This window comes from Nelumbo nucifera, chromosome 4, assembly GCF_055504915.1.
Source record: "Nelumbo nucifera cultivar China Antique chromosome 4, China Antique-T2T, whole genome shotgun sequence".
NCBI classification, from domain to species: Eukaryota; Viridiplantae; Streptophyta; class Magnoliopsida; order Proteales; family Nelumbonaceae; genus Nelumbo; species Nelumbo nucifera.
Window position 1 is genome coordinate 92066781 of NC_142652.1, and position 72089 is coordinate 92138869.

The 72089-nt window shown below is 35.1% G+C and overlaps 1 protein-coding gene, 1 long non-coding RNA gene, 4 other non-coding genes and 2 pseudogenes across 8 annotated transcripts; 4 read left to right on the forward strand and 4 right to left on the reverse strand.

The window, feature by feature from the left end:
• The first annotated feature begins 22948 nt into the window (after positions 1-22948).
• On the forward strand, positions 22949-23022 carry TRNAV-CAC (transfer RNA valine (anticodon CAC)). Its single transcript has one exon. It is a non-coding gene; the product is annotated as a tRNA-Val (tRNA).
• A 2594-nt stretch (positions 23023-25616) lies between these two features.
• LOC148800851 (putative rRNA-processing protein EBP2 homolog) lies at positions 25617-34964 on the forward strand (annotated as a pseudogene).
• Positions 30657-30730, forward strand: TRNAV-CAC (transfer RNA valine (anticodon CAC)). The gene has a single exon. It is a non-coding gene; the product is annotated as a tRNA-Val (tRNA).
• Positions 34965-39762: 4798 nt separating the features above from the next.
• On the forward strand, positions 39763-46914 carry LOC104611211 (uncharacterized). 3 transcript variants are annotated; one of them, XR_002023447.2, is made up of 5 exons: positions 40052-40198; positions 40267-40347; positions 41545-42150; positions 42293-42395; positions 45054-46909. It is a non-coding gene; the product is annotated as an uncharacterized LOC104611211 (long non-coding RNA). The 3 variants fall into 3 exon arrangements; XR_002023446.2 differs by lacking the exons at positions 42293-42395; positions 45054-46909 and adding an exon at positions 39763-40045 and having other exon boundaries at positions 40122-40198; positions 41545-42113; XR_016085278.1 differs by having other exon boundaries at positions 41545-42395; positions 45054-46914.
• LOC148800852 (putative rRNA-processing protein EBP2 homolog) lies at positions 42583-45054 on the reverse strand (annotated as a pseudogene).
• Positions 46915-58053: 11139 nt separating the features above from the next.
• TRNAV-CAC (transfer RNA valine (anticodon CAC)) lies at positions 58054-58127 on the reverse strand. Its single transcript has one exon. It is a non-coding gene; the product is annotated as a tRNA-Val (tRNA).
• A 585-nt stretch (positions 58128-58712) lies between these two features.
• Positions 58713-58786, reverse strand: TRNAV-CAC (transfer RNA valine (anticodon CAC)). The gene has a single exon. It is a non-coding gene; the product is annotated as a tRNA-Val (tRNA).
• A 4174-nt stretch (positions 58787-62960) lies between these two features.
• On the reverse strand, positions 62961-63479 carry LOC104586606 (B3 domain-containing protein At2g33720-like). The gene has a single exon (XM_010243896.1). The coding sequence runs from the start codon at positions 63477-63479 to the stop codon at positions 62961-62963; it is 519 nt and encodes a 172-aa protein (XP_010242198.1).
• Positions 63480-72089: the final 8610 nt, after the last annotated feature.

Sequence of the window (72089 nt, forward strand, 5' to 3'; positions counted from 1 at the left end):
ACCGATCAGTACTGTCCTAATATAATTCTAAGGTGAAGTATCAAGAAGTCAGATCGAGCTGCAGGGGTTTCGACAATGGAATTAAAAAAGTTGCCGGCTGATTCTTCGACTATACCCAAGGAATGAAGGAATGGCTTTCCCTTTCCCTTTCAGTTGGATTATTTTACTCTCACCAAGTTTCTACTGAAGCACAACAAGTCACCTTCTCTGATTTCTTTGCCGGCGAGGAGAGCAACAACGGGAATCTACAAAAAATCATATTCCCCGTTGTCCACGCTGCCACAGCTGATGAAAGGATGAATCCACGACACAACCGCCCTGAGAGAGGAGATCAAAGTGATGAGTTATTCCGGATCGACCCTGCTGCAGTTGAAAGGATGAATCGCTACCATGATCGCCCCCGAGGATTAAACGATGATCATTTCGGTATATCGACAGAATTGAAGCTGCACGAAGATCCCTGGGTATTAAAGAAGACGCTGACGATAAGCGATGTAGACAACCTTTCTCGGCTTATGCTAAAAAAGGCGTTGGTTCAAGTTCACGTACTCCCATTCATGGAAGGTGAGCAGGTGGAGGAGATGAATAACGGGGCAGGCACGCGAGTAGAAATCAAAGATCTGGATACAAGTTCGGATCACGAGTTGACGTTGAGGATGTGGCCTGCCAGCAGGTGTTACGTTTTGAATGACAACTGGAGAGAGAACTTTGTGAGGAGAAGGGAACTGAACGCAGGCGATGAGATATGGATGTATTGGGACCGTTACTACCGCTGCTTCTTCTTCACCGTTCGTGGAAGAGTTGTTCAAATTAATTAATTTTTTTCTTTTTATTAATTTGGGGTGAATAAAACTGGAAAATTACAGAATTAATTAAAGATGTAATCTTTGTTTCTTATCTTCTAGTTTTAGTAATATGATTTGTTTATTCTGTTTTTTTTTTCATTGAAGTGTGTTTTTTAATTTTCATGCTCAATACAAGAAATATTAATTTGTTCATATCTCCAAACTGATTGTCTATAAGAACTAATCCCCACAAAAGATGCAGCCCATACTCAAAACTCAAAAAAAAAAAGTTTTTGGAATCAAGGCCCCATTCGTTTTTTACATCTGATCATTTGCCTAGTTAAGCGCATTTTATCTTCTTTTCTTTCCTAGGAAAATTAAACAACTACTGTTTTATTCATAAAATCTCTCTCTCTCTCTATCTATCTGTCTATCTATCTATCTATCTATCTCTCTCTCTATATATATATATATATATTAAAATAGAGGTAGAGCTTGCCATGTCATCAGTCCCTTCTTTCCTCTAAGAGCACTAGGAGTTGCCACTTAACATGGCTTATCTCCTCTTTTCTTCTCATTTTTTCATCTCTTTTTTTTTAGGAAACTAACTATCTTTCACTTTTTCCTAAATTATTTATAATTCCTATTTATCCTCTCCCCCACTCTTCATCTATATCTATCTAAAGAAAGTTTCAATTAAACATATAATAATTATTTAAATATTATAGTAAAATTATGTTATAACTTTAAAATATTTATTAAAAACACAAAAATAATTATAATAGGTTTAACAATATTCATATTATTAATAATTTTGTACTTTTATGTATTTCATAATGAAATTATGTAATAACAATATAAATTATAATTTTATAGATTATTTAATTTAATAACTACATAATATTTTAAAAAGAAACAAAAATTATTTAAATAACAAAATATTAAAAATAGATAAATAATTATGTAACAAGATATTTAAAATTAGATATTGACTTTAAAGAAATTAAATTTAAATAAAAAAAAAGATTAAATATTTTACATATTATTCAAATATTTAAATAATGTAATATTTAACATAACTAAATTTTAAATAGTTAAAATAACGAATTTATGTAATAAATTTAAAAAGAATCATAAGAGTCGAATAATAATTATAATAGATTTCATAACTTTTGAATTAATAATAATTTTATATTTTACAAAATTAAAAACGAAATTATGTAATAATTGTATAAATTATAATTTCATGGATTATTAAATTTAGTAAATATTTAATATTTTAAAATTTTAAAAAATGGTACTATTTAAATAATTAAATAATATTATAAACAAATAATTTTTAAATGCTTTAAATATCAAAATATTAATAACTAAACATATCTTACATATTATTTTAAAAACAAAAAATAGATTATATAAAAAATTATGTTATAACTTTAAAAGAAATTATCAAAAGCACAAAAGTAATTATAACTAGTGGGGCTCCATGAGATGCACAGGATGTGGCACCCCTCCTTGGCCTTTACTCCTGTAATCAAGAAAGGAGTTGGACATTCGAAACTGACCAACCATTAGTGAAAACTAACCATTGGTTAATTAATAAATGTTCAAATTTTTAATGTTTAGTGTAATTTACATTAATCATTGTAATTTAATAAATTTTCACTATTTTTGCAACAACTATTTATTCATAAAAGATATTACTAATTGGCGTAATTTACTAATCTCTATAAAATCAATAATTATAGTTAACAATTATCAAGTAATTCAGGGAAACTCTTTAACTAATAATCCGTAATTTTTAAATAAATAATAATTAAAAATTAGAAAATTAATCTATGAAAAAAAATATTTTCCATAACTATTTAAATAATAATCCGAAATCTTAGGAAAATTAAATTAGGAAACTAATTTATCAAAAATTGTTTCATATTTATTTAAATAACAATCCATTACTATTATTTTAATAAATAATTATGAATCAATTTAGGAAAATTATTAAATCTATCCACACCAGTTTAGACCACTTGGTTGACTTCAACAATACTTGGTTTACATTAATTAACAATAAATGGTTTACTTGTAATTAAAATTAATGTAATTTACCATAATTACATTAGTTTACTATAATTACGTCACTTTGATTAATAGTAAATAATTTAGGCTTAAAAAGTAAATAATTTACATTAATGCACATTAATTTATTGTTTATTGTAAATAACTAGTTTACATTAAGTAATTTGTAGGGATGACCATTTTCCATGTAAAATTAGGGCCCCACCCTGCCCCACCTCGAACAGGGCATGTTTTCTCAAATTTTAAATAGGGATGGGGAAAATGTTTTTTTGCTCCAAATCAAGGACGGGGAAGAGATGGGGTTTGCATATAATTCCCCAAACGTAATGGTAAATTAGTAAAATATCAATAGATTTAATATTGATTTTTAAAATATTTCTAAGTTTCCCTTATATTCTTATAATCATAGGATCTCACAATACAATTTATAAAATACCCCCAAATTGCCATAATCCAATTTATAAATTATCCACAAATTATATTATTTTGTGGATGGGGTTTGCATATAATTCCCCAAACCTAATGGTAAATTAGTAAAATATCAGTAGATTTAATATTGATTTTTAAAATATTTCTAAGTTTTCCTTATATTCTTATAATCATAGGATCTCACAATTCCATTTATAAAATACCCCCAAATTGCCATAATCCAATTTGTAAATTATCCACAAATTATATTATTTTTAGGTGGTTGTCTCAGGGGGGAGGGGAGATTTGGGGATTCCCCATCCTTGACAGGGAATGGGTGTCTCGCCTCTAACCTTCCCCATCACCGAGGATAGGGCAGGAATGGGATAGAGTGTCTTGATTACGGAGGGATAGGGAGGAATGCCCCATCAAGTGGATCGCACTGGGCCGCCCACTAGTATCATTTGGAAGAGGCAATTTTGTCCTATCATATATTGTTAACTTTCCCCAATGTGATGAAGTTATATATCCACTTGGGATAGCCCAGGTTGACCATAAACCCAGCCCAACCCACCCGACTTGCACCCCTAATTTATGCTCAAGAAAAAATCATTTATTGTGGACCCATTACCCACTTGTCAGATATCACTTGCACCCCGAAAAAATCATTTATAGTAGAATCCATGATGTACTGAAAAAATGAAAATTTATTGTTGGTCAACAGGATCTTCTTTTCCATTGAATTACATCTTGAAAAATAATATTTGGTAATTGTGTTTATTTTAAAGTAGACAAAAATGTCTGGGTGGGGTGTAGTTGGTTATCACGCTAGTCTCACACACTAGATGTCCCCAATTTGAACCCGGGCTCAGACACTTGGTTGGGTATTACTTTAAATATTTGTTTTAACTTTTAAGCGGCTCTATTTTCTGTTCTTGCTGTCTGGGATAGAGACTGCTGTGGCGTTTGATAATCTGATAGCAGTCGGAGATAGGAAGGAAGAAAGACGTTGGCCGGACTTGATTCGAGGTCTATGTATTTGGGCGGGCCCAGCCTGAGCCCAAACCGGCCCAACACGAAATTTTATATGGCTGGGCTTAGACTCTTTATCTTCGGGCCGGAGTCGGGCCCAAAAATCGGGCTTTAATATTTCGGGCCAGCCCGGGCTTAGCCTTCAGATAATCGAAATCCAGTCCAACCAACTCGACCCAGGCCCGATTTGACCATAAACCCGGCCCAATCCACCCGATTTGCACCCTAACCCAGCCCAGGCCCGAGTTGAGTGATTGATCAGACTTAAAAAAGGATCCTATTTGTTTAGACGTCTTACATTTAGGGCTGGCGGCAGGGTCTATTCTGGGTTAGGTCAAGATTCAACCAACTATGAACCCATTATTAATCGAGACAAAATCATAAACTTAAAATCATTTTTAAATTTTGATAACATAATCATAATAAAAATAAAAGAAAAGTATTAAATATTTATATATTAATAAATAAAAAATTTTAATTAATGTTATTTTATTTATTATTTATCAGATTTAGATTTTTATAAAAAAATTAAGATATTATATATTTAATAAAATAATCAATTCTGGGTCTGGATCGATTTGGGACAAATAAGAATTATGACCAACCCAATTATTAATTAAGATAAAATCATGAAATGAGAACTGTTATAATCACTTCGGTCAATTTGAATCAACAAGGTAGATCCGACCCATTAATGACGAATTATGAAAAACATGTAGAAAATGTCTTGGAATATCTTTGTCATGTACTAATATATAATTACATAGTTGGTTCGGGTAATGAGGAAATAAGTCAGAACAAGTAAATTCATTCCCGAAAACAAAGCTGGGGAGCTTTTGTTTGAATTCAGCTTCAAAATAATTAAGAGAAGAAAATAATATATGGAGTAATAAAAGAAGATAAACAAAGCATTTGACGAATTCTTTATTAGCGGGTTCATTTATGGAATTTTTTTTTTTTTTTTCGCTACATGGGCTATAGAATAGGGGTAGCCCATCCCCTTTCCCTTAACCCTCTCCAACCCCTGGTGGCAGGGGGACTTGATCCCAGGTCTCTACTCCGATGAATCAGAGAACCTACCAACGGAACCACCATCAGTTGGCGGTTCATTTATCGAACTACTTGGCCATTTTTTAACAATGTCGTAGTAAATGCAAATAATTCAATTATATCTTAACATAGTTCTTAGCATTTTAAATTAGGCAAGTATGTCTGGGTGGTGTAGTTGGTTGTCACTAGAGGTCCCCGGTTCAAACCCCGGCTCAGACAATCCGACTTGCGGGATAATGATAATGAAAAGGCTGAAAGTACATGATCCTTATATTTTTTAATTTTGACCCTCTTTTCTTTTTTTTTTTCTTGTGGCTGAATTAGAGGCTGCTGTGGCGTTTGATAATGCTGAAACAGGTTCTGAACTTGAAGAGGGGGTGCATAGTCTGGGCCTAGGCCCAAGCAAGGCTTTGCACCTATTATAGTCTGGGCCTGGGCCCAAGCAAGGCTTTGCACCTTCATCTGTACATGATAATTGGTAGCCCTAGTGTACAGCATGATTAGTATGCCTATTTACGTGAACAAAAGAAAGTAGAACAAAAACATTGTAGCAGTTTAGTGATATGATGCCATAGAGATGCTCTATCCATTCACAAGGCCCCCTATTGCAAGACAAAAACTCCACTAAATCTTTTGAGTCACTATATAATGTGACATGGTTTTCAAAACCAGATCGGACGGCACGGTTGGATTAGAAAAACTGAGAATAATCATCTGATTGGTTTCGTTTGACCTCAAAATCGTCTTTTGGCCAAAAATCATTGATTTGGTCAGCAAACTGTTGATTAGGACGGTCGAACCATTCAACAGTTTTTGATAATTTTTTATTTTTTGTTAGAACAGGCCGTCTGTTTAGTTCGAACCGTTTGACCTGGGAACCAGACCCCTGAATGGTTTGTTGTCCAATTCAGTTTTAAAAACCTTATATTGTGATGTGAGATGCAAAGAGTCTACACATGTCTTCATCAGGTGAGAGAAGCTTAGTCCACCGACACAAGGGACTGTATGTGGTACAAGGTTTCAAGTAAACTTAAGACATGCAAGGAGTCTCTTAGGGACTGGAACAAAAATAGCTTTGGGCACATTAAGGAACATATTAACAGGTTGTCCCGTAGAATAACACAACTGCACATGTCTTCATCAGGTGAGTCAACAAATAGTGAAATCAAGGCCTTACAGAATCAATATCATTATTGGATGAAAAATGAGAAATAATTGTGGAGACTCAAATCAAGAGAGTTATGGTTAAAAAAAGGGGACCACAATACGAAATTCTTTCACCTCATCACATAGGAGAAAAACACAAGAAATAGCACCATTTGGGTGAAGAATTTGAGCGGGGAATAGACAAGTGACAGAACTGAAGTCTCCAAAGTCTTTCTAAAAGTTGCTCAGCAAGTAAGGGAAGAATAGAAAATTTTGATCCACAAAATCTCTCCCATCTCAACCTACCACACAAATCACTTGGCATCACTGATGACACCACCTAGCATAGCGGAAGTACATATAGTTGTAAAATAGATGAACCCACACAAAGCCCCTGGCACTAATGGCTTTACAGTCTATTTTTAATTTTTTATCAACATTTCTGGGATATTGTGGGACAGGACATTTTTGAGATGATAGTGAAATTCTTCCACCATAACATTTTCCCAAAGCTATAAATAATACTAGTCTGGTCTTCACCCCAAAATGAAGCCAGCCAATTGATGCTTCGAGCTACGGGCCAATAAGTCTTTGCAATGTGCTCTATAAAATCATCACAAAACCATTAGTGCTAAGAATGCAGCCCACCTTGCAAGAAATAATCTCACCCTTCAAATTTGGGTTCCTCAAAAATAAACAAATCTCAAACAATATTTTGTTGTCAAGGAAATTTTGCACAAGAGGCGTACCCAAAAGAAAGGAATAGGTTATACGGCGATCAAATTGGACATGTCTAAAGCCTTCGATAGAATGGATTGGACCTTCTTGAAAGAAACACTAAAGAAAATGAATTTTCCTCATAAATGGCATAATTTAATATTCTAGTGTATCTCTACACCAACTTACTCTATCAAAATAGGAGGAGAATCATATGAACATTTTTAACTTAAAAGGGGTATGTGACAAAGAGATCCATTATCACCTTATCTATTATTCTAGGGATAGAAGTACTAATTCAAATGTTGAACAAAGCAAGTGATGAAGGTCTCATTCAAGGAGTATCCCTAAGCAAAAATGGACCAGCGATTATCCACCTCTTCTTTGAAGATGATGTGATCTTGTTTTGCAAGGTTGAGCCTTCTCAAGTTCGGGCAATGGTTCAAATTGTAAAGAATTCGAAACTACCTCAGGTAAAAGAATAAACTATGGGAAATCAGCCCGATTATTTAGAAAGAATGTCCCAAAGTAACATCAAAAATTTCTTTCAAACATTCTTCATATCAAAAAATCTCTTGCTAGTTCAAAATATCTAGGATAAAAAATTGGAATTAGAGAGCACACTTGTTCCCCTCACCAAGATCTCCTAGAAAGAATAGAAGAGAAAATAAATACATGGAGCTCTAAACTCCTATCACAATCACGTTGGGTAGTCTCAGTGGTCCAATCAGTTCCACTCTACACCATGTTTACCTACTATCCTCCCCAAACAGACCCACAAGAAGCTAGAAAGACTCTCTATAAACTGTTGGTGGTTTGACATAAGGAAGGGAACTCCACATAGGATAGCTTGGAATAAATAATGCTTGTCGAAATAGGAGGGTGGTATGGGGCTAAGACAGTCTGCAAATGAATAAAGCTCTATTTAGCAAGCAAATATGGAGGCTCCTCACATGCACAAACAATATATGGACAAGAAAAGGGAGTAACAGCTCATCATGGTGGATGCAAGTGCATGGTATGTTAAAAGAACTAAAACCAAACCTGTTGTACATAATCAAAGATGGTTCCAACATATCCATGCACTAGAAGATCAATGGATCCCATCAATTCATGAAGGCACCCCTACATCCCAAAATTAAGTTACTTCATCAAATCGACACATTAAGGTGGCGGATTTTCTAAATGAAGAAAACTCATAGGATCAAGTCAAGCTAAGTCAGTTTTTTTTACCCCAATTATGTCCAAAAAGTTATGAAGACACAACCTAATCTAAGTGGATTCAGACATGATCCTTTGGAAAAAAAAAACACCATAAGGGGAATTAAAGGTAAGTTCATGTTACATGCAACTAACAGCTACTTTCCCCATAACATCCTCACCTCATGTTTCCAAATCTTTACATGAAAACTTATATGGGATGGGGTCCTCACAAAGGAGAAATGTAGATCCTGGCTTCCTGATGAAGAGCTAAAATATGTATTCTGTCAACAAGAAAAGGAGATGACAAATCATCTATTCTTCACTTATACTTATGCCATAACAATCTGGTGACATGCACAAATCAGACTTAATTCAGAGAGGGCAAAATCCAAACCCATCCATGAAATCATCACAGGTTGGCTAAATTCAGTAAAAGCTACAATAGACAAGCCAACATTTAGGAGAGGTTGTCTAATTTTTTTACTACATCTGGAAAGCCAGAAATAAATACATATTTGAGAACACCTTATCGCACCCACAAGAAGTGATAGAAAAAGCTGACCAATATAGTAAACCACTGCAAAGTCAAGCCACATCTAATCTCATAGAACCAAGCCCCCCACTCACAAACATGCACATTTAACAAGTTGATGGATCTTTTGACCCAACTCTAGGTAATGCAGGAAGGGCATTCATCATCAAACTCACAACGGGAGAAACCCTTGGAGAAGGCACACCTTGTTGGGTAGCGTCTAGTTACGATGCAAAAATGACTTAGCCATTTTTTAACCATGATATAGGAAATGCAAGTAATTCAACTATATCTTGACATACTTCTTTCTATTTTAAACTAGGCAATTGAAGGAGACCTCGTCTCAGCACCTCAGCTGTTAGGGAGACCTCAATTCAACACTTCAACTACTGAGGGAGACTTCAGCTTGGCACCTTGGCAATTGAGGGAGACATTGGCTCAACACTTTAGCAGTTGAAGGAGACCTGCAACCAGAGGTACCTGAGCTCAAACTTTCAAGCTTTTGACTTGAGCCGAGTTCAAACTCAAGTCTTTAGTTCGAATCGAAATCAAGTTCAAGCTCAATCCTAATAGTTTATGAGCGAGACTAGCTCGAATGGCCAGATATTCGGCTTGGCTCGGCTCGAATCCACCCCTATTCATGAGAAGATGTTTCCAATATACAATGGGGTGGGTTGTGAGCTCGGTGTGAGGTGTGCTCTATGCAAGGTTCAAAGTATCGGAAATGTTAAGTCTATGAGTTTATCGAAAATGCAATTTTAAGAAACGTATTGGGATATGCGCCTTGGATACACATGCTTATCAAAGAAAAATTAAGATACACACAGATACGCATGAAAACACTACAAATATTTTAATAAATCATAAAAATACATCAATAACACTAAATGTAAGACCTCAGTGAGGTATAAATATATTAAATTAATATATTTTAATGGTTTTATGAAGAAATACATTGTATTTAATTATAATTTTCATTAAAAACCTATGCTTAACTATAATTTATAAATTGAAATTCTTAAGTTTTATGGAATGGGAAAAACCCAACTCCCCTATCCAACCATAAAACATGCATTGGCACAACTTCTAATTGAAAATATAATTAATAATTTTTTATTATTTAAATAATTATTATTTATTTTTTATCTTCAAAAATTATAAAAATAAGAAATAAATATGCATTATACAATATATTCAAAAAATAGTTATTAAAGAAGAAATTTCAATTGTTTTGTGGATATGATAGATCATCCATAGAATTGTAATACATTCAATCATTGTGATCAAATGATAAAATATAATTAATTTTTATTTATTTTTAATTCTAAAAATATAAAAATAGAAAACATTTATTAAAGAAAATTTTCAATTGCTTTGTCAATACGATAGATCATCCATAGAATTATAGTAATTCTTTTTATTGTTTTATGTAAATAATATATTTAAGTAATTACTAATATATTTATTATTTTTGTTTATGAATTACTTATTGTTATTAATGATTTAATTTTAACAATTGTTGTTAGTCAAATTTACTTTAAGCGTATTTTTTATTCTTAAATAGCAAAAAAAGCATTTTATATGTTTGCAAAAGTATCAAATTACCCTTTTACATATAATCATATAGCAAAAAAGAGAGACTTTTATTAACACTAAGAAAACGATATATAAACAAATTAATGAGAGAGAGAGAGATCAAAACATGTTTCTGCTTTTTAATCATCTCTTTTTATTAGTTTCAGAATTCAGAAATATGACTATTTTCTAGTGTCTAAGTCAAGCATAACTTCACATAAATTTTGAGCTTTCTATTTCTAAAATGCACAGTGATCCAATGTCAAAGACAAACTCATATCAATTTGTGTGTACCTGAAGGTAAAACACTGCAACTTCAGAATGCAATTTGAAGTTTTCTTGGACCAAATAACTATATAATTTGTTAAAAATTTCAACATAGATATATTTATTGTTCAATGCTCACAAATTCTACATATCCAACCAAGGCTTTAAAAATGATCCAGAAACTGAATTGCTTTGGTCTCTATTTTTTAGTTCAACCATTCGGGTCTATTCATGGTCTTTTATTTCTCAATAAAATAAGATAATGGTCATTTTAGTCATAAAAAGTCATCATTAAAAACGACAATTCTGAGCTATAAAAATTCAAAAAACTACGGACAGGTTCATTGCAGATTTCTGAATTCAACTACAGACCTACAAAAATTCAAAATGTCAAATGCCCTCATTCTATACACCAGTGTCTGCCCATGAATTGGCATCAATTCTGAGCTGGCACCTACCCCAACTGTAATTTGGGCCTAAGAATTCTGACCCTGGGCTGAACCGTCATTTTCCCAAATGAATTTTCCATATACTCCACATAAATCTGAAAAAAGAACATGGACATCTTGGTCAATGGGAACCAAATCCCATTGCCCAACTTCCCTCGTCTCAAAATGCAAAGAGGGCCCTATGTATATGGCTGAGAAGGAAAGAAGTAAGAAAGGAAGAAGAAGAAGAAGAAGAAGAGAAAGAGGATCAGAGCCCACATTGCAACTTGGTTTCTCGATATCATAATTTAATTTAATTTTTGATTATTTTAAGTCCTAAAAAATAATTTAAGTATTGTTTATAAAGCTGTGAACCAATGTTCAAGTCGAATAGTTCAATGATCATCATAGGGCTGTCAATGGGTTGGGTCTGACTTAATGGACCCGATGGGACTGAATAGATTGTATCTGGTTCCAGGATTTAGACTGATGATCTGAATTGGGTTAGGGCCGCTTCTACCCTATATATCCCAGACAGACTCAGATCCGACTTAAGCCAATGTATAAATATTTTCAGCAGGTTTATTATAATCAGTTCCATGGGGTCTGACCAAATGGAGCCAAGAACCAATTGGTTCAGTTTTGGGTCTAAAATTATAAACCCAGTTCGGTTCTAAGACCTTATTAGCATTTCTTGTCAGTTTGGGACCGGTTCTACCATGTCCCGACCCGTTGACAGACCCAAATGATCACATTGTCCGGTTAAAGGTTTGCTGTCCAACTCAATGTTTTTGGCCATTGGGTTAAACGCCGAGACTGGAATGGTGGCCGTACGTTTTCGTGGGATGATTTTGATTTGCAAAAATGTAAGAAATGAGCTGCAAAAACGGAGAAGGGAAGGGTTTTGTGAGAGAACAGGGAGAAATTTGAGAGGTTTTTCCATTATTGCAGTTGGAAACAAATTAAGTAGGCCTAAAGATTATGTTGAATGAACTACAAATTAAAATGGAATAACTTGGAAAGAGTACGAATGCAAATTTGCATTCGTAGAATGCAAATACATACAAAATATAAGGTTTTACACTCATACTCCTTTTAGAAACTTTCTAAATCCAAAGTTAAAGTGAAATTAGGAAACCGAGTTTGAATATGAATACAAGTAGCAATGTAGCATGCAGCTTTCTATTTAAGCACCAAATCTTCACAAGGAAATTAATTAACAAACTGTGCTCTAACTATCTGAGCAAGAAAGTAGAAACACCACTTGAGTTGAGCGACCGATCAGTATCCAAGGAATGAAGTAAGATCGAGCTGCAGGGGTTTCGACAATGGAGTTAAAAAAGTTGCTGGCTGATTCTTCGACTGTACCCAAGGAATGAAGGAATGGTTTTCCCTTTCCCTTTCAGTTGAATTGTTTTACTCTTACCAAGTTTCTGCAGAAGCACAAGAAGTCACTTTCTCCGGTTTCTTTGTCGGCGAAGAGAGTAATAACGGAAACCTACAAGAAATCATATTTCCCATCGTCCACGCTGCCACAGCTGATGAAAGGATGAATCCACAACACAACCACCCTAAGAGAGGAGATCAAAGTGATGAGTTATTCCGGATTGACCCTGCCGCAGTTGAAAGGATGAATCGCTACCAAGATCGCCCCCGAGGATTAAACGATGATCATTTCGGTATATCAACAAAACTAAAGCTACACGAATATCCCTGCGTATTAAAGAAGACGCTGACGATAAGCGACATAGACAACCTTTCTCGATTTATGTTGAAGAAGGTATTGGTTCAAGCTTACGTACTCCCATTCATGGAAGGTGAGTAAGTGGAGGAGGTGAATAATAGGGCGGGCACACGGGTACAAATCAAGGATCTAGATACAGGTTCGGATCACAGTTGACGTTGAGGATGTGGCCTGCCAGCAGATGTTACGTTTTGAATGACAACTGGAGAGAGAGCTTTGTGAGGAGAAGGGAATTGAACGCAGGCGATGAGATATGGATGTATTGGGACCGTTACTACTGCTGCTTCTTCTTCACCGTTCGTGGAAGAGTTGTTCAAATTAATTAAATTTTTTCTTTTTTTTTTAATTTGGGGTGAATAAAACTGGAAAATTACAGAATTAATTAAAGATGTAATCTTTGTTTCTTATCTTCTAGTTTTAGTTTGTAGAATATGATTTGTTTATTCCTGTTTTTTTTTTCATTGAAGTGTGTTTTTTAATTTTCATGCTCAATACAAGAAATATTAATTTGCTCATATCTCGAAGTTGATTGTCTATAAGAACTAATCCCTACAAAAGATGCAGCCCATACTCAAAACTCAAAAAAAAAAAAAAAAAAAAAAGTTTTTGGAATCAATGCCCCAATCGTTTTTTACATCTGGTCATGTGCCTAGTTAAGCGCATTATATATATATATATATATATATATATATATATATATATATATATTATCCTCAACGTTATCCTAAATTATCTATAATTCTTATTTATCCTCTCCCCCACTCTTCATCTATATCTATCTAAAGAAAGTTTCGATTAAAACATTTAATAATTATTTAAATATTATAATAATATTATGTATTAACTTTAAAATATTTATTAAAAACACCAATATTATTAATAATTTTATACTTATGTATTTCATAATGAAATTATTTAATAACAATATAAATTTTAATTTTATGGATTATTTAATTTAATAACTACATAATATTTTAAAAAGATAAATAAAAAGATATTTAAATAACAAAATATTTAAAATAGATAAATGATTATGTAACAAAATATTTAAAATTACATAATAACTTTAAAGAAATTAAATTTAAATAACAAAAAAAGGATTAAATATTTTACATATTATTTAAATATTTAAATAATATAATATTTAACATAACTAAATTTTAATTAGTTAAACTAACGAATTTATGTAATAAATTTTAAAAAAAATCTTAAGAGTAAAATAATAATTATAATAGATGGCATAACTTTTGAATTAATAATAATTTTATATTTTACAAAATTAAAAACGAAATTATGTAATAATAGTATAAATTATAATTTCATGGATTATTAAATTTAATAAATAATTAATACTTTAAAATTCTAAATAATGGTATTATTTAAATAATTAAATAATATTATAAACAACTAATTTTTAAATGCTTTAAATATCAAAATATTAAAAACTAAACCATATCTTATATATTATTTCAAAAACAAAAAATAGATTAAATAATAAAATTATGTTATAACTTTAAAAAAAAATTATCAAAAGTACAAAAGTAAATTATAACTAGTGGGGCCCCATGTGATGTACGGGATGTGGCACCCCTCCTTGTTCCTCACCCCCATAGTCAAGACACTCTGCCCCATCCCCACCCCATATGCTCGATGGCGGGGCAGGTTGGAGGCGAGGCACCCATTCCCCGTCAGAGGTGGGGAATCCCCAAATTTTCCCCACCCTAATGTAACCACAACCTAAAAATAATCTAAGTGGTGGATATTTTACATATAGGATTATGGGAATTTAGGGGTATTTTAGGAATTGTATTATGACAATTTGGGGTATTTTATAAATGGAATTGTGGGATCTTATGATTATAAGAATATGAGCAAAAACTTAGTGATATTTTAAAAGTCGATATTAAAGCTACTAATATTTTACTAATTTACCATCAGATTTGGGGAATTATATGCAAACCTTGTCCCTGATTTGGAGCAAAAATATTTTCCCCATCCCTACCCTATCTCTTCCCCATCCTTATTTAAGGTTCGAGAAAATTTGCCCTGTTCGGGATGGGGTAGGGTATTATTTATGTTTTATATACTATTATTTAACAATTATTTATGTTTTATATACTATTTTAAATAAATTTTAAATGTTTCAATATAAGAAATTGAATACTAAATCATATTTTAAACACTATTTAAAAACAAAGAAATATATTAAATAACATAATTCTGTAGTAACTTTAATAAGAATATAAAATATAAATAAATATTATTAAAATAGTGGGAGTAGATTAAATAACTTAGAAGTATTAAAGCTTTTTATTAGTTATTTATTGTATTTTCATTATAAATATATTTTCAGCAGTTGTGTATTTTCGCTATAAATTTTCAATAAATATTTGAGATTAAATTATTGTTATTTGTTAGAGATTAGACTATTAATTTAGCTTAAATTAGGAGTGTTCACCATAGTTTTTAAAACCGACCTAGTGACCGAACCGGTCAGGGGTCCGGTTACCAGGTTGAATGGTCCAACCGTTCAAACTGAACAATCGACCTGTTCTGGCAAAAAATAAAAAAATGATCAAAACCGTTCGAACGGTTAACCGCCCGATTCAGCGGTTCGCTGACCAAAATCAACGGTTTTGGGGGGAAATCTGATTTTTGGGGAAAACAGAACTAGTCACCTGATTGGTTCTCGGTTTTTCCGGTCTGGTCTAGTTTTGAAAACCATGGTGTTCACTAAGCAATTCAGTTCAGTTGGAGATTGTTTGGCTAGCCAAACTGATCTGGTTGGGTTAGGGAGTTGGACATTCGAAACTGATCAACCATTTCTGAAAACTAACCATTTGTTAATTAATAAATGTTCAAATTTTTAATGTTTAATGTAATTTACATTAATCATTGTAATTTATTAATTTTCATTAAATTTTTACAACAACTATTTATTCATAAAAGATAGGGATTTTTGGACTGCACTCCCCCTCTGGAATCTTTTTTGCAACCCCCTCCTAGTCTACTAGTAGCCCCCCCTCCCCCCTATAAACCACATCCTACCCGTGAATTTGGCATCAATCCACGGGCATGATTTAGTACACCCCTAGGTGGAGCTAGGATTTCCCAAGGGTGGAGTAAATCACAAATACCCCTAAAAGATATTACTAATTTGCATAATTTACTAATTTCTATAAAATCAACAATTATAGTTAACAATTATCAAGTAATTCCGGGAAACTCTTTAACTAACCCTTAATTTTTAAATAAATAAAAATTAAAAAAATTAGAAAATTAAGCTATGAAAAAATATTTTCTAAAACTATTTAAATAATAGTCTGAAATCTTAGGAAAATTAAATTAGAAAATTAATCTATCAAAAATTGTTTCATATTTATTTAAATAACAATCCATTTTATTATTTTAATAAATAATTATGAAATAATTTAGGAAAATTATTAAATCTATCCACACCTGTCTAGACCACTTAGTTGACTTCAACCATACTTGGTTTACATTAATTAACAACAGATGATTTACTTATAATTAAAATTAATGTAGTTTACCATAATTACATTAGTTTACTTTAATTACATCACTTTGATTAATAGTAAATAATTTAGGTTTAAAAAGTAAATAATTTACATTAATTCACTTGAATTTATTTTTATTGTAAATAACTAATTTACTATACATTTTTGCTAATCAATAACAATTTCATTATTTTTTTGGAAATTACCATAAAATTTTGTAATTTATTGTTAGTTAATTAGTTATAGAAAATTATTAGAATTGTAAGGATCACAATTTTCTGTGTAAAACTAGGGCCCTACCCTACCCCACCCCAAACAGGGCAAGTTTTCTCGAATTTTAAATAGGGATAGGGAAAATGTTTTTGCTTCGAATCAAGGACGGGGATGGGACGGGGTTTGCATATAATTCCCCAAACCCGATGGTAAATTACTAAAATATCAATAAATTTAATATTAATTTTTAAAATATCTCCAAGTTTTCCTTATATTCTTATAGTCCTATCATATATTGTTAACTTTCTCCGATATGGTGAAGTTATATCCACTTCGGAGATGGGTATCACTTATACTATGGGTCAATTTGGGTGGATCCAACCCAAGCCCGAACCGGCCCTACATGAAATTTTGCACAATCGGGCTTGGATTTTTGGTTCTCGGGTAGGGTTGGGCCTAAGAAGTTGGGCTTTTTAATTTTTTGGGCAAGGCCCGGGCCTAGAACTCAGATAGTATGAACCCAACCCAACTATACACATACATATGTATACTAGTAATTAAGCACATGCATTGCACGTGAGAAATTTTTCTTCATATTAATTACTTGAATTTTAGATATGTCATATTTAAGATAGAAATTGAAAATTAACAAAAGTAACAATATGAATAAAAATAAACTTAAATATTTATTATTCAATTATGACATCATGGGTTTCTTTGAAAAGGATCATTGACCCACCATCTAGATAAGAAAACATCATTACTTTTGAATTAGTTTTAAATTAGGGAAAATTATAGTAGGAGCCGGCTGTACATTTAAAATTAGGCTACACGTTGGTTCATAAACCGACAAAACTCTAACAACTGGCTCTACATTTCAAATTATAAAAACCCTACCATATCATCGGAGGGTTATGTGGTTGTTTCCAACATGGGACTCTTAATCCATATTGGACACAACAAAAAGCTTATATTGAAATCGTCCTTAAATGTTAGGTGATTGGAAATTAAAAAAAAAAAAAGATTTTAGTCTCTCTCTCTCTCTCTCTCTCTCCCCTCACACTCTCTCACTCATAGTCATCTTTATTTGTTCAACGACTATGTGATTTGAAAATAAATAAAAATGGTTTTTGTTTTCTCTATTTACGTTCTCTATATCAATTTCTCTCATTCTCTCTCTCTACCTATCGTTCTCCCTCAATTTCTCACATTCTCTTTCTTAGTCGATCTCTCCTTCTCCCTTAATTTCTATCGTTCTCCCTCGGTTTCTCTCCTGCTCTCTCTCTCACATTATTTTATTTTCTTACACACTTATATGGTATTAATCGGATTGTATAAAAGAACATGAGACCAACTTGGTATGGTTCAAAAATTATTACACCAATTTGATAAAAGTTCACAAGAAACTCTTGGCAATGAAATTTACACCAACTAGAGAATGATATGGATTGAGAGAGAATGAGATATTGACCGAGAGGGAGAGTGAGGGAGAAGAATGAGAAAGATAGAGGGAGAACTATATATATATATATAGAGAGAGAGAGAGAGAGGTTTGATTTGGCTACAGATTGAAGCTGAGAGAATGGGAGAGACAGAGGGAGTGGGAGAGAAACTGAAAACCTATTTTTGATAGGTTTTTTGTTGCGTTCAACATGGAATAAGAGTCTCATGTTGGCAAGAACCACATAAGCCTCTGATGACATGGCGTGGGTTTTTATAATTAGAAATATAGAGTCGGTTGTCAGAGTTTTATTGGTTTCTGGACCAACCCGCAACCTAATTTTAAATGTACAACCAACTTTGACTATAATTTTCCCTTTAAATTATATATTTCATTTATATTATATAAAATATTTTTTACTTATACACTTTATTTTTGTTTGTCTATGGTATCATTTTACTCAAACCACTAACCCACCATCTAAAAATAAAAATTGTTTGATTTCTAGGTTAACATTAAATTTTGTATTACATTTCCATCATTGATAAAATTATTTCTTATGTATAATTTTTTTGTTAAATATAATGAATGTAAAATATTAGAAATGTACCCAATATTTTATTTATTTTTATAAATATATAACATTAGATATGTGCCCAAAATTTTCTGTATTTTTTATTTTATTTTTGTGATTCTTTGAATTTTCTATTATTAAAAAAATTATTATTTGACTGTGACATCATTTAATTTATAGGTAGATTTTGAACTTGGCATTCCATTTTTATCATTAATAAAAATACTTCTTACATTTCATAGTTATTTATTTTAATTTTTTATTATTTAATCATGGCATTATTTATTAATCCATTTGACCCCAAATGGTCGAATTGTTTGCCCACCACCGGGAGGGAAGAAAATGGTTTTGTTTTCAAATTACTTTTCAAAATATTTATTTCTATACTATTAAAATTAATATTGTGAATTTAATTACAAGAATTTAATGATGAAAAAAATATATCTTAAATATAGGATTTAATGAGAAAGAATAGAAAAGTATTTTTATTTTCAATTGGTTTTAAATTTTACATTCCATTTTCAACATTAATAAAAACATTTCTTATTTATCATACTTATTATTGTTTAATATATATGTTGAAAATGTTTCCTATTTTTTTAATTTCTATTTTTTATTTTATCTATTTTTTAATTTTATTATTTAATCGTGGCAACATGAATTAACCCAGTTGACCCAAAATGATTTAATTTCTTACCACCAGTTAGACGAAAACACTATTTTTTCTAGGTAAATTTTAAAAGCATAAGTTTTTATGTTATTGGAGTTATAATTTATTAAGTATGGATTTAATTAATAGAACTTAATGATGAGAAAAAATAAAAATGACTTAAATATATGATTCAATGAACATGAATGCAAGTTAATAACTTAAATGTTGGATTTAATGGGAGAGAACTAAATGCATTGAATATCTTTAAATTACCTCTTTTCAACTCATTTAATATTAAGAACCGATTACCTTATTTGCCCTCATTTTTTATCAATAAATTTAAATATAGAGGGGTAAATTTTGTCCTTAGAAAATTCCAGAAATATTCTTAAGGCTATTCGTACTTTTTAAAGTAGTATAGATATGTAAATTTTGCATACATACATACATATACATATACATATATATATATATATATATATATATATATATATATATATATATATATATAAGATTCTTCATTGAAAATTCTCAAATTACAAGAAACAACATAAGGAAAAGGAATCTTATATATCTTATCTGCCATTGGTTTTTGGGTCAATGGTTCGATGGTCTAATTTCTAACGGACAACCCATTTTTGGGTCACCGGTTTTCAGGTTGATAGTTTGATCGTCTGGTTCGAAAGGAAGGCCCATTTTGACAACAAAAATTACAAGCAAAAAATTGAGTGTATGAGGTCCATTAAGTAGTATCATACGTGTTATGTCATTTGACTGTGTGATTCATGCGACCCAAAAATGGAACTGTTTTGGTCACCGGTTTTCGGGTCGACGGTTCGACCGTCCAGTTCAAATGGACGACCTGTTTTGACAGCAAAAATTAAAAAAAATAATAATAAACAGCCAAAAACCATTGAACGGGTCAACGGTTCGACTGCTCAGGTCAATGGGTCGTTGACCGATTCAATGATTTTTGGCCAGGGACCGGGATTGGGGTAAAACGGATCCTGTTGCCTGGATGGTTCCCAATTAAAAAAAATAAAAAAATGACAATTTGATTGTCCAATTCGAGCGGACGACTTGTTCTGACAACAAAAATTACAAGTAAAAAAATTAAGTGTGTGAGGTCCATTAAGCATAATCATTCTTGTTATGTCATTCGAGTGTGTGACTCATATGACTCGAAAATGGAATCGTTTTGGCCAACGGTCGACAGTTCGACCGTTCGGTTTGAATGGACGGCCCGTTCTGACAACAAAAATTATAAAAATAAAAAATGGCCAATAAACATTAAATGGGTCAATGGGTTGACAGTTCGACTGCCCAAATCAATGGGTCGTTGACTAATTCAATGGTTTTTTGCCAGGGAACAGGATTGGAATAAAACGGAACCAGTTGCCTAGACGATTCCTAATTAAAAAAAAATAGAAAAACGACCAAAAACCATTGAACGGTTCAACGGGTCGACCGCCCAGGTCAATGGGTTGTTAATCAATTCAACGGTTTTTTGCCAGGGACAGGATTGGGGTAAAACGAAATCGATGGTTTTCTTTTGCAATGGTTTCTTATGCAACGGTTTTCTTGGGCCGAAATGTCCACCCATCCGGGTCAACAACGGTTCGAAAACCATGGTTTTTTATTCTTTTAGATTTTCACTATTCAAAGGTTTCTTCTACCGTGGGCTTTATTCGAACGTGTGCGGTATGTTCCTTTTTTCCATTTTCTGCTTTTATTATTTTTTTTTGTATTTGGTCTTCTTCTTCAAGATCCTCCAAAACGGTCTAGGGTTTACCACCATTTCATTTCTTCCCTTTTGTTTTTTTCTTTGGGTTTTCTTATGAAATGTTTTTTTATTTTCTTATAAGATGGTATGCTTTGTCTCTTTCTTTGATTGCATATATGTTTAGTTACATCTCAAAGCGAAACTTTGGACTTGATTTTCTGATTTTTTTTCCTTGGTTTTTCCAGTTTGGTGGATTTACCACCATTTTTTTTTTCTATGTTTAAGGTCACTTTGGATTTATCTTTCAAGGTTTTGGAATCCCTTGCCATGTCCATCCTTCCCATGACTATGACTACAAAGTTATTTCGTCTAATTATCAATATTTAGAAAAAATGACACAGAAACAGAATTGTTATGGCCACTGGTTTCCAAGTCAACGGTTTGACCGTCCGATTCAAACAAATGGCCTGTTCTAACAACAAAAATTAAAAAATAAAAAATAATTACAAATAAAAATGGCCAAAAACCATTGAATAGGTCGACGGTTCAACTGTTCGGGTCAACGGGTTGTTAACTGATTCAACAATTTCTAGCCAGAGACTAGGTTTGGGGTAAAATGGAATTGATTGCTTGGACGGTTCCTATGCCGAACGGTCCTACCATCTGAGTCAACTAGGAGTTCTCGATGTGAAACAAAGGACAACTATGAAGTAGAACTCAGAACTATCACTGTATGATCGTGTTCTTTTATATGAGATGCTTTACTGAAACAATATTTAAAAAACGAGCACATGACGATCTCTTTTAAATCTTTATATGTGTTTCAAGACTTGAGTACTTATAATTATAAGTTTCTTATTAAGAAACCATTGTCCTTTTTGATATAGTAAATAGCAATGTTACAATTCAAATCCAGTCCCTACGAAGCATGGCCCCTCCCGCTAGTACTCGAGAAAAAATCATTTATTGTGGACCCATTACCCACCCGTCATATATCACTTGTACCCTGGAAAAAATCATTTGTCGTGAACCCATGATTTACTGAAAAAATGAAAATGGATTATTGGTAAACAGAATCTACTTTTCCATTGAAGTACATCTTGGCAAATAATACTTGGTAATCGTTTCTATTTTAAATTAGATATAGATGTCTGGGTGGTGTAGTTGGTTATCACGCTAGTCTCACACACTAGAGGTTCCCGGTTCGAACCGGGTTAAACACAACATATTTCTTAAGTATTGATTTTAATTATTTGTTTTAACTTTTAAGCGACCCTATTTTCTGTTCTTGCTGGCTGGGTTAGAGACTGCTGTGGCGTTTTATAATCTCATAGTAGTCGGAGAAAGGAAGGAAGAAAGAGGTTGGCTGGAAATACAGGCGTTTGACAATAAGGAATATCTGCGTTGGGCCGGACTTGATTCGAAGTCTATGTATTTGGGCGGGCCCAGCCTGAGCCCATACCGACCCAACACAAAATTTTACATGACCGAGCTTGGATTTTTTGTCCTCGGGCCCAAAAAGTCGGGCTTTAATATTTCGGGACATACTCGGGCCTAACCCTCAGAAAATCCAAACCTGGCCCAGTCAACTCCACTCAGGCCAATATTGACCATAAACCCAGCCCAACTTATTCGACTTGCACCCTTAACTAATATACTCAAGAAACAATCATTTATTGTGGACCCATTACCCACCTGCCAGATAGATATCACTTGTACCCTGGAAAAAATCATTTATCGTGAAACCCACGATTTATTGAAAAAATGAAAATGGATTGTTGGTCAATAGGATCTACTTTTTCATTGAACTAAATCTTAGCAAATAATACTTGGTAATTGATTCTATTTCAAACTAAACAAAGTTGTCTGGGTGGTGTAGTTGGTTATCACGCTAGTCTCACACACTAGAGGTCCCCGGTTCGAACCCGGGCTCAGACACTTGGTGTATAATAAATCTAGTACAATGTATTTTCTTGTTTTTTATTTTAATTATTTGTTTTAACTTTTAAGCAACCCCATTTTCTGTTCTTGCTGGCTGGGTTAGAGACTGCTGTGGCGTTTGATAATCTGATAGTAGTCGGAGAAAGGAAGAAAGAAAGAGGTTGGTCCGAATTACAGGCGTTTGATAATACTGAAATAGGGTGTGATGTAAGGAAATAAGGAATATCTGGGTTGATTGAGGTCTATGTATTTTATAAATAAAATATTGCATACATATAATATTTTATATTAGATGACATATAAGATGTATATGAATTTATATGCAAATAAATTTATTTTATACATGTATATTATATACATGGGGCTTTTTAAAAAACTAAAGTTTTTTAAATTTACAAGGTTGGATATGTTTCGAAATATATTGTAAAAATAGTGAGTGGGACAAAAAGTAATTGTTTTCTGACAAAATTGTAATAGGCCAGGCTCGGGTTTTACTTTTGTCAAAATTGTAATGGGTCCAAACCGAAGCCTGAGCCCAAGACAGTGTAAAGTTGGGCCCAAAGCCTGGCCCTTGAACAGTCTAATTGAGAATGCAGGTGGATATTACTGTTCATCATCTTCTCAACACCATCAAACTTGGATTTTAATGGGACAAGCATGGTCTTCGGGTCTTCTCTTGTATCCCCTTTCGTGGTGCTTATTCTCAACACCATCAACTTGAGAGGGGGGAAAGTTGATCTCGTTGACCAAGAAATCCATATTCTTTTTTTAGATTTGTGTGGGGATTAAGGAAAACTTATTTTCTTGTCTCTCAGGTGGATAAATAATTTTCCCACCTGTGGGAAAATTACCAACACTTGGATGGGACAAAAACATTCTTTGTAGTAATGGATTTTTATGGCTAAAATGCATTTACCTGGCTAAGTGTTTCCCGAGTAACTAGCTTACCCAACACCCAACAGTGCCTAAACTCAAACCATATTAATATGTTTATATATCCACACACAAACATAGCAGACCTTTCTTTTCCTGTTTAAAGGAATGGAATCGAACCCCTAAAAAGACAATCTCCTCCTCTGAAAAAAAACAGCCACAGATATATAGTAAGTGACGAATTATTACAGCAAGGAAAAACAAGAACCATAGAGAGAGAGAGAGAGAGATAGAAATAGAACTCATATTGACAAATGCATAGATCTGCTAAGTAGTTCGGCAATGCAACCCACCACTGAAAATTGGTTTTCCACACTTCTCATTCGGAGCCCAAGTCCAAGCAGATTAGCCCAAATTGTAAAGAATAGCCAAGAGGGCTACAACATGCATTGAACATCCATCATTCGACTATTAACAAACAATAAACACTAGAGTCCCTTGGGATAAACAGAAGCAGGGAATTGGACCATAAACTTTGGGAAGACCATTGAATTGGGGAAGGGGATGTATGGAGGTGGATGGGTGCACAGGATAAGAAGATTCTTTTTTTCTCCCCTCTTTTGTACCTCTCACAGGTGTGCCATGGTCGTCCGACTCTTTGGTTGTAATAGTAATGGTAATGAAAAAGGAAAAAGGTGGGTAAAACTGTACCAAAATCCAAGAAGAGAGTAACAGTTTTATCTTAGGATTGGCCATGTCCCAAGAGAAGGGATGAAATGGTTTTCTTGTTTGTGTTTTAACCATTTTTGTGTGCATACAGTATAATGTCATGAAATAGTAAAATGCATTTATGGAATTTCTTATTTGTTTCAATTTCCAGAATTTTGTTTCTGGAGCTTTTCTTCTCGGATTTGAAGATTTGGCAATGGTATGGTATGAATTTTAACATGTTAGTCTGTGGTTGCAAAGCACCCAGCCTTTGGTGGGTTGTACTCTAATTTTTATGGGAGTCTAACAAATTGACCATTATGTAATTAGAAGGTATGCTATGGTTGGTGCTTTTTTGTAATCTTTATTCATAGATTCTGTATTATCAATCTATGGCTGCAACTTATAGGGCATTTCATTCCTATTTCCTAGACATTAACACAAAATCACAATGGTTGGATGTTCATGAATATCCGGTTGACTAAACTTCTAATTTTTGCTATTTTAAAAGAAAATAATTAATTGGATGATTAGCTTATTTGGTGGTTGCTGTTTCTGACATGATCCATCCTAGTTATTTCAGTTGCTCATGGAGGAAAGGCATTGCCATTCCATTTCCTTAATAAACACTTAAACAGAGAGCTAATGATGTATATTTTAAAGTGATGTTTAATGCATTTTCAGTTTTGTTTTTGTTGAGAAAATTTAACCAAGATTTATTGAGAATAAATGGTGAACAAGAGGACATATACAAAACAGGGGGGGAACCCCTGCAAGTTACAAAGGAGGAAGCTTGTCGCTATACAGATGCTCCAAATACACACCAAATTTAGCTAGGCCATCTGCAGTATGATTGTATTCCCTAGGAATCCAAACTAAGTTAACATTCAATCCATCCAAAGCATCCCAAGCTTCAGTCAGATAGTGATAAAGTCTCCAAGGGCTCCCTTTTTTGTCTCTAAACCATTTTATTGTATTTGCTGAATCACCTGCAATGATCAAATTCTGAATACCCAAATTCTTAATTATCCTGATTCCGGTGAGAGCAGCCATCACTTCAGCTTTTGTGGAGTCAGCCCAACCGATTGGGCCACTAAAAGTCCAGCAAATATTGCCCCTTTCGTCCCTTACTGTACAGCTACACTCCTTTGTGTTTTTTTTTTTTTTGTCCAATAGGTTCCTAATCAAAATAGAAGTGGCTTTACTCGATAAAAAACCAACAATGTTCATTGGGGATACAATGGAGGAAGATGGAATGAGAGATGTTGATCGTGAAGCATTTGAATCCGAATCAGAATCGGAAGAGGAGTATGTGAGGTTGACTAAGCCTTCTAATAAGTCCATATACAATAGGGTTGGCCTCCCACATTTATCAAAAAAAGGGATGGTCTCCTAAGGAAGGTAGGTGATATAAGTTGGCTTGGTAATGCAGAATGGATCCGGAAGCAATCTATTGATATTGGTCAAGAGCAAGAGGTTGATGTGAACGATAACTTGGAACATGAGCTCTCTTTCTACACCCAAGCAAAAGAAGGAACTAGGCAGACCTTCGATATATTGCAATTGATGAGGCTCCCTTTTCTCTGGCTTCCTGACTATTATACAGAGATGGTGAAGACAGATTTCTTACATGGAGAAGGAAAAGATCAAGCTCTTGGAGGAGAAGTAAAAGATTGAGGCTGAAGAAAAAAGAAAAAGCCAGAGAAATAAAAAACAAGGTAATTATGTATCCTAAGTGAAAGTTAAGCTTGGGATGTGGCATTTTATTGGAAAACATGAGAAAATGAATTGAAGTAGAGAACGTGATAAAATGGCAATCTTCTCTAAAAATTTCAAAGAAAAGAAAAAGCATTTATTTTTCTAAGACCTAATACAACCAAATGAAATAGAGAAGGCAAGGCATTTTATCAGAGAGAGAGAAAAGGACAAGAAACTAGCAATTACCCTTCTCTGCATTCCCCTGTTATAACCATCAGGAACACATCTCCATCCCGAATTTCAAACACATGGACCCAGTTGACCCAAAACTAGCAATTACCAAAGAAGCTTGTTTTTTTCTCAGTACTGATGAAAAATTAGAAACAAAAATAATAAGATTTTCATCTATCAAGAAAAAACAAAGGAAAGAGAAAAGGAAAACCTTGTAGGCTCTATGCCAAACTTTGTATTGGTATTGACTCCACTTTTTAACATAGCAGGCCACACTGTTTTTTTTTTTTTTTTTTTTTTTGTTTTCCCACTCCAAATCTTTTTGGGTAAAACAATACAAAACCATAAATGGTATTTTTAACATTGCATCCAACAAATGCTGGAAACAAAGCCCAATCAAAACCCAAAATGATACACAACTAGCAATTCATGACTACTATACATTGCCCTACTACTCTTAATTCAGAAAATAGTTGCTGAAATCTAATTAGAAAACGTAGCCAAGCCAAACTGCATAGCGATAACAAAATTTGAACAATATTATATATTATGATAAGTTCAGCTCTCTTTAACTCAGAAAGTAGGCAAGTCTTCGGCAGATACAACTCACCATTTAGATATAAGGTGAACAGGGTGCACCATGAACATGAGATCCGCCAGTATGACAACAACTGAAGTTTCTCAGGCAACAATGCAAAAGAACTGCCACAGAAATCATGAAAGAGAATGTTGAAAATAGTGTCTAAATTGAACCAACGTATGCCTGGGTTGAATCAGACAAATAGAATGAGAGAAACCCCATACCTCAAAAGTCTGTATTCTATGGGCTTTTCTCTCGATAATTCCTCCAAATTTAGAAATAGCTTCTTTAATAGATTCAAATGGTGCTGCAGTATCAACAAGGGAGCTAAACACTTGGGCTCGATACCTAGGGAGCTAAACACTGTAGCTGATGACCTAGCAAAGGCTGGTGTTCACAGGGATTACCTGTTTAGTGAAAGCTCTTTTCCTTCTTAACGGTTAGAGTTTTTAAGTCTTTTTATTGTACATCTTCTCATGTACTTCTTCCTTCTTTTGAATAAAGTAACACTTTTCTCAAAAAATGAACAAGGTAATGAAGTAACTTCTGAGGGACCTGGTAGCATTCGCTTAACCTTTACCCTTTAGACTTCCTAGGTTTTATATCGAAAGAAGTCCATCCTGGTCCAGTTTCAGGCCATCAGAAGCATCTTTTACAATTAAAATTTTAGGATCTTTCATAACAGCATTCTTTTGGTCAGTTGCTACATTTTTCATTAGAAGTTTTAGTTTCCACTTCAGAATCAAGAAGATAATTTTCTTGGCTAGATGATGCAGAAGGTATAGAGGATTAAGGACAATAATTTTTCTCAGCATTTTCTGTTTCTTCCATTCCAAGCAAGTTCTGAGTCTCAAGTGGATGCATGGAATTTAAACAGAAATTGTAGGGCACTGTGTTAGCATATTATAAGCAACAGAACCATAATAGTTTCTTTTTTCCTACTCATTTCCATTCTCTCCAAACAAGGAAAAGTTAATTAAATACTTGTAGTTAATTTCTTTAAGGATTTCAGAATCAGAAATTGAACACCTAATTAAAATGGGACAGCAAATATATAGTCTGGCATTGAACTGAAATGATAAAAGGAAAATGGATCTGCATTGACATTTATTCTAGTTCTTCAGTTAGTTACTCGAATCATCCCTGTTATAGTCTCTTTCAGTAAGGAAAATGAACAAATTAACTAGGTTCATTTCACTCTGCGATGGATAGTGGGATCGTCGAACAATTTAGGAGAGATCTCTTATAAGCTCTTCCTATGGGAATGAATTTCAATTACATTTCTACCCCTAAAATCATCCATGCTCCAATGACAGCCTTAATGGTTTTACTGATTAGAATGAAGAGACTGTCAGCATGAAGTATGAAAACATCAAGGATGGAAATATTCCAAACAAACTACAGCAGGTAAGGCCTGGCAAAAAGGTGAAAAAGAACGCAAATAACAGTAAGAAATGGATTCCTTTCAAAGCATGCTTGAAAGAGAATGGAGGCAAATAATATAAGTACTAAGCTGCTAATTATTGACTTACTGATCTTCAAACAGAAAGAAGACTATAAGGATTGAGATTATCACATACATGTAAGAGTAAACTGGCACAGAAATGAATGCTTTGGAAGCAATTTAAACAATACATTTTATTTGTTTCCATTTAGTTGGGTTTATGGCCATGTTGAGTTGAATACTTGATTTATTTCCATTTGCTAGCTTTTATTCAGTTAATGCCTGAACAATTCCAATCTCTGTGGTCTAGTCTTTCTTTTTTGGTATTACATAGTTCACATTACAAGGAATTCAGGGATGGGGACAGAGCAGGGTGCACCTGAGACCTACTGGCCATACCACAGAGAGCCTACAGTGGTCTAGTCATGAATGTACATTTTTATAACTAAATCAGGTTGAATTTTAATTGCATTAACGTCTTTGAGTATTTTCAAACTACAAGAATATGCAGGTGGCGTCAAAAGTGCCATTTCATGTGCTTTGTCCCCCATGTTAGTATAAGTTTGGCATTTTATAGTGGTTAGCACAACCTTAGAAATCATTTTATAGTGAGCAGAAATTCTAGATTAGATAGCGATACAGAGAAGGAAAGGAAATTGCAAAGAGAAGGGAAGGGTTTTGTGAGAGAATGGGGAGGAACTTGAGAGGTTTTTCACCATTGCAAATGAATTTGTGTTGGAAACAAACTAGACCTAAAGATTACGTTGAATGAAGTAAACAGAAGTATGGATGGAAAATGAGGACTAAATTAGGAAAAAGAGAAGAAATCATGTTCCCCATCGGCCATGCTGCCGCAGCTGAAAGAATGAATCCACGCCCCAACCGCCCTGAAAGAGGAGATCAAAGTGAATTCCGGGTCGACCCTGCTGCAATTGAAAGGATGAACCGCTATTACCACGATCAACCCCGAGGATTAAACAAAAACGATGATCAATTCGGTATATCGATAGAACTTATTGCTGAATAAGGTATTGGTTCAAGCTCACATATTCCCATTCATGAAAGAAGAAGAAGAGCAAGTGGAGGAGTTGAATAACGGGGCGGGCACGCGGGTACAAATAAAGGATTTGGATACAGGTTCGGATCACGAGTTGACGTTGAGGGTGTGGACCGGCAGCAGGTGTTACGTTTTGAGAGAGAGCTTCGTGAGGAGAAGGAAGCTGAACGCAGGCGACGAGATATGAATGTATTGGGACCGTTAATACCTCTGCTTCTTCTTCACCGTTCGTGGAAGAGTTCTCAATCTTTCTGGCGATGGAAATTCATCTCTTTAATTAATTAAAGCTGTTTACGTTAATAGAATTTGATTTTTTTTTTCTCTCGTTCATGATCAATTTTGTAATTCAATCAGCTATGAACTCATTATTAATCGAGACAAAATGATAGACTTAAAATCCTTTTTAAATTTTGATAACATAATTTTAATAAAAATAAAAGAAAAATACTAAATATTTATATATTAATAAATTAAACATCTTAATTAATGGTATCTTATTTATTATTTATTAAATTTAGATTTTTATAAAAAATTAAAATATTATATATTTAATAAAATAATCAATTTTGGGTCGGAATCGATTTGATACAAATAAGAATTATAACCAATCCAATTATTAATTGAGATAAAATCATGAAATGAGAACTGTTATAATCACTACGGTAAATTTGAATGAACCAGGTAGATCCGACCCATTAATGAGAAATTATGAAAACATGTAGAAAATGTCTTAGATTATCTTTGTCATGTACTAATATATGATTACATAATTGGTTCTCGGGTAACGAGGAAATAAGTCAGAACAAGTAAATTCATTCCCGAAAACAAAGGAGTTTTTGTCTGAATTCAGCATCAAAATAAGTAAGAGAAGAAAATAATATACGGAGTAATAAAAGAAGATAAACAAGGCATTTGACGAACTCTTTATTAACGGCTTCATTTATCGAACTATTTAGCCATTTTTTAACAATGGCGCAGGAAATGCAAATAATTCAATTATATTTTCACATAATTCTTTCTATTTTAACTTACGCAAGGACGTCTGGGTGATGTAGTTGGTTATCACGCTAGTCTCACACACTAGAGGTCTCCGGTTCGAACCCGGGCTCAGACATTTCTACTTGTGGGTTTGAAAATATTGCAATCTGTCCTTGCTGGTAAGCAGATTCGGCTTGGCATCGGATTAAAAAATTTACCCTTAATTTAATTATGGATTCCTATATAAAATTAGCCTTAGTAACGGTGAGATTGATTTTACATCATCATTTTGAAATCTCTGTACTTTATACTCCACCTACATGCTACATGGGACCAGCCAGTGAAGGTGTTTTTAGGGCGCGGGGCTTAGTCAAGTCAAGGCGCGCTAGCCTTTTGAAGCAACTAGCAGATTCTGAAGAAATGAGCTTCAGGCTGTGTAGTCTGATGCAGCGCAATTTCCCAAAACAAAACACCCATGCCCAACACAAATAAACACCTTATGTTGTTTGGTAAGGGAATTTTTCTTAGGCCACGTTTGTTTGAGGAGAAAACTTGAACCGATGTAAAGTTTACATTCTGGTTTGAGTTTGCATCTGTTTGTTTGAGGTGTTGGTTTACATCGTAAACCAGCGTAAAACTCCACCATGCCCAAGTTTTACATCGATAATCGGTGGAAATTTATCATCGATAAAATCGATGTAAAATTCCATCGTCTTCCCCATCGGTGTAAAGCTCCCTCCTCAGACCTCTAGTCGTTGCAACGTTCAAACAATCACCAGTATTGTTCTCTATTGGCAATGGTGCAATTTCAGTCTTTCATCATTTTTTCCAATCTGGAGGAGCAGATATGAGGAATGAATGCATCAGTCTCATATCTGCACCATTTTGTTCCCATTTGATGAACAAATCCAAGGAAGAGATGCATCGTTCTCATATTTGCCCCTATTTTTTTCTCCTTTTCACGGATCTGAGGAACGGATGCATCGTTCTCAGATCTGTCCGCATTTTTTCTTCTTTTTTCCTCGGATCCGCTCTCATCGTTCTCATCAATTTTTTATTTCTTGCCATTTTTCTACTCTGATAATGGTCCTGTTCGTCGTCCTCAACATTCCAAAGCACCAACAGCGGTGGCGATAAGAGCTTTTTTTGTTTTTTTTCCTCCGTTTTTTTCTTGCTATCTTCCTCCTATTCTCTCCGCTTCCCTTTGCATCTTCCTTCTCGCCAATGACCCATTACTCATTTCCTTCTCTGACAAAAGCAGGGGAGCTGCAGTGGCGAGTCCCTCCTCTTCATTCTCACTTGAATCCAGTAAAAAACCTCCTGGTTTTTTGTTCTTTTTTCTTCCTTCCTATATTTCCTACAACATCTCACCATTTCTACCACTCTGTCGTCGGTTGATCACCCTGAACTCCCTCATGGAACAGAGCTACCCATACCTGTGTTTTTTTTATTAATCTGAGACTTCAATCTGCAGTCCATCACCTAGGCATTATTTATTAGTGGAGTTTTACCTCGATGGGGTGTTATCCAAACACCTGCAAAAGTGCAACATTTAATTTACCTTTATCTCTCAAACGTGATCAGTGTAAATGGGGCCACCATCCGGTTCCCATTTTACACTTTCATCAAACCGGATGGTGTTATTTTCTTCGGTATAAATTTGCTTTTACACTTCAAACAAACGTAACCTTACTATTTTTAATGCGCATGTAGGTGATATAGTGTTAGGCGTGCATCACTTTTAACCCATTTTTCAACCCCTGTGCAATTTGGATGTAAGAAGAATGAGAAAAAGACAGAACCGAACAATAGCGGAGACGATGGTGGTAGTGGTGGGATTTAGATGTGAATACATGTATAATAAAAGAGACGGAACCGGTGAATACCTGTTCGTGTTTAATGAAGAACAGCAATATAACACGCAGCGATAATACAGCATGTTCTTGGTGATACAGCTATTCGTCTGAATACCTGTTCGTCTGTCGACCGAGAACAGGTATTCTGGCCGCTGCTACTTACGAACAGGTATTCCGGCCACTGCTACTTATGAACAGGTATTCACAGGTGATATAGCGGCAGTTGGCGGCAATGAAGAATAAAAAACCTCGATGATACAGCGGCAATCGGCTGTCGGCGATACAGCGGTAAGCCCTTGGCGATTCAGCGCAATGCCATACACAGGAGACGGGATCTGCCACCATGCATTGCATTGGTAACATCTCCCGTGAATAATAACTACGGGAGATGTTCTCAATGCTTGGTAGGATGTGCGTGTGAGGCGTCCTTTGTGAGGAGCAGATCCGGTCTCCATATAGGTGTGTATCTGTACTTCTGCATCGTATGTATCTGTACTTCTCCCAAAACATTATCGTTTTTCAGTTCATGCCACGTCGGATCCATATAGGTGCCATGTCATAGAGCCGTTGGGGCAACGATGGCGCATTTCAATGTTTCTCGTATAGTCCAAATCTCGATTTACGAGGCATTGTCGTTTTTCGGCGTTTATTCAAAAACAGATGAACTAAACAATCATTTTTCGGAAAAAAAATGGCCATGACGAACTGCTTCCGATATGGCACCGGTTTTTAAAAAACGGCATAAATACCAAACAAATCCTTTCCAAATCGTAAAAGTCATGTTAATAATTTATTCCTAAATTATCATCAATTTCATTTGTTATAAATAACACAACATTTTTTGCATAAACATGTTCGTTCATAAGTCTTGGCTAATAACTTTTTAATTAAAAAAAGTAATTAATGCAACCGGAATAGGATAGGTATCACTTTTTTTTTCTTATTTTTTGCTCCATGGGGATACACAATGGGGTGGGATAGCCCATCCCAATCCCTAGGGTGCAACTTGGGCCCAAGAAGTTGGGTCTTTTTATTTTTTGGGTTGGGCTGGGGCCTAGCCCGTAAGTAGTCCGAACCCTGCTTGAGCCCAGTCTAATTATATACATTTATACATATATATGTGTATATATGTAAATGTTGCATACATATTTATATATATGTATATATATTTGTATATATAACATTTGTATAGGTATTTTGCATACATATTTACATACATACATAAATATAAGTATATATATGTACATAAATACATTTTTATATGTATAATTTTAGAGTGAGTTCATTGTCCAACCCGAGCCCAACCTGAGTGCATCAAATTACATGGAGGACTGGGTTTGGGTTGGGAAAATCGGGCTTGATCTCAGGCTTGGGCTGGGCTCGGGCCTTAAGCCAAAATTTTAGGGTCAGGCCTAGGTTGATCATAAACACAGCCGAACCCTCTAACTCCGGTGGCATTGGGATTTGACCCCACATTTTTGCTACAATAAATCATAGATTCCACCAACTAAAGCGATGTTTGGCACCAGTGCCATTTTCTGAGAAAACGGTGCCATAGAAGTGCCATGTTAGAGAAAACGGTGCTAGAAGCAACACCTTCTCATTTGGTAATTTTTTCTTGGAAAACAAAAACGTTGCTCCAAACCATGCATTGGAAGTCAGGAAAGCATGGTCTGGAGCAATTCCAAATTTAATATTTTTTGGGAAAACGGTGTATCACTACCAACGATGCAATGAGTGGCATCATCTTGGATGTTGGATAATAAGATCAATGTTGAAAAAGTTGCTTCCAGTACTAATACCAACAAAACCAGTGTTGTTTTCTCAAAAAATGCCTATGTGACAATACCGTTTTTTAAAAATGGTACTTACAACTCCACATGCCCAGCACAGTTTTTCTTAGAAAATAGTGCGATGTTTCCGGCACCAATGCCAATAACACCTACTAAGCCACTAGATAGGTATCAATTAATTAACAAAATTGATTTATTTGTTCATTTTCCAATATACAACACCATAGGGCTTAGGTAGTATATCTAAATTTTATTCATTTATATTTGAATTCCATTCAGATCTTGTCCATAAAATTTTTATAGAAGATGTCTGGGTGGTGTAGTTGGTTATCACGCTAGGTTCTTTAATGCCATGGTTCTTTAATTATTTGTTTTAAGCAGCCCTGTTTTCTTTTCTACATGGGATTATATTATGAGATTAGAGTCTATGTTGGCATTTGATAATACTGAAACAGGGTTTTAAGGTAAAGGTGATGATGGGTTGGGTCAAGTTCGGGTAGGGTCGGGCCTAGAGATAAAACTTAGGATCTAGGTCAGAATTACCATGTCAGGCTAAAATAAGCACCCCTAGTCTGAAGTTTTAAAAACTTGCTTGCTGGACTTAAATCCTGTTTGACAATGTGTCTAAATGCTACTTCTGAATTGTGAAGGTCTAGAACAGTCAGAAATTGGCCAGTGTGGAACACGGTCAAATGCATTTCAGATGTTGGACAATGATTGAAATGGTCGTGAATAATTTTAAAATGATGTTATTTGCCCCCTTCTCCACTCAAACATTGTTGGTATATTATTTGTTTTCAATTTTATCAACTAAAATTTCGTATATTTAATTAATATAAAATATGAAGATAAATTATAAAATGAACTTAGTAATAAAAAAATACAAGGGATTTGAGTTCTCCTTGATGTTTTGTTCAGTGACATGAACAACCATTGATTAACGGTTGAAAATAATGAAGATGAAGGCCATTTGTGTATTTCTTGTGTTTCTCAAAGTCTTGATGTAGACTTCTTTTGACCAATGAAAAGAAATAGGACCTTGATTCCCAAAACTTTCTTTTGAGTCTCTATCTGCATCTTTAATAGGCATATTATAAATCAAGTCGGGACCATCTAATGTAATACATATATTAGCATATGGCAAAGATATATAGGCAAAAGGAAATATGAAGGGATGGACCAAGTTTGAGTCCTACACAAATTACAACCAAAATTATTGTCTGTATGAGGGATGTAAGAAATATGAACTTGTTGCTTGTCGAAATCCACACAGAAGACTCTTGCAATCGGCTATGATTGTATGAAGCCGCCATGGAACCTCTAACTGAGGGTCTAGTAATAGATAAATCTTGAGCCAATTGTAATCCATCTCTAAAAGCCAATGCTTCTGCCACCTTAGAATTAGCTTTTGGAACACAAACAGATCTTCCACAAACCAACTGACCCTAATGGTCTCGAACAGCAATACCAATTCCAGAACGTAGAGGGCCCACTGCCCCATCGACATTGATTTTATGAAAGGTTCATGGGGTGGTGTCCAAGATGTAACAATCACTTGAGTAATACTTTGTGCATTTTAGCAAAGTCAATTCATTAATTTGGGAATGGGCTGTTGTTAACATTGAAGATGGGTTTAATATTTTAGAATCCATAATAACCACCTTACACTTGGCCTTCCAACAATGCCATAATAAAGTAGTACATTTAGTAAAGATGCTAACATCGCCACTTGGCGTAAGAGGGACTGAAGACAACCATAGTTGTAACCATTGTAAAAGAGACCAAGAAGGATGAGTGTTAATGTGCATTGTTACACAAGAACCGAACCAAATGGCCCACAACTCAGGACAATGGAGAAAAATATGATCCATAGTTTCTTGATGATCACCACATAAAACACGGATAGGATCTTTTTTGAAAACCTTGCAAGGGAAGTCTTGACTGGGAGAAGATCATTAATACACCTCCAAATAAAAGTATGGATCCGTGGAGATAATTCATCAAATTTACAAAACTCTCACCAAGAACCACTTCATATTGATGGGACGAAGAAGGCAATTCACTTTGTAACCCCTACAATCCAGAAGCACAAGTATAACATCCATGTGTGGTAAAATGCGAAATCAAACAATCGTATGCAGCATAAGGTTCTCTTGGTAATGGCATTGATAAAATTTAATCTGCCACCTTCGAATTGAACAATGTTGTTACTAAGTCATGATTCCAAACCCCTATATCAAAATTGATGAGCATGGCAACTTTAGTTGAAGGACTAAGATTTCCTTAAATTTTATATAATTCTAGTGTAATACTCTTGCCAAACAGCAAAATATCATTGAATAAAAGTAAATGATTGAGGCGAGGTCCATTTCTACACAATTTCACTCCACTAAGAACATCCAAATCCATATTATATTGAAGCAATATGGATAACACATCCATCCATCCATGTATAAAATGAACAAATAAAGGGAAAGTGGGCATCCTTGTTGTAGTCCCCTTTGAGAATGGAATTGTGGGTCCACCTCACCATTGAGTAAGATCACATAAGAAATAGTGGTAAGACAAGCCCGTAATAAGGAACAGAATTGAGAAGAAAAGCCCCACAAATGCAGTGTATGAAGTAAGAACTCCCATGTCGTACACATTGGATAGATCTAATTTGAACATAAAGTGGCCATGCTTACCTTACATCCTTTTCATTGAATGCAACAATGTGATTATCTTGGACCTAACACCCAAGGGAAAATGCATTTTGATAGGGAGTGATGAGTGGTGGTTCAATGATGCTTTTTAATCGTGCTGCAAGGGTCTGTCTTCATGACAATTTTATATGGAACATTAGTAAGTCCAGTGGAATGTAGATCAATCACATATTCAACAGTTTTTATTTTTTTGGTATCAAGAAAATTGTTGTATCATTGACTTGTGAAATGAGATTAGGATTAGAAAACACACTTTGCACAAAAGAAACTAAGTCATGGCCCACCTCTTCCCAACAATGTTGATAGAATAGAGGGTGAATGTCGTCAGGACCAGGCACTTTAAGTGGCCCAATAGAGAATAAAGCCTCTTTAACCTCTTGGGTAGACGGGCAATGATAGAACATATCATTCATTGCATCTGTAATCTAATGGGGGAATATCTACATCTAGATAAGAGGATGAGAATAAATCAACAAAAATGGTCTCTAACCAGAGAAGCAATAATTGTGGGACCAGAGGACCATGATTTGAGACTGTAACATGAAAAAATTTAGTATGTCTATCAAGATTCCTCTAGAATATTCCCATCAATTAACATTAGTTAATTGATCAATCAGAAAGAACCTTACAAATAAGATTATGTTGTCAGGAGTCAGGTGGGAGAGTGAGTATCTGACTACTCAGCTTCCATTGCATCATTTGGGTGTGGTAATAAGAGGGATGAAAGTTGTTTAAGTAAATTGTCGTCGGCCATTAGCACAAAGAATCATGAAACAAAGACGTTAAGGCTATTTTTGGTTTGAAGGAAAAGGTAGGGAAAGACAAGAAAACCAATACAAGGGTTATAAAGGTTTCCCTACCTTTCCCTACATCTTCCTTCAAACCAAACATAGCCTAAGTGAAAGGGAAAGTTGATGCAAAGACACTGAAAACTTGCACTACGACAACAAGTCAGGGTGTCAATTGGACTGGATTTGGTCCAATCCAGTCTAGTCCAATATGAGTCCATTATAAATGGACCAGGTCCAATCCAATCCAATGAATGTTTTGACCAATTTGGACCGGTCCAATTCAATGTCTGGACCGTCCAGTTTGTTCAAATTTATTTGATTTAGATTAGTTTCAACCCCAACCCGGTCCATTGACACATATATTCTTACCTTATAACAATGGACCAAATTTGGCTTAATCCAACCCAATCCAATATAAATTTGTTACGGACCGACTAGGTCCAATCCAATCTAATAAATATTTTGGACCGAATTGGTCCAATCCAATATATCTTGTTGATCCGTCCAATCCATCCAAATTGATTTTGAACTGGACGGGTCTAATAAAAAATCGGTCCATTGACACCCTTAACGGCAAGAGGGAGAGCCTACAAAAGTGCAGAGTGGTCCCATGGTATTTTGTCAATGTAAGACATTTTGTGCAAGCTTTTCATAATTTGTCAATGTAAGATGGCTGCAACTTGGGCCGGGTTGGCCCGAATCCAACCCTAACCCAACCCAAAAAAGTTGGGTCGGGTCAAGTTGATGTTCGGGTTGAAATTCATGAACCCGACTTTACTTTGGGTTGGGTTAGGGTTGACCCCTTAGCCAACCCGAATCCGACTCTATAGTACATGTAATATATAAATATATGTTATATGTAATATATAATGTACATTGATTCGTTTAGATGCATGATATTTGTATAGCCCCCACCACATGGTATCATGTATTTCTTTTAAGATAATCACTTCACTTAATCCTAATCAAAAAGACTAAAACCTTAATAACATTATTTTTATGTTTTTTTGAAAATTTTATTCTTTATCTCCTCTATGTTGTTTGCCACCCAAGAAAGATCTATCGTAAGTCATAACTCATAATAAATTATAGTCATTTCTAACACTTATTATTTTGAATTTTGTACCAAAAGAACAAAAAAAAAAAAAACATCAACAAACAAATACTAATGAAATATAGGATTAATATATGTAGTGAAAGTTGAGTTAAGATTTAAAATCGAGAAATTCTATGAGGTTTTAAGAGATGGGAAGAAGGTTGGGCTCCCAAGCCCAACCCAACCCGAAATTGACTTCGGGTTGGATTTGGGTTGAGTTAGGGTTGAAGGAATTTAGTTAGGATTAGGGTTAGGGTTGGATTGATTGGGTTGAAGGTCGGATCAGGTTAAGATTAGGGTTGAAGTTTAGAACTTAGGATTAGGTTAAGGTTGGCCTCAACCCGACCTAACCCGGCCCGGCTTCCATCCCTATGTAAGATGTTTAAAATAATCGGATCTTATTGGGTCAGACCCAATTAGTCGAATCCCGATCTATTTCTCACGAAGCGCACCCTAACCTACCTCGCAGCATGTCGTTGCCGCACATGAGAAACATCTCCGATACGTATATTTATTACTCATGGGGAGATGTCGCTGTGAGGAGCAGCGGCCCAATCTGTGTATTTTCTTATTGTGTCAGGTTTGGATCTTCCCTGACCTGAACCAGAGGGCGCCTTCTTCTCTTATGGTAAATGACCTCACTAGTCACTACTAGCAAATCCATTTTCACATATTAATTGCATGAAAATGACAAAAATAATATTTAATTGCCTTTTTTATAAGTAAATATTTTGATTGTTTATCATTTATTTTTAATTTATATATTTTTTTCTTTTTAGGTACTCAAAAGAAAATTCGGGATCAGTTCTATTGATATTCCACTAATCGAACATGGGAAAAAAGTCAAATTCTATTAAAAAAAATACAGCATTAATTAATTAAACTGAATTTGGGAGGTTACATACAAAAGAAAATTATGTATTTCCAGTTTTATTCACCAAAATATTAATTAGTATGAACTCTTCCACGAACGGTGAAGAAGAAGCAGAGGTAGTAACGGTCCCAATACATCCATATCTCGTCGCCTGCGTTCAGCTTCCTTCTCCTCACGAAGCTCTCTCTCCAGTTGTCATTCAAAACGTAACACCTGCTGACAGTTCACATCTCAACGTCAACTCGTGATCCGAACCTGTATCCAAATCCTTTATTTGTACTCGCGTGCCCGCCCCGTTATTCACTTCCTCCACCTGCTCTTCTTCTATGAACGAGAGTATGTGAGCTTGAACTAATACTTTCTTCGGCATAAGTCGAGAAAAGTTGTTTACGTTTTCTTTTTTAATACCCAGGGGTCTTCGTGCAGCTTCAATTCTGTCGATATACCGAAATGATCGTCGTTTTCGTTTAATCCTCGGGGCTGATCACGGTAATAGCGGTTCATCCTTTCAATTGCAGCAGGGTCGACCCGGAACTCACTTTGATCTCCTCTTTCAGGGCGGTTGGGGCGTGGATTCATCCTTTCAGCTGCGGCAGCATGGCCACGGGGAACTCTCGCCGGCAAAAAAATCGAAGAAGGTGACTTCTTTTTGCTTGTGAAATTTGATAAGAGTAAGATCCAACTGAAAGGGAAAGCCATTCCTTGGGTACAGTCCAAGAATCAGCCATTAGCACCATCGTCGAATCCCTGGCCTTGTTTTCTTGATACTTCATTATACAATTAGAGACGCTGAGAATGAATCAGTAGGTCAAGTAGTGTTTCTTGCTCAGATAGTTAGAACACAGTTTATTTATATTCAATCTCGGTTTCCTAATTTCACTTAGACTTTTGATTTAGAAAGTTTCTAGTATTCACTTTCCTAAGTTGGTCCTGATTTTCCATTCATCCTTCCGTTCACTTCACTCAACATAACTTTTCGGCCTAGTTTGCTTCCAATACAAATTCATTTGCAATGGAATTAAAAACCTCTCAAGTTTCTCCCCGTTCTCTCACAAAACCCTTCCCTTCTCTTTGTAATTTCCTTTCCTTTCCTTCACCATAGAATTAGATACACTCAATCAGTAGCTGAAGTTTCTTTCTTTCGCTGAGACAGTTGGAACATTTATTTCCTTATGAAGATCTAGTGCTTAAATAGACAAGCTTCATGCTACTTGTATTCATATTCAAATTCAGTTTCCTAATTTCAGTTATACGTTGGATTTAGAAAGTTTCTAATATCCAGTTTACTAATTTAGTCCCCATTTTCCATCCATACTTCTGTTTACTTCATTCAACGTAATCTTTAGGTCTAGTTTGTTTCCAACACAAATTCATTTGCAATGGTGAAAACCTCTCAACGTAATCTTCAGGGACAGAAATGTAATTGAAATCCATTCCCATAGGAAGAGCTTATAAGAGATCTCCTAAATTGTTCGACGATCCCACTATCCATCGCAGAGTGAAGTGAACCTAGTTAATTTGTTCATTTTGCTAACTGAAAGAGATTATAACAGGGCTGATTCGAGTAACTAACTGAAGAACTAGAATAAATGTCAATGCTGGTCCATTTTCTTTTTATCATTTCAGTTCAATGCCATACTATATATTTGCTGTCCCATTTTATTTTGGTGTTTAATTTCTGATTCTGAAATCCTTAAAGAAATTAATTAGAAGTGTTTAATTAACCTTTCCTTGTTTGGGGAGAATGGAAATGAGTTAGAAAAAAAGAAACTATTATGGTTTTGTTGCTTATAATATGCTAACACAATGCCCTATAATTTCTGTTTAAATTCCAGGCATCCACTTGAGATCAGAACTTGCTTGGAATGGAAGAAACAGAAAATGCTGAGAAAAATTCTTGTCCTGAATCCTCTCTATCTGCTGCATCATCTAGCCAAGAAAATTATCATCTTGATTCTGAAGTGGAAACTAGAACTGCTAATGAAAAATGTGGCAATTGACCAAAAGAATGCTGCTATGAAAGATCCTAAAATTTTAATTGTACAAGATGCTTCTGACGGCCTGGAACTGGACCAAGATGGACATCTTCCGGTAGAAAACCTAGGAAGTTTAAAGGGTAAAAGGTTAAGAAATGCTACCAGGGTAGCAAATGCTGTTGAGATTAATATTGTCCCAACACCATCTAATGGTTCCATTGAAACTAGAGAAGCCAGTTCTGCTTCAATAGAGGCTATAATTGTTGCCCATAAGACACCAGAGTCCACTGATTTTTTTTCTTTTTTGGATAAGTAAGAGTCCACTGGTGTCTCTCAACATGTAAAACGGGTTGATGTACACAGAGGCCTTGTAGATACTGCAACACCATTTGAATCTATTAAAGAAGTTATTTCTAAATTTGGAGGAATTATTGAGACAAAGCCCATAGAATACAGACTTTTGAGGTATGGGGTTTCTCTCGTTCTATTTGTGTGTTGTTAACTTGTTATTGTTGTTATTGTTATTTGTTGTTGATATTATTCCTGATTCAACCGAGACAGTGTATGTTGGTTCAATTTGGACACTATTTTCGACATTCTCTTTCAGGATTTCTGTGGCAGTTCTTTTGCATTGTTGCCTGAGAAACTTAAGTTGTCATACTGGCGGAACTCATGTTCATGGTGCATCCTGTTCACCTTATATCTAAATGGTGAGTTGTATCTACCGAAGACTTGCCTACTTTTTGAGTTAAAGAGAGCCTAGCTTATCATAATATATAATATTGTTCAAATTTTGTATTTGTTTTGTAGTTTGGCTTGGATACCTTTTCTAATTAGATTTCAGCAACTATGCAGTAGGGCAATCCATAGTAGTAATGAATCGCAAGTTGTGTGTCATTTTGGGTTTTGATTGGGCTTTGTTTCCAGCATTTGCTGGATGCAATGTTAAAAATACCATTTATGGTTTTGTATTGTTTTAACCAAAAAGATTTTGGAATGGGAAAACAAAAAAAACAAAAAAAAAAAAAAAACAGTGTGGCCTGCTCTGTTAAAAAATGGAGTCAACACCAATACAAGGTTTGGCATAGGGCCTACATAGACAGGGGGAAAAAGCACTTCACATACTTTGGTTCCAACAAGGTTTTCCTTTTCTCTTTCCTTTATTTTTTCTTGATAGATGAAAATCTTATTATTTTTGTTTCTAATTTTTCATCAGTACTGAGAAAAAAAAAAAAACCTTCTTTGGTAATTGCTAGTTTTGGGTCAATTGGATCCATGTGTTTGACATTTGGGGTTGAGATGTGTTCATGATGGTTAATTAGTTAACAACAGAAGAATGCAGAGAAGGGTTGGTTATTTGTTTATAACGGGGGATTTGGTTCTTCAATTTGCCCATAAATTATGGTAAGCTTTCTTGTCCTTTTCGCGCTCTCTGATAAAATGCCTTGCCTTCTCTATTTCAATTGGTTGTATTAGGTCTTAGAAAAATAAATGCTTTTTCTTTTCTTTGAAATTTTTAGAGAAGATTGCCATTTTTTCACGTTCTCTACTTCAATTCATTTTCTCATGTTTTCTAATAAAATGCCACATCCCAAGCTTAACTTTCACTTAGGATATATGATTACCTTGCTAACAACAATTTGATGAAGAAAACATCCAAATTGGCAATTTAAGTTCCTAGATTTTCAATGTCCTTATGCCAAGTTGCCAATTACTATGGCGTACCACACTCACTATGTGTTGTTCTGTATTGTTTTTTTATTTCTCTATCTTTTCTTCTTTCTTCAGCCTCAATCTTTTTCTTCTCCTCCAAGAGCTTGATCTTTTCCTTCTCCATGTTAGCATCTGTCTTCACCATCTCTGCATGATAGTCTGGAAGCCTGAGAAAAGGGAGCCTCATCAATTGCAATATCTCGAAGATCTGCCTAGTTCCTTCCTTTGCTTGGATGTAGAAAGAGAGCTCAAGTTCCAAGTTATCATTCACATCAACCTCTTTCTCTTGACCAAAATCAATAGATTGCTTTTGGATCCATTCTGCATTACCAAGCCAACTTATATCACTTACCTTCTTTGGGAGACCATCCCTTTTTTGATAAATGTAGGAGGCCAACCCTATTGTATATGGACTTATTAGAAGGCTTAGTTAACCTCACATACTCCTCTTCCGATTCTCATTCGGATTCAAATGCTTCACGATCGACATCTCTCATTCCATCTTCCTCCATTGTATCCCCAATGGACATTGTTGGTTTTTTCTTGAGTAAAGCCACTTCTATTTGATTAGGAACCTATTGGACAAAAAAATAAAGGAATGTAGCTGAGCCATCAATTTAACAGAAAATTCTTAAACATCACTTTAAAATATACATCATTAGCTCTCTGTTTATTAAGGTTTTGGAATGGCAATGCGTTTCCTTCATGAACAACTGAAATAACTAGGATGGATCATGTCAGAAACATCAACCACCAAATAATCTAATCATCCAATTAATTATTTTCTTTTAAAATGAAATGCCCTATAAGTTGCAGCCATAGATTGATAATACAGAATCTATGAATAAAGATTACAAAAAAGCACCAACCATAGGATACCTTCTAATTACATAATGGTCAATTTGTTAGACTCCCATAAAAATTAGAGTACAACCTACCAAAGGCTGGGTGCTTTGCAACCACAGAATAACATTAAATGTTAAAATTCATACCATACCATTGCCAAATCTTCAAATCCGAGAAGAAAAGCTCCAGAAACAAAATTCTGAAAATTGAAACAAATAAGAAATTCCATAAATGCACTTTACTATTTTATGTCATCATACTGTATGCACACAAAAATGGTTAAAACACAAAAAGAAAACTATTTCATCCCTTCTCTTGGGACATGGCCAGTCCTAAGATAAAACTGTTACTCTCTTCTTGGATTTTGGTACAGTTTTACCCACCTTTTTCCTTTTTCATTGCTATTACAACCAAAGAGTCGGACGACCATGGCACTCCTGTGAGAGGTTCAAAAGAGGGGAGAAAAAAAGAATCCTCTTATCCCGTGCACCCATCCACCTCCATACATCCCCTTCCCCAATTCAATGGTCTTCCCAAAGTTTAAGGTCCAATTCCCTGCTTCTGTTTTTCCCAAGGGACTCTAGTGTTTATTGTTTGTTAATAGTCGAATGATGGCTGTTCAATGCATGTTGTATCCCTCTTGGTTATTCTCTACAGTTTCAAACAATAGATGTCTCTGACTAAACTCACTAGGCTCCTTACTGTCGCCTAATCTGCTTGGATTTGGGCTCCAAATGAGATGAGTGGAAAACGCATTTTCAGTGGTGAGGTGCATTGCTGAACTACTTAGCAGATCTATGTTGATGTAGGCACATGTGGCAAGGCCTGGGATGGCGCCCTGTGGCATCAACCGGATGCAATCCTGGCCGCCCACTACCAACCGCCTCCAACTACTCCCAAGGCAAGGTCAAGTATAAATAGGAGTGCTCCTCTCCAAGTAAAGCCATCTTGCTCACTCTTGCTCTCGAGTGACCTCATCTGAGCCTCACCTCCGACCTCGTCCAACCCCTCTCATACACTAGACTAACTTGACCGTCGGAGTCTCTGCCCTGGGATAACACCCAAGGCTTCTGATGTGTGATCTCTTACTCTCAGGTTGGACACGTCGGCCTCAACTAAGGAAGCAGAAAGCAGCAACATATGTATTTGTCAATATGAGTTCTATTTAACTCTCTCTCTCTCTCTCTCTATGGTTCTTGTTTTTCCTTGTTGTAATTCGTCACTTACTGTATATTTGTGGCTGATTTTTTTTTGCAGAGGAGATTGTCTTTTTAGCTCAGTTTAGAAAGGATACAAATACAAATTTGTAGAGTGCAAATACATACAAAATACAAGGTTTTACACACTACATATTTGTATTTGTACTCCTTCCAAACTGAGCCTTTAGGGGTTCGATTCCATTCCTTTAAACAGGAAAAGAAAAGTCTGCTATGTTTTGGGTGTGGATATATGAACATATTAATATGGTTTGAGTTGAGGCCCTGTTCACTTTTGGTAAGTTACTTGGAAACACTTACCCAGGTAAGTGCATTTTAGCTGTAAAAATTCATTATTAAAAGGGGCATTTTTGTCCCATCCAAGTGTTAGCAACTTCCCCACAAGTGGGAAAGTTATTTATCCACTTGGGAGACAGAAAAATAAATTTTCCCTGGTCCCTACAGAAAGCTGAAAAAAAAAACACGGGTTTCTTGGTCAATGGGATCAACTTCCCCCTTCTCAAAATCCAAAAACCGAATGCCCCCTTAATGGTATGCATGGATGCTTATGAAGAGAATAGGCACCACGGAAGGGAATACAAGAGAAGACCAGAAGACCATGCTTGTCCCATTAAAATCCAAGTTTGATGGTGTTGAGAAGATGATTAACAGTAACTTCCACCTGTATTCTCAATTCAATGGTGGATTTTAAGAAGGGAAAATTTTGTTAGAAAACAATTACTTTTTGTCCCACTCACTATTTTTACAATATATTTCAAAGGGTTCAACTATGATATGGAAAAGATATCATATCTGAAAAACTTTTGACCAGTTAACTGGAATCATAAACGAGGTATCCAATCAGGTGTTATTTATCAAAATTTATCAGTGGGTTTTGATTGGTCAAAACTCTTCCCATATAATATCTTTTCCGCATCATAGATTTTCCATATTTCAAAACATATCCAACTTTGTAAATTTATAAAACCTCACCTTTTTAAAAAAAGCCCTATGTAAATAATATACATGTATAAAGTAAATTTATTTACATGTAAATTCATATACATCTTATATATCATTTAATATAAAATATTATATATATGCAATATTTTATTTATAAAATACACAGACCTTAATCAACCCAGATATTCCTTATTTCCTTACATCACACCCTATTTAAGTATTATCAAATGCCTGTATTTCAGACCAACCTCTTTCTTCCTTCCTTTCTCCCACTACTATCAAATTATCAAACCCCACAGTAATCTCTTATTAGGGGTGGATTCGAGCCAAGCCAAGTCGAATAGTTAGCTATTTGAACTCGGCTCGCTAAGGTAGTACGAGGCTCGAGCTCGAGCTTGACTCGAGTCAAAAGCTCCTAAGTTCGAGCTTGACTTGAGAAAAATGTTTTATAGTTAGCTATTATTATATATAAAAATAAAAATAGTATATATAACTTTTATTATATATATTATTTTCTATAATTTTATATTACTATAGTATCGTATTATTATATATATTATTATATATAATACTTTTATTATTATTATTATTCGAGTTATTCGAGCTCAGCTCGTGAGTCTCACGAGCTAAGCTTTATTAGGCTCGAGCTTGGCTTGAAGCTCGGTTGAAACCGAGCCAAGCCAAGCTCGACTAGCTCATGAAGAGCTCAGCTCTTGGCCACCTCTATCTCTAACCCAACTAGCAAGAAAAGAAAATAGGGTTGCTTAAAAGTTAAAACAACTAATTAAAATCAAGGGAAATTGTCAAAAACTCACAATGAGTTTTCAGCATTTCTCTTAAACTCACCACAACTTTTCAAAATGTCTAATACTCACCATGTCACTAACTTGACGTTAAAGAGACTAATGACTGTTAATATATTACCATTTAAACCTTCGTAGAAAAATATAAAATATATACATATATTTTAATATTTAGACATGAAAAAAAGGAAAAAGTTCAAAAAATATTTTTAAATAGAAAAAAAAACAGAAATTGCAAATAAATAACAAAAAATACAGGAAATTTTATAGATGGTAGAAAATAGAAAATGTAAAAAGAACATAAATTATAAAAAACATCTATCTATCCGTGTAGGAAATGGAATCTACTCGTGCAAGTAAGGGTGTTAATTGGACTGGATTTGGTCCAATCCGATCCAGTCCAATGTGAGTCCATTATAATTTCTTTATTTATTTATTTTTTGTTAGAATGGGCCGACCATACGGTTCAAACGGTCGGATTGTTTGACCCGATAACCAAACCCCTGACTGGTTTGGTCTCCGGGTCAGTTTTAAAAACCATGATGTTATGCCATTCAAGCGTGACTCATGCGACCCGAAAATGGAACTGTTCTGTCCACCGGTTTTTTGGTCGACGGTTCGACCATCCGATTCGATCGGATGGCCCATTCTGACAACAAAAATTTTAAAAATAAAAAAGCAGCCAAAAACCATTGAACGGGTCAACGGGTTGACGATTCGACCACTCGGGTCAATGGATTGTTGACCGTTTCAACGGTTTTTGGCCAGGGATCGGGATTGGGGTAGAACGGAACTGGTTGTCTGGGCGGTTCCCAATTAAAAAAAATAAAAAAATGGACAACCTGTTATGACAACAAAAATTATAGGAAAAAATTGAGTGTGAGGTCCATTAAGTACCATACGTGTTATGTCATTCGAGCGTGTGACTCAGACGACCCGAAAATGGAACTGTTCTGGCCATCGGTTTTCGGGTCAACGGTTTGATTGTTCGGTTCGAACAAATGGCCCGTTCTGACAACAAAATTAAGAAAATGAAAAAACAACCAATAACCATTGAATGGGTCAATAGTTCGACCACTCGAGTCAATGGGTCATTGGCCGATTCAACGAATTTTTTCCAGGGACCGAGATTAGGATAAAACGAAACCGTTTGCCTGGACGGTTCTCAATTAGATAAATAAAAAACGGCCAAAAACCATTGAACAGGTCAACGGGTCGATGGTTCGACCGCTCGAGTCAATGGGTCATTGACCGATTCAACGGTTTTTGGCCAGGGACTGGGTCAACAGGTCGATGGTTCCATTCCAACCCCTGCGAAGCAGGGCCCAACGGCTAGTTATAAATTATAACAAAACACTAAAAATGTAAAAAAAAAGAAAATTGAAAAATGAAAAAGATTTTTTTCCTCTAACTCGCTATTCAGTGGTGATTTGGTCATAAAAATTGTTATTTATGCTGATGTGGACACCTCTGTTAAGAAACATTAACGGTGCACTAAAATCAAAAACCAAAAAATACATTGTCATAAACTTATCATATCATAAGAAAGCATCTATGGTTCGACCGCTCGGGTCGATGGGTCATTGACCGATTTAACGGTTTTTGGCCAAGGATTGGGTCAACGGGTCGACGGTTCCATTCAACCACTACGAAGCAGGGCCCAACGGCTAGTTATAAATTATAACAAAACACTAAAAATGTAAAAAAAAAATGAAAATTGAAAAATGAAAAAGACTTTTTTCCTCTAACTCGCTATTCAATGGTGATTTGGTCATAAAAATTGTTATTTATACTGATGTGGACACCTCTGTTAAGAAACATTAACGATGCACTAAAATCAAAAACCAAAAAATACATTCTCATAAACTTATCATATAATAAGAAACCGTCTAACGCCCAGGTTCGAACCAGGGACCTCTTGTGTGTAAGACTAGCGTGATGACCAACTATACCACCCAGACATGTTTGCCAAGTTTGAAATAGAAATACTTACCAGGTATTATTTCTCAAGATGTAGTTCAATCCAATGGAAAAGTAGATCCTGCTGAACGCAGCCTAGGTCGGATTGGTTGGACGGGGTTCAGATTATCTGAAGACTAGGCCTGGGCCTGTCCCAAAATATTAAAGCCCAACTTTTTGGGCCTGAGTTCGGCCCGCCCAAATACATAGACCTCGAATCAAGTCTGGCCCAATTCAGATATTCCTTAGTTCACACCCTATTTCAGTATTTTCAAACGCCTGTATTTCCGGCCAATCTCTTTCTTCCTTCCTTTATCCGACTACTATCAGATTATCAAACGCCACAGCAGTCTCTAACCCAGTGAGCAAGAACAGAAAATAGGGTCGCTTAAAAGTTAAAACAAATAATTAAAATCAAAAGCTAAGAGATGGATTGTCATAAATTTATCATTCTAAATCAAGTGTCTTAGCCCGGGGATCTCTAGTGTGTGAGACTAGCGTGATAGCCAACTACACCACCCAGACATTTTCGTCTAGCTTAAAATAGAAAAATTAGCAAGTATTATTTGGTAAGATGTAGTTCAATGGGAAAGTAAATCCTGTTGACCAACAATCCATTTTCATTTTTTCAGTTAATCGTGGGTTCCATGATAAATGTTTTTTTTCCAGGGTACAAGTGGGTAATGGGCCATTAATAAATGATTTTTTCTTGAGTATAAGTTAAGGGTGCAAGTCAGGTAGATTAGGCTGGGTTTATGGTCAACTAGGGCTCAGGTCAGGTTGGTAAGTGAACCCACTCTAAAATTATGTGTGTAATGTATGTATACATATATTTATGTATATATGTAAATATGTATGTAAAATTTACATATATATATATATATATATATATATATATATATATGTGTGTGTGTGTGTGTGTGTGTGTGTGTATGGATGTGTATAGTTGGGTTGGGTTTCGATTATCTGAGGGCTAGGCCAGAGATTAGCCTGAGGACCAAAAATCCAAGCCCAATCATGTAAAAATTCATGTTGGGTTGGTTCGGGCTCAGGCTTGGCCCACCCAAATTGCACCCCTAGTATAAGTGATACACATCTTCCAAGTGGATATATAATTTCATTACATTGGATAAAGTTAACAATATATGATAGGACAAAATTGCCTCTTTTAAATGATACTAGTGGGGCCCCATGTGATACACTTGATGAGGCATTCCTCCCTGTCCCTTGCCTCCGTAGTCAGGACACTCTACCCTATTCCCGCCCTGTCCTCGATGGTGAGGCGGGTTCAAGGCGAGGCACCCATTCCATGTCGAGGATGGGGAATCCCCAAATTTGCCCCCCCCCCCCGAGGCAACCACCTAAAAATAATCTAATTTGTGGATAATTTACAAATTGGATTATTTTATAAATGAAATTGTGGGATCCTATGATTATAAGAATATAAGGAAAACTTTAACTCAATGTTAAATGTACCAATATTTTACTAATTTACCATCGGATTTGGGGAATTATATGCAAACCCGGTCCCTTCCTCGTCCATGATTTGGAGCAAAAACATTTTTCCCATTCTTATTTAAAATTCAAGAAAGCTTGCCCTGTTCGGGGTGGGGCAAGGTAGGGCCCTAGTTTTACACAGAAAATTGTCATCCCTACAGTTCTAATCAATTTCTATAACTAATTAACTAATAGTAAACTAAATAACAATAAATTACAAAAATTTATGATAATTTCCAAAAAATATTGAAATTGTTGTTGATTAGCAAAAATGTATAGTAAATTAGTTATTTACAATAAACAATAAATTAATGTGAGTTAATGTAAATTATTTACTTTTTAAGCCTAAATTATTTACTATTTATAAAATTGATGTAATTATAGTAAACTAATGTAGTTATGGTAAATTACATTAATTTTAATTAGAAGTAAATCATTTATTGTTAATTAATGTAAACCAAGTATGGTTGAATTCAATCAAGAGGTCTAGACTAGTGTGGATAGATTTAATAATTCTCCTAAATTATTTCATAATTATTTATTAAAATAATAATAATGGATTTTATATAAATAAATATGAAACAATTTCTAATAGATTAATTTGCTAATTTAATTTTCCTAAGATTTTGGACTATTATTTAAATAGTTTTGGAAAATACTTTTTCATAGATTAATTTTCTAATTTTTTAATTATTATTTATTTAAAAATTATGGATTATTAGTTAAAGAATTTCCCTAAATTACTTGATAATTGTTAACTATAATTGTTGATTTTATAGAAATTAGTAAATTACGCAAATTAGTAATATCTTTTATGAATAAATTGTTGTTGTAAAAAAATTAATGAAATTTTATTAAATTACAATGATTAATGTAAATTACACTAAACATTAAAAATTTGAACATTTGTTAATTAACCAATGGTTAGTTTTCACTAATGGTTGGTCAGTTTCAAATGTCCAACTCCCTAATCTGATCAGATCAATTTGGCTAGCCAAACAATCTCCAACCGAACTTAATTGTTTAGTGAACACTTCTAATTTAAGCTAAATTAATAGTCTAGTCTCTAAAAAATAACAATAGCTTAATCTCCAATAATTATTGAAAATTTATAGAGAAAATGCATAATTTTTGGAAATATATTTATAAAGAAAATACAATAAATAACTAATAAAAAAATTAAATACCTCTAAATTATTTAATTTACTTCCACTATTTCAATAATATTTATTTTTTCATTTATTTATATTTTATATTCTTACTAAAGTTACCACAAAATTATGTTATTTAATCTATTTTTTGAATAATGTTTAAAATATGATTTAGTATTCAATTTCTTATATTGAAACATTTAAAATTTATTTTAAAATAGTATATAAAATATAAATAGTTATTAAAAAATAATATATAAAGCATAAATAATACTTTGCCCCACCCCGAATGGGGCAAGTTTTCTTGAATCTTAAATAGGGATGGGGAAAAGATTGGGTGGGGATGGGAAAAATATTTTTGCTCCAAATCAGGGATAGGGTTTGCATATAATTCCCCAAACCTGATGGTAAATTAGTAAAATATCAGTAGATTTAATATTGACTTTTAAAATATCTCTAATTTTTCCCTCATATTCTTATAATCCTATGATCCCACAATTCCATTTATAAAATACCCCCAAATTATCATAATCATATTGGTAAAATATCTACAAATTATATTATTCTTAGGTGGTTACATCGGGTGGGGGAAATTTGGGGATTCCCCATCTCCGACGGGAATGGGTACCTCGCCTCCAACCCACCCCACCACCAAGAACGGGGCGGGGATGGGGTAGAGAGTCTTGACTACGGGGCTAGGGATAGGGAGGGGTGCCATATCCCATGCATCGCATGGGGCCCCGCTAGTTATAATTTCTTTCGTGCTTTTGATAATTTTTTTAAATTTATAGCATAATTTTGTTATTTAATATATTTTTTATTTTTGAAATAATATATAAGATATGATTTAGTTATTAATATTTTGATATTTAAAGCATTTTAAAATTAGTTGTTTATAATATTATTTAATTATTTAAATATTACCATTATTTAAATTTTTAAAATATTAATTATTTATGAAATTTAATAAACCATGAAATTATAATTTATAGTATTATTTCATAATTTCGTTTTTAATTTTGTACAATATAAAATTATTATTAATTCAAAAGTTATGAAATCTATTATAATTAATATTCTATTCTTAAGATTCTTTTAAAATTTATTACATAATTTCGTTATTTTAACTATTTAAAAATTAGTTATGTAAATATTCCATTATTTCAATATTTAAATAATATGTAAAATATTTAATCTTTTTCTGTTATTTAAATTTTATTTCTTTAAAGTTATTATGTAACTTTAAGTATTTTGTTACATAATTATTTATCTATTTTTAATATTTTGTTATTTAAAGAATTTTTTATTTATGTCTTTAAAATATTATGTAGTTATTAAATTATATAATCCATAAAATTATAATTTATATTTTTATTACATAATTTCATTATCAGATTCATAAAAATATATTATTAATAATAGGAATATTATTAAACCTATTATAATTATTTTTTGTGTTTTTAATAAATATTTTATAGTTATTATATAATTTCATTATAAAATTTAAATAATTATTAAATATTTTAATTGAAACTTTCTTTAGATAGATATAGATGAAGAATGGGGAGAGGATAAATAGGAATTGGAGATAATTTAGGAGAAAGTAAACAACAGTTAGTTTCCTGATAAAAAAGAGATGAAAAACAGAAACGAAAAGAGGAGATATAGATTTTATGAATAAAACAGTAGTTGTTTAATTTTCCAAAACGAATGGGCCTTGATTCCAAAAACTTTCTTTCAAGTATGGGCTTGGAGATATGATGAACAAATTAAAATTTCTTGTAGTTTGAGCACGAAAATTAAAAACACAATTCAATAAAAAAAACAACAGGAAAAAACAAATCAAACTCTACAAACTAAAACTAGAAGATAAGAAACAAAGAGTACATCTTTAATTAATTCAACTGAATTTGTGATATTAGATAGTAATATAGTAGACAAATTAAATTCTGTAATTTTCCAGTTTTATTCACCTCAAATTAAAATAAGAAAAAAAATTAATTAATTTGAACAACTCTTCCACGAACGGTGAAGAAGAAGCAGAGGTAGTAACGGTCCCAATACATCCATATCTCATCGCCTGCGTTCAGTTCCCTTCTCCTCACAAAGCTCTCTCTCCAGTTGTCATTCAAAACGTAACACCTGCTGGCAGGCCACATCCTCAACGTTAACTCGTGATCCGAACCTGTATCCAGATCCTTGATTTGTAGACGGGTGCCCGCCCTGTTATTCACCTCCTCCACCTGCTCTTCTTCCATGAATGGGAGTACGTGAGCTTGAACAAATAGCTTCTTCAGCATAAGTCGAGAAAGATTGTCTACGTTGCTTGTCGTGAGCTTCTTCTTTAATACCCAGGGGTCTTCGTGCAGTTTCAATTCTGTCGAAATACCGAATTGATCATCGTTTTCGTTTAATCCTCGGGGCTGATCGCGGTAATAGCGGTTCATCCTTTCAATTGCAGCAGGGTCGACCCGGAACTCACTTTGATATCCTCTTTCAGGGCTATTGGAGCATGGATTCATCCTTTCAGCTGCGACAGCATGGCCGACGGAGAACATGATTTCTTCTCTTTTTCTGTTGTTGCTCCCCTCGCTGGCAAAGAAATCGGAGAAGGTGACTTCTTTTGCTTGTGAAATTTGATAGGAGTAAGATCCAACTGAAAGGGAAAGCCATTCCTTGGGTACAGTCCAAGAATCAGCCATTAGCGCCATCGTCGAATCCATGGCCTTGTTTTCTTGATACTTCATTATACAACTAGAGACGCTGAGAATGAATCAGTAGGTCAAGTAGTGTTTCTTGCTCAGATAGTTAGAACACAGTTTATTTATATTCAATCTTGGTTTCCTAATTTCACTTAGACTTTTGATTTAGAAAGTTTCTAGTATTCACTTTCCTAAGTTGGTCCTGATTTTCCATTCATCCTTCCGTTCACTTCACTCAACATAACCTTTAGGCCTAGTTTGCTTCCAATACAAATTCATTTGCAATGGAATTAAAAACCTCTCAAGTTTCTCCCGTTCTCTCACAAAACCCTTCCCTTCTCTTTGTAATTTCCTTTCCTTTCCTTCACCATAGAATTAGATACACTCAATCAGTAGCTGAAGTTTCTTTCTTTCGCTGAGACAGTTAGAACACTTATTTCCTTATGAAGATCTAGTGATTAAATAGACAAGCTTCATGCTACTTGTATTCATATTCAAATTCAGTTTCCTAATTTCAGTTATACGTTGGATTTAGGAAGTTTCTAATATCCAGTTTCCTAATTTAGTCCCCATTTTCCATCCATACTTCTGTTTACTTCATTCAACGTAATCTTTAGGTCTAGTTTGTTTCCAACACAAATTCATTTGCAATGGTGGAAACCTCTCAAGTTTCTCCCCATTCTCTCACAAAACCCTTCCCTTCTCTTTGTAATTTCCTTTCCTTCTCTGTATTGCTATCTACTAGAGTTTCTGCTCACTATAAAATGATTTCTAAGGTTGTGCTAACCACTATAAAATGCCAAACTTATACTAATATGGGAGACAAAGCACATGAAATGGCACTTCACCTGCATATTCTTGTAGTTTGAAAATACTAAAAGAAGTTAATGCAGTTAAAATTCAACCTGATTTAGTTATAAGAATGTACATGACTAGACCACTGTAGGCTCTCTGTGGTATGGCCAGTGGGTCTCAGCTGCACCCTGCTCGATCTGTCCCCATCCCTGAATCCCTTGTAATGTGAAGTATGTAATACCAAATTAGAAAGACTAGACCACAGAAATTGGAATTGTTCAGGCATTAACTGAATAAAAACTAGAAAATGGAAATAAATCAAGTATTCAACTCAACATGGCCATAATCCCAACTAAATGGAAACAAGTAAAATATATTGTTTAAATAGCTTTCAAAGCATGCATTTCACTTGATGATATATGTGCCAGTTTACTCTTACAAGTATGTGATAATCTGAGAATCCTTATAGTCCCAGGATCTTTCTTTCTATGTGCATTCTTTTTTTTTCTCCTTTTTTGCCAGGCCTTACCTGCTGTAGTTTGTTTGGAATATTTCCATCCTTAATGTTTTCATATTTCATGCTGACTGTCTCTTCATTCTAATCAATAAAACCAGTAAGGCTGTCATTGGAACATGGAGGATTTAAGGGGTAGAAATGTAATTGAAATCCATTCCCATAAGAAGAGCTTATAAGAGATCTCTCCTAAATTGTTCGACTGTTCCCACTATCCATCGCAGAGTGAAACGAACCTAGTTAATTTGTTCATTTTGCTTACTGAAAGAGATTATAACAGGATTGACTCGAGTAACTAACTGAAGAACTAGAATAAATGTCAATGCTGATCCATTTTTCTTTTTATCATTTCAGTTCAATGCCAGACTATATATTTGCTGTCCCATTTTATTTTGGTGTTTAATTTCTGATTCTGAAATCCTTAAAGAAATTAACTAGAAGTGTTTAATTAACCTTTCCTTGTTTGGGGAGAATGGAAATGAGTTAGAAAAAAGAAACTATTATGGTTTTGTTGCTTATAATATGCTAACACAGTGCCCTACAGTTTCTGTTTAAATTCCAGCCATCCACTTGAGGCTCAGAACTTTTTATCAATACTATTACTATTACAACCAAAGAGTTGGACGACAATGGCACTCTTGTGAGAGGTACAAAAGAGGGGAGAAGAAAAAGAATCCTCTTATCCTGCGCACCATCCACCTCCATGCATCCCCTTCCCCAAAGTTTAAGGTTCAATTCCCTGCTTCTGTTTATCCCAAGGGACTCTAGTGTTTATTGTTTGTTAATAGTCGAATGATGGCTGTTCAATGCATGTTGTAGCCCTCTTGGATATTCTCTACAGTTTGGGCTAATCTGCTTGGATTTGGGCTCCGAATGAGAAGTGTGGAAAACCAATTTTCAGTGGCGGGTTGCATTGCTGAACTACTTAGCAGATCTATGCATTTGTCAATATGAGTTCTATTTAACTCTCTCTCTCTCTCTCTCTCTCTATGGTTCTTATTTTTCCTTGCTGTAATTCGTCACTTACTGTATATTTGTGGCTGATTTTTTGCAGAGAAGGAGATTGTCTTTTTAGGGGTTCGATTCCATTCCTTTAAACAGGAAGAAAGGTCTGCTATGTTTGTGTGTGGATATATGAACATATTAATATGGTTTGAGTTTATTTAGGCCCTGTTGGGTAAGTTGCTTACTCGGGAAGCACTTAACCGAATAAGTGCATTTTAGTCATAAAAATCCATTATTATAAGGGGTATTTTTGTCCCATCCATGGTAACTTTCCCATAGGTGGGAAAATTATTTATCTACTTGAGAGATAAGAAAATATATTTTTCCCATTCCCCACACAAATCTGAAAAAAGAACATGGGTTTCTTGGTCAAAGGAATCAACTTTCCCCCCTCTCAAAATCCAAAAAACGAACACCCCCTTAATGGTATGCATGGATGCTTATGAAGAGAATAGGCACCATGAAAGGGGATACAAGAGAAGACCAGAAGACCATGCTTCATGCTTGTCCCATTAAAATCCAAGTTTGATGGTGTTGAGATGATGATGAACAGTAACACCCACCTGTATTCTCAATTCAATATGTGGATTTTAAGAAGGGAAAAATTTGTCAGAAAACAATTACTTTTTGTCCTACTCACTGTTTTTACAATATATATATTTCAAACCATATCCAACTTTGTAAATTTATAAAACTTCATTTTTTTAAAAGCCCTATGTATATAATATGGGTTAACATTGGCTGTTGGGACCCAACAGCATAGGCTGTTGAGACAGTTTCTGGGCTGGGCACGTTCTGGGCAGTTAACCTATTCACACCTATGCTTTGGTTTTTAGTAAAAATAAATTAATATGTAATTACTAATTTATCCATTCTCATGGTAATGTGGCATTCCCAAAAATTCTCTAAGGCTGTTGGCTCCCAACAGCTAAAGTTTTTCTATATAATATATATGTATAAAATAAATTTTATTTACATATGAATTCATATACATCTTATATGTCATTTAACATAAAATATTATATATATGCAAATAATTAAAATACCCCAATCAACCCAGATATTCCTTATTTCCTTACATCACACCCTATTTCAGTATTATTAAACGCCACAGCAGTCTCTAACCCAGCCAGCAAGAACAGAAAATAGGGTCGCTTAAAAGTTGAAACAAATAATTAAAATAAAAATAAAAGAATACAATTTTATATGGATGTAGCACACAAATGTCTGAGCCCGGGTTCGAACCGGGGACCTCTAGTGTGTGAGACTAGCGTGATAACCAACTACACCACCCAGACATCTTTGTCTACATAAAAATAGAAATATTTACCAAGTATTATTTGCCAAGATGTAGTTCAATGGAAAAGTAGATCGTGTTGTCCAACAATCCATTTTCATTTTTTCAGTAAATCGTGGGTTTTACAAATAAATGATTTTTTCTTGAGTATAAGTAGGGGTGCAAGTCGGGTGGGTTGGGCTGGGTTTATGAACTCGGGCTTGGGTCGGGTTAGTTGGTTCGAGTTTGGATTATATGAGGGCTAGAGGCCCGGGGTGGCCCGAAATATTAAAGCCCGACTTTTTGAGCCCGAATGCAGCCCGAGGATAAAAATTTATAAAATTTCGTATTGGGCCGGTTTGGGCTCAGGCTGGGCCCGCCCAAATACATAGATCTCGAATCAAGTCCAGCCCAACCTAGATATTCCTTAGTTCACACCCTATTTCAGTATTGTCAAACGCCTGTATTTCCGGCCAATGTCTTTCTTCCTTTCTCCGACTGCTATCAGATTATCAAACGCCACAGCAGTCTCTAGCCCAGACAGCATGAACAGAAAATAGGGCCGCTTAAAATTTAAAACAAAAATTTAAAGTCATACATAACCAATTGTCTGAGCCCGGGTTCGAACCGGGGACCTCTAGTGTGTGAGACTAGCGTGATGACCTACTACACCACCCAGACATTTTCGCCAGCCTTAAAACAAACACAATTACCAAATATTATCTTCCAAGATGTAATTCAATGGAAAAGTAGATCCTGTTGACCAATAATAAACTTTCATTTTTTCAGTAAATCATGGGTTCCACGATAAATGATTTTTCAGGGTACAAGCGATATCTGACAAATGGGTAATGGGTCCACAATAAATGATTTTTTCTTGAGCATAAGTTAGGGGTGCAAGTCGGGTGGGTTGGGTTGGGTTTATATGGTCAACACGGGCCCAGATTGGGTTGGTCAATGAACCTACTCTCTATATATATATACATATGTATGTATGGATGTATATAGTTGGGTCGGGTTCAGACTATCTGAGGGCTAGGCTCGGGCATGTCTCGAAAAATTAAAAAGCGCAACTTCTTAGGCCCGAGCTCGGCTCGAGGACCAAAAATCCACGCCCAACTGTGTAGAATTTCATGGTATGGCGGTTTAGGCTCGGGCTGGGCTCATCCAAATTGCACCCCTGGTATAAGTGATACCCATATCCCAAGTAGATATATAACTTCATCACATTGGGAAAAGGTAACAATATATGATATGACAAAATTGCCTCTTTCAAATGATACTAGCGGGGCCAGTGTGATACACTTGATGGGGCATTCCTCCCTACCCCTTGCTCCCGTAGTCAAGACACTATCCCATTCCTGCCCTATCCCCGATTGTGGGAAAGGTTCGAGGCAAGGCACCCATTCCCTGTCGAGGATAGGGAATCTCCAAATCCCCCCCTCCCCCCCCCCCCCCCCCCCCCCCAAGACAACCACCTAAAAATAATATAATTTGTGGATAATTTACAAATTGAATTATGGGAATTTTGGGTTTTTTTATAAATGGAATTGTGTGATCCTAGGATTATTAGAATATAAGAAAAACTTAGAGATATTTTAAAAATCAATATTAAATCTACTAATATTTTACTACTTTACCATTGGGTTTGGGGAATTATATGCAAACCCCATCTCTTCCCTATCCTTGATTTGGAGCAAAAACATTTTCCCCATCCCTATTTAAAATTTGAGAAAACATGTCGTGTTTAGGGTGGGGCAGGGTAGGGCCCTAGTTGTACATGGTAAATTGCCATTGGCATCCCTACAAATTATTTAATGTAAATTAGTTATTTGCAACAAACAATAAATTAATGTGAACTAGTGTAAATTATTTACTATTAATCAAAGTGACATAATTATAGTAAACTAATGTAATTATGGTAAATTACATTAATTTTAATTAGAAGTAAATCATTTATTGTTAATTAATATAAACCAAGTATGGTTGAAGTAAACCAAGTGGTCTAAACTAGTGTGGATAGATTTAATAATTTTCCTAAATTATTTCATAATTATTTGTTAAAATAATAGTAATGGATTGTTATTTGAATAAATATGAAACAATTTTTGATAAATTAGTTTCCTAATTTAATTTTCCTAAGATTTCATATTATTATTTAAATAATTTTGGAAAATATATTTTTTTGTAGATTAATTTTCTAATTTTTTAATTATTGTTTATTTAAAAATTATGGATTATTAGTTAAAGAGTTTCCCAGAATTACTTGACAATTGCTAAGTATAATTATTGATTTTATAGAAATTAGTAAATTATGCCAATTAGTAATATCTTTTATGAATAAATAATTGTTGTATTAATGAAAATTTATTAAATTACAATGATTAATGTAAATTACACTAAACATAAAAAAAAATTTGAACATTTATTAATTATCCAATGGTTAGTTTTCACTAATAGTTGGTCAGTTTCGAATGTCCAACTCCCTAATCCGATCATATCAGTTTGGCTAGCCAAACTATGTCCAGCCGAACTGAATTGCTTAGTGAACACTCCTAATTACAGCTAAATTAATAGTCTAATCTCTAAAAAATAACAATAGCTTAATCTCCAATAATTATTGAAAATTTATAGCGAAAATGCATAATTTTTTGAAATATATTTATAATGAAAATACAATAAATAACTAATAAAAAAATTTAATACCTCTAAATTATTTAATCTACTTCCACTATTTCAATAATATTTATTTTTTTATTATTTTATATTTTATATTTATATTAAAGTTACTACAGAATTATGTTATTTAATCTTTTTTTTTAATTTTGTTTAAAATATGATTTAGTATTCAAATTCTTATATTGAAACATTTAAAGTTTATTTAAAAATAGTATATAAAACATAAATAATTATTAAAAAATAGTATATAAAACATAAATAATACCTTGCCTCACCCCGAATGGGGCAAGTTTTCTCAAATCTTAAATAGGGATGGGAAAGTGATAAGGTAGGGATGGGGAAAATATTTTTGCTCCAAATTAGGGACAAGGTTTGCATATAATTCCCCAAACCCGATGGTAGATTAGTAAAATATCAGTAGATTTAACATTGACTTTTAAAATATCTCTAAGTATTTCATCATATTCTTATAATCCTAGGATCCCACAATTTCATTTATAAAATACCCCCAAATTATCATAATACAATTCCTAAAATACCCCCAAATTCCCATAATCTTATTTGTAAAATATCCACCAATTAGATTATTTGTAGGTGGTTATATCAGAGTGGGAAAATTTTGGGGATTCCCCATCTCTGACAGGAAATGGTTGCCTCACCTCCAACCCTCCCTGCCACCGAGGATGGGGCAGGGATGGGGTAGAGTGTCTTGATTATGAGGGCGAAGGACAGGGAGGGGTGCCACATACCGTGCATCTCATGGGGCCACACTAGTTATAATTGCTTTTGTGCTTTTGATAATTTTTTTTTTAAAGTTATAACATAATTTTGTTATTTAATCTATTTTTTATTTTTGAAATAATATATAAGATATGATTTAGTTATTAATATTTTGATAGTTAAAGCATTTAAAAATTAGTTGTTTATAATATTATTTAATTATTTAAATAATACCATTATTTAAAATTTAAAATATCAATTATTTATTAAATTTAATAATCAATGAAACTATAATTTATACTATTATTACATAATTTCGTTTTTACTTTTGTAAAATATAAAATTATTATTAATTCAAAAGTTATGAAATCTATTATAATTATTATTCAACTCTTATGATTCTTTTTAAATTTATTACATAAATTCGTTATTTTAACTATTTAAAATTTAGTTATGTTAAATATTACATTATTTAAATATTTAAATAATATGTAAAATATTTAATCTTTTTAAAATATTTAATCTTTTTTTGTTATTTAAATTTAATTTCTTTAAAGTTATTATGTAATTTTAAATATTTTGTTACATAATTATTTATCTAGTTTTAATATGTTGTTATTTAAATAAGTTTTTATTTATCTTTTGAAAATATTATGTAGTTATTAAATTAAATAATCAAGAAAATTATAATTTATATTGTTATTACATAATTTCATTATGAAATACATAAAAGAAATTATTAATAATAGGAATATTATTAAACCTATTATAATTATTTTTTTTGTGTTTTTAATAAATATTTTAAAGTTATTACATAATTTTACTATAATATTTAATTAATTATTAAATGTTTAATTGAAACTTTCTTTAGATAGATATAGATGAAGAGTGGGGGAGAGGATAAATAGAAATTATAAATAATTTAGGAAAAAGTGGACGATAGTTAGTTTCCTAAAAAACAAGAGATGAAAAAATGAGATAAACCATGTTAAGTGGCAACTCCTAGTGCTCTTAGAGGAAAGAGAGGACTGATGACATGGCAAGCTCTACCTCTATTTTAATATATATATATATATATTATGAATAAAACAGTAGTTGCTTAATTTTCCTAGGAAAGAAAAGAAGATAAAATGCGCCTAACTAGGCAAATGACCAGATGTAAGAAACGAATGGGGCCTTGATTCCAAAAACTTTTTTTTTTTTGAGTTTTGACTATGGGCTGCATCTTTTGTCGGGATTAGTTCTTATAGACAATCAGCTTGGAGATATGAACAAATTAATATTTCTTGTATTGAGCATGAAAATTAAAAAACACACTTCAATGAAAAAAAACAGGAATAAACAAATCGTATTCTACAAACTAAAACTAGAAGATAAGAAACAAAGATTACATCTTTAATTAATTCTGTAATTTTCCAGTTTTATTCACCCCAAATTAAAAAAAAAAAGAAAAAAATTAATTAATTTGAACAACTCTTCCACGAACGGTGAAGAAGCAGCGGTAGTAACGGTCCCAATACATCCATATCTCATCGCCTGCGTTCAGTTCCCTTCTCCTTACAAAGCTCTCTCTCCAGTTGTCATTCAAAACGTAACACTTGCTGGCAGGCCACATCCTCAACGTCAACTCGTGATCCGAACCTGTATCCAGATCCTTGATTTGTACCCGCGTGCCCGCCCCATTATTCACCTCCTCCACCTGCTCACCTTCCATGAATGAGAGTATGTAAGCTTGAACCAACACCTTCTTCAGCATAAGTCGAGAAAGGTTGTCTACGTAGCTTATCGTCAACGTCTTCTTTAATACCCAGGGATTTTCGTGCAGTTTCAGTTCTGTCGATATACCGAAATGATCATCGTTTAATCCTCGGGGGCGATCATGGTAGCGATTCATCCTTTCAACTGCGGCAGGGTCGATCCGGAATAAATCATCACTTTGATCTCCTCTCTCAGGGAGGTTGTGTCGTGGATTCATCTTTTCATTAGTTGTGGCAGGATGGACGATGTGATTTCTTATAGGTTTCCGTTGTTGCTCTCCTCGCCGACAAAGAAACCAGAGAAGGTGACTTCTTATGCTTCTACAGAAACTTGGAGAGAGTAAAACAATTCAACTGAAAGGGAAAGGGAAAACCATTCCTTCATTCCTTGGGTACAGTCGAAGAATCAGCCAGCAACTTTTTTAACTCCATTGTCGAAACCCCTGAAGCTCGATTTGACTTCATTCCTTGGGTACTGATCGGTCGCTCAACTCAAGTGGTGTTTCTACTTTCTTGCTCAGATAGTTAGAGCACTGTTTGTTAATTAATTTCCTTGTGAAGATTTGGTGCTTAAATAGACAAAGCTGCATGCTACATTGCTACTTGTATTCATATTCAAACTCGGTTTCCTAATTTCACTTAAACTTTGGATTTAGAAAGTTTCTAATATTAGTTTGGAAGGAGTATGAGTGTAAAACCTTGTATTTTGTATGTATTTGCATTCGTACTCTTTCCAAGTTATTCCATTTTAATTTGTAGTTCATTCAACATAATCTTTAGGCCTACTTAATTTGTTTCCAACTGCAATAATGGAAAAACCTCTCAAATTTCTCCCTGTTCTCTCACAAAACCCTTCCCTTCTCCGTTTTTGCAGCTCATTTCTTACATTTTTGCAAATCAAAATCATCCCACGAAAACGTACGGCCACCATTCCAGTCTCGGCGTTTAACCCAATGGCCAAAAACATTGAGTTGGACAGCAAACCTTTAACCGGATAATGTGATCATTTGGGTCTGTCAACGGGTCGGGACATGGTAGAACCGGTCCCAAACTGACAAGAAATGCTAATGAGGTCTTAGAACCGAATTGGGTTTATAATTTTAGACCCAAAACTGAACCAATCGGTTCTTGGGTCCATTTGGTCAGACCCCATGGAACTGATTATAATAAACCTGCTGAAAATATTTATACATTGGCTTAAGTCGGATCTGAGTCCGTCTGGGATATATAGGGTAGAAGTGGCCCTAACCCAATTCAGATCATCAGTCTAAATCCTGAAACCAGATACAATCTATTCAGTCCCATCGGGTCCATTAAGTCAGACCCAACCCATTGACAGCCCTATGATGATCATTGAACCGTTCGACTTAAGCATTGGTTCACAGCTTTATAAACAATACTTAAATTATTTTTTAGGACTTAAAATAATAAAAAATTAAATTAAATTATGATATCTCAGATAGAGAATGAACAATCGAGGGAGAAAAAGAGAGTAACCAACAAGCATGCAGTTGTCTGCCAGCAAGTCGTTGCAATGTGGGCTCCTCTTTTCTTTCCTTCTTCTTTAACCACCCTTCTCACTCTCTTTGCCTCTCACTATATATATGTATATAAAGCTAAGATGTTAAGTACACATCTAAACTCAAATCTGCTTGGATTTGGGCTCCGAATGAGATGAGTGGAAAACCCATTTTCAATGATGGGTTGCATTGTTGAACTACTTAGCAGATCTGTGCGTTTGTCAATATGAGTTCTATTTAACTTTCTCTCTCTCTCTATCTGGTTCTTGTTTTTCCTTGCTGTATTTCGTCACTTACTGTATATTTGTGGCTGAATTTTTGCAGAGAAGGAGATTGTCTTTTTATAGGAAAAGAAAAGTCTGCTATGTTTTTGTGTGGATATATGAATATATTGTTGGGTAAGTTACTTACTCGGGAAACACTAAACGAGTCCCGCTTCTATCAAGGCAGACTCCATGCGTCCTTGAAACGTGCGCGTGCTTGAAACAAACGTGTGAGATGGATCTTTTCATTTCCTCTGCTCTTCTTTTGCCAAATTCTTCTCACTCTCGTTCTCTCGCCATATCGAACCGAAACCACCCTTTTCACTCTCTCTCTCCCTCTCCAACCAAAAACGACCAACAACCATCACAGGCAACCGGAGTTTTGATTTAGTTTAGTCAATTTGACGTTATTACGTATATTTCATTGGCAACAAGTATGATATTCGATGATCAAGAAGACAATAATGAATTTATTGATTAATTACAGATATATATATATATATATATACAGATTCAATACACGTGGAATGAAGTCTTGTAACTAACTCTAGCTGTTGGGGTAACCGACTCCACCTGGCAATGAACTCTTTTAAATGTTCACGAATCCTCTAACAACCCCCCCCCTCCATTTCGGATGTCCAACTTGGGTAAATGGTATAGAAAGCGATCTGTGGAGACAACCTTAGTGAAGAGGTCTATTGGATGAGAGGCACTGGAGATATGAACAGTTATGAGATCACCGTGTTGTATGTAGTCACGAACAAAGTGACAATCAATTTCAATGTGTTTTGTTCGCTCATGGAACACAGGGTTGGCTGGTATTTGCAAGGCGGCCTTGCTGTCACAATGGAGTGTTGGGGTTTCAGACAAAGTAACTGTCAATTCAGCAAGGAGACGTTTTAGCCAAATGAGTTTAGCTGTTGTGACGACCATTGCTCGATATTCATATTCAGCAGATGAACGGGAGACTATATGTTGCTTCTTGGTTTTCCAAGTGATGGGGGAGTCTCCTAGTAAAGTTAAGTAATCCGTGGTGGAGCGGCGAGTGAGGGGGCAACTCGCCCAATCAGAGTCGCAGAAACCATGGAGTTGTGGTGAAATAGAAGCTAAGAAGAAGATGCCATGAGATATTGTGCCTTTGATGTAACGCACCACTCAAAGGGCAGCATTGTAATGTTCTTGCTTGGGAGCATGCATAAATTGACTCAAGCAATTGACAGCAAAGCTAAGGTCTGGACGAGTGGCTGTTAAGTACACAAGTCGTCCAACAAGTCTTCTTTACTGAGTTGGATTGGAGTATGGAGCACTGGAACTATAACAAAATGATTTTGTTGCTCCATGGGTGTGGAGCAAGGTTTGCATTCAGTCATACCGGTGTCTCGAAGAATGTCAACCGCATACTTGTGCTGATTGAGAAAAATTCCAGAAGTTGATCGAGATACCTCTAATCCAAGAAAAATTTTGAGTGAACCCAAGTCAAGTCCTTTATGCCAAAATGATCATCAAGGTGTTTCTTGAGAGAGAGAATGCACACATTGTCATTTCCTGTGAGAATGACATCATCCACATATACAAGAACAGCAACAAAAGAATTCCCATAACTGATGTGAATAGGGAATAATCCAGAAAAGATTGACAGTATCCCAAAGAAAGAAGTGCTTGAGTAAATTTCTTGAACCACATGTGAGAGGCCTGTTTGAGGCCATAGAGGGACTTTTGTATTTTGCAAACATGAGTGGGATTTGTTGAGTCAAAATCTTGGGGAATACTCATGTATACTTCTTCATGGAGATCACCGTGAAGAAAGGCATTATTCATGTCCAATTGATGGAGATCCCAGCCCTTAATGGCAACTACAACTAGTAAGCAACGAACAGTGGAGAGTTTGGCCACAGGGGTGAAAATATCATGGTAATCAAGGCCTTCAACATGGGTGTAGCCTTTCGAAACAACTCGCACTTTAAAGCGCTCTATGGTTCCACCGGCCTTATATTTGATGCGATAAACCCATTTAGCTCCTATGGGTCGTTTGCCAGGAGGTAGAGGGGTGGCGATCCAAGTATTATTGTGTTCAAGTGCTGCAATTTCATCCGCAATAGCTTTGACGCCAACGTGGGTCACGAGCAGCTTGAGAATAGGATTTGGGCTCAACTTCAATGGAGGCTTGGTTTGACTGGGATACGGAAGGGGGAAGTTGGAAAATGTAGTTTTGAAGATGTGCGGGAATAGTGGTGTGTCGTTTTGAAGATGTGCGGGAATAGGGGTGAGCTGATCTGTAGTGGTAGGATTGGTGTTAATGGGCGCACTAGTGCTAGTTAGTGGATTATTATGCTGAGTGGGTGGTTGGGTTGGGCTAGGATAGTCATAATCATCAAAGGTAGATAAAGGAAGAACAGATTGGTGATGTGAGAAGATGGTTGAGAGGCCATGCTGGAAGGGGAAGCGGTCCTCATAGAATATGATGTCATGATTAGTAAATATTTTGTTTGTGTCAAGAGAGTAAACCCGGTACCCCTTTTGGCCGTGTGGATAATCCACAAAAATGCAAGGAGTAGCCTGAGGTGCAAATTTGTCATGAGATCGATGACGAATTTGAGCATAACATAGGCATCCAAAGGCTCTTAAGTGATGATAGGAGGGTGGTTGGTGGAAAAGGGCTCCATAAGGAGAAATGTTGGAAAGTGAGGGAGTGGGTAGTAAGTTTATCATATATGTGGTTGTAAGTATGCATTCCCCCCAAAAGTGAAGAGGGAGGGAAGCTTGAAACCTCAAGGCCTGGGCCACTTCTAGTAAATGGCGGTGTTTTCATTTTGTCACTCCATTTTGTTGGGGTGTATCTACACATGAGTTCTGATGTAAAATACCTTGTTGTGAAAAATATTGTTGAGCAGGCCCTGAGAGAAACTCCAAACCATTATCAGAGCGTATTTGCTTCACATTAGTATTGAATTGTCTATTCACCATAGCACAAAAAGATATAAGAAAATGACCAACCTCAGATTTATTTCTTAGAAGGTAGACCCACATACATCTTGTGTGGTCATCTACTATAGTCAAGAAGTATCTTGCTCCTAAATAAGAGGGGGTCTTATAACCGCCCCATATGTCACAGTGTATCAAGGAGAAAGGTGAATTGCTACGGGTATTGCTGACTGGAAATGGTAGGCGAGCTTGTTTAGCTTTGTGACAAATGTCACAACAGTTGTCCAAGTGAGTTGTATTGACTCCAGGAATGAGAGCAAGCCGGCCTTGTGAGGCGTGGCCTAAGCATATATGCCAAAGTGTGGAACTGATGGCAGAGGTGGAATGATGAACAATTTGTGAGTGGTTGGCAGTGGAATGGAAAGTGAAGTAATACAGTCCATTTCAGAGTTCACTCATCCTAATCACGGTCTTGGAGTGTGGGTCCTGGAAAATACAGAAGGATGGAAAAAAATTGCCACACAGTTCAGTTCTTGTGTGATTTTGCTGACTAATAAAAGATTGCAGTTAAAGGAAGGAACATGTAGAACATTATCAAGAATGTGGAGTCCAATGGTGACTGTGCCTCTATGATTGGTGCAGGTAAGGGATCCATTTGGGAGCCGAATTGATGTAGCTGTAACAGTGGTGGGTGCGCTTAACAGAGAACCATTTGACACCATATGGTGTGAAGCGCCACTGTCGATGATCCACTCTACAAGATTAGAGGAAGGAGGCCTACTAGCCGAGACGGTAGTTGCAAATTCAGATGGTTCACGGCTTAGGAGAGAGATCAACTGCATATACTGATGCATGGTGAGGCCTGCCACTGGAGAACTGTGATCAGAGACAGGTATAGTTTCCTTGGTGTCTGTGGAAACACAAGAAGCTGCTCCTGTATTCTTTGAAGAGTCACTAGTAGAGGATGAAGCTTTGTTATTCCGGCGATGATTCCAATTAGGTGGATAACCTACAAGGGAATGACACCTATCCTTCATTTGGTTGATGCGCTTGTAGTGATCGCATCGAAGCTTGGATCGAGGAGCTCCCATGCTTTTGTCCTTAGATGCATCTGCTGCTAACGTTGCCACTTCAGGTTGCAAAGATTGAACAGTTGAGAGTTGTTGGTGACGTTCTTCTTGTACGATGAGAGCATACACTTTGTTCAGGGACGAAAGGGGCTCCGATCTGAAGATGCTTGAATGAATTATGTAAAAAGATTCGTTCAAGCCCATTAGAAACTGGTGAAGCTTTTCTCTGTCTCGTTCTGCCAAGAAAACCTTGGCCGCTCCACAGGTGCATTCAGGACTAGACCTGTTCATGGGCTGCGTAGCCCGATGGCCTGGCCCGCACCCCGGTCGGGCTTGGTCATGTAATTAGGCCCGTGGGCCTGACCTCGGGCCTAACATAGTAAGCCCGACTGTGTTTCAGACCAGACTCGGGATTTGTCAAAAAAGCCCGGCCCGACCCGACTCAGCATTATATATTTTATAAAATATATAATATGTATTTTATATATTATATAAAATATATAAATAATATAATATTTATTAAAATATATATTTATAATTTAATATATACATTTTTTATTCTTTTCTTTATAATCTCTCTCTCTCTATTCAGCCGCTAACAGTATGGGCTAAATTTCGGGCTCGGGCTCGGGCCCGGGCTTCAGGCTTTTTATGAGGGCCGGGCTCGAGCCCAAGTTGTAGGCCCGATGGTCGGGCCGGGCTCGGGCTCGGGCCTTAGAAAATTCTGTTAATACAGAGTGAAAGCCCGGCCCGACCCGGCCCATGAACAGGTCTAATCAGGACATACTGTAATAGTGTTGAGTTCGTCCCATAATGTCTTCAATCTTGTAAAGTAGCTACTCACAGAAAGATCACCTTGCTGCAACAAGGCTAAATCTCACTTTAGTTGATATATTCGGGGGATGTTTCCCTGCGAAAATCTTTCTTGAAGCTCTCTCCAAATTTCTGCGGCTGATTCCATGAAGGCTATGCTATCATAAATCTCTCTCGTCAATGAGTTGAAGATCCATGCAACCACCATCGAGTTGCATTTGATCCATGAATTTAGATCTGGAGAACCAGTTACTGGTTTGGGCAAAGAACCATCAACGAAAGAGAATTTGTTCTTTGCCTGCAGTGCGTTGGTCATAGCTCATTGCCACATTGGAAAGTTGTCACCATTGAGGAGGCAAGAAACAAGAACCGCTCCTGGAGTATCAGACGCAGGTAAGTAGTAAGGAGAATTCTCTCTGGTTTCCATAGTGGTAGATGATTGAATCTTCAGTGAAAGACGATCAGGAAGAAACAAAGGAAGCAAAAAGAAAAAGAAAAAAATAGGTGAAGCGATGGTTGGTGATCACCGCGCTTTGATACCATGTAAAATGGTATTCGATGATCATTTATTGATTAATTACATATTTAATACACATAGAATGAAGTCTTGTAACTAACTCTAGCTATTGGAGCAACCGACTCCAGCTGGCAAGGAACTCTCTTAAATGTTCATGAATCCTCTAACATTGCTAAGTAGCAATATCAATCACATTGTGTTTGGCATAGCAGCTTCTGTGAATAGATAGACAAAGAAGAGACATTACATCATGGTGGCGACCAAACGTAACTCAGGGTTTTGTCTGGTTCAAAAGATATCCCACAAGCCACAAACTACCTCTTGTGGACTTCATCTTCTCCCCCTTTTCGCATTTCTGGGGACATCGCAAAGTTCAAAGAATTCAACAAACACAGGATGCCGCATGCCATTCGAATGGTTCGAGTAATATTGGAAACACAATCAAGAGGATGTGAGATGGTACGTGATGGCAGACGATGATAGTCCTCACTCACCAGGTAACCTAACTTTCATTTCATCTTCTCTTTAGTTGCTAATGAATCCCAAACAAACACAGAGATATTGAGGGGGTTTTGCTTTTGAATTTTGGCTCACAATTCAAATGTATGTTAATCTTGGTTACTTCTTCTTGATCGGATATACATTAATTACTTTCAGAGAGAGATAGGTTGCTATGTGAGTAATTAGTTTGAAATTGGATAAGTGGGTTGTTGCTTCTAATTGTATATAGATTGATCTTCAAAGGGTATATCAGGTTTCTTATCAGCTCATTATCAAGTGAGTCTCTGTCTCTCTATCTAACACATAGGAAACCAAAGGGAATGTTGTGACATAGCTCATCCTGCACTTGAAATAAATATTACGGAAATTAGATTTAGGGATTGCATTAAGGATGAAGCAGTGGCGTGATTGTAATTCTAATCGATTTGTACACACAAAACTTGAAAACCAGATGGGCATTTTGGTTATTGTAATGCAACAGAAGCTAAAATAGATTCAAGCTGCATGATCAAAGACGTAATGCTTGGGGAAGAAAAAATGAAAAGAATGGAATATCTGGAATTTTTCTCCGGTCGCCGGTGTCAACAGTTTCCGGTGAGGCGGTGATGGCTGTTGGCCGTCATCGGTTGGAGAGGGAGAGAGTGAGAGTGAAAAGGGTGGGCTCAGTTCGGTGTGGCGAGAGAGTAAGTGAGAGGAATCTGGCGAGAGAGAAGTGAAAGGATTGAGGAGATCCACCTCACACATTTCAAACATGTGCATGTTTTAAGAACACGTGGTGCGTCTTCATACTGCACGAATGGTGCACGCATGGAATCTGCCCTGATGGAAGCCAGACTCACACTTAACTTGGTAAGTGCATTTTAACCATAAAAATCTATTATTAAAAGGGATATTTTTATCCCATCCAAGTGTTGGAAACTTTTCCACAGGTGGTAAAGTTATTTACTCACCTATGAGACAGGAAAATAAATTTTTCCTAATCCCCACACAATTTTAAAAAAAGAACACGGGTTTCTTGGTCAATGAGATCAATTTTCCTCCCTCTCAAAATCCAATAAAAGAACACCCCGTTATTGGTATGCATGGATGCTTATGAAGAGAATAGGCACCACGAAAGGGGCTATAAGAGAAGACCAAAGACCATGCTTGTCCCATTAAAATCCAAGTTTGATGGTGTTGAGAAGATGATGAACAGTAACTTCTACTTGTATTCTCAATTCAA

Bases quoted from the DNA above. Each gene is read 5' to 3' on its own strand.
- LOC104586606 (XM_010243896.1), bottom strand. From the start codon at position 63,479: ATGAATCCACGACACAACCTCCCTGAGAGAGGAGATCAAAGTGATGAT.